General features: G+C 46.0%; 2 protein-coding genes across 2 annotated transcripts; both read right to left on the bottom strand.

The window, feature by feature from the left end:
* Positions 1-12,563: 12,563 nt before the first annotated feature.
* Positions 12,564-52,361, bottom strand: Best3 (bestrophin 3). The gene is made up of 9 exons (XM_032890801.1): positions 52,210-52,361; positions 48,550-48,644; positions 47,860-48,093; positions 34,275-34,429; positions 32,877-32,954; positions 32,304-32,456; positions 28,780-28,860; positions 27,423-27,574; positions 12,564-13,711 (listed from the first exon to the last, which is right to left on the bottom strand). Exons 1-9 carry the CDS (start codon positions 52,359-52,361, stop codon positions 12,793-12,795), a joined length of 2,019 nt encoding a protein of 672 aa, XP_032746692.1. The 3' UTR covers positions 12,564-12,792.
* Positions 52,362-69,434: 17,073 nt separating this feature from the next.
* Positions 69,435-70,694, bottom strand: LOC116915045 (extensin-like). Its single transcript, XM_032919491.1, has one exon. The coding sequence runs from the start codon at positions 70,692-70,694 to the stop codon at positions 69,435-69,437; it is 1,260 nt and encodes a 419-aa protein (XP_032775382.1).
* Between the last annotated feature and the right edge of the window lie 1,042 nt (positions 70,695-71,736).

Genomic DNA, 71,736 nt, shown 5'->3' with positions numbered 1-71,736 from the left:
CAACATCTGAGCAAACAACAGACAGACAGATGGACGGAAGGAACCGTGCTTGCTTCTGGGTACAGGTTGTTTGGGGAACCAGCACCCTGAGGGACCTCATGAAGAGATGTGAAGAATAATTTGGTTCTCGGCTTGGCAAGATTTGGTCTCTGTGAAAGATTCTCTCTCTCTCTCTCTCTCTCTCTCTCTCTCTCTCTCTTTCTGCATATATGGTACACATAAAAAGATCTGACTCTCTGTCTTTGTCTCTCAGTCTCTATCTGTGCCTCTGTCTCTCTGACTCTGTGTCTCTGTGTCTCCCTGTTCCTTTGTCTCTGTCTCTTTGTCTGTCTCTGTACTGGCTGCTTTTCATGTCAATTTGACACAAGCTAGACTCATCACAGAGAAAGGAGGAAATGCCTCCATGAGATCCAGCTGTAGGACATTTTCTCAATCAGTGGGGGAGGGCCCAGCCCACGGTGCGTGGGGCCATCCCTGGGCTGGTGGTCCTGAGTTCTATAAGAAGGCAGGCTGAGCAAACCACTAAACAGCGTCCCTCCGTGGCCTCTGCATCAGCTCCTGCCTGCAGGATCTTGGTGTTTGAGTTCTAGTCCTGTCTTTCTTCCATGAACAGTGCTATGGAAGTGTAAGTCAAATAAACCCTTTCCTCTCCGACTAGCTTTTTGGTCATGGTGTTTTGTTGCAGCTCTAACTACGAGTCTGTCTGTCTGTCTGTCTGTCTGTCTGTCTCTGATGCATGTATGGAAACCAGTGACAGTGGAGAAGGAGGCACCAGATGAAGGGAGAAAGAGTGTGATTTGGTTGCTAGAGGGGTCTTTGGCTGATTTTGGCCCATGATGGAGAAGGCCATCTGATATCCCAGCATGCAGTGGGTTTCCTGGGGGAAGGATGAGTTGCCTTGCAGTGGATGAATTTCACAAGGACACCATCGAGGGAATCATGTCATGCATGAAGTTCTTTTTTTTTTTTTTTTTTGGTTTTTTTTTTCAGAGCTGGGGACCGAACCCAGGGCCTTGCACTTCCTAGGCAAGCGCTCTACCACTGAGCTAAATCCCCAACCCCTATGAAGTTCTTAACTTGGTACCAACACTGCCTGCTTACCTCAATGCTCTGAGGACAGTTCCAGTCAGTGGCTCACCCAGGTCAGTGGTGTCAGCAGCTCAGTGATGTCCTGCAGGTGGGGAACTCGTAATTTGCCATGGATTTAAAAGAGAGGGCCAGGTGAGGCTGAGGGCCTGCAATGGGCCCAGACGGAGCCTCACCCCTGATCTTTGGTTAGGCTCCAGTTGACACCATTCCCTCCTATGTTGCTTATCCATTTACTTCAGTGTCAAGACAGTCAACAAAGAGAAAGAAAAACCCAGCTCCACGTTCCTTTTCCATGCAGATGATCCATGCAGGCTGCATCATGTTGTGCTTCTAGAACCAAACAAAAAAGTATCGAGGCTGTCTCTTCAAGGGCTTCTTGTGGTCCTTGAGCCAGGGTGGGTTTGGTGTATATGACTGCCGCTTCTTATCCCACAGGTGTTATTATAGTGGCTGGAGAAAAGGTTCAGATATTGAGAGTACATGTTGGAAGCACGTGTGGGAGATCGCCTTTCACAAGTCGTGAGATCAGATCCCAGCACCCAGACTTAGAGTCACCGGTTACTCAAGCTCCAGGGGATCTAGCGCCCTCTTCTGGCCTGAGTGGGCACTGCACTCATATGCACATACCCACATACACATAATTTAAAAAAGAAAACAATAAATCTAAAAAGAAAACCACTTTATAGTAAAGCACCTGAGCCCACATATCCAGTGGACATTTCCCCACCTGCTCTCTCTGAGAGGAATGTTACTCCTTTCCTAGCATCTGTAACAGCTGAGTAACCGACCATTTACTTAAGAGATCTCCATTTAGCACCCTACCTGACCCATGCCTTTAGGACAGTCATGCTGATCCTTGACCACATTCCTATCTTCGCCTCATACTCCCTCCAGACTAGGCCCTCAGTGGTCCATTTGTGTCATGTTGCCTATGTAAAACCCTTGCAGCTCTTTTAGGTGGGGGATGGGCTTGTGTGCATGCAGTGTGTGTGTGTGTGTGTGTGTGTGTGTGTGTGTGTGTGTGTGTTCACGGTGTCTCTGGCAACACTGGAGAGCCCTGGATCTGATCCTTAGGATTCGTCTGTATGCTAATGCACGTTTTGAATGCATGCTTCATTGGGATGCTGTCTTAGTCAGGGTTTTACTTCTGTGAACAGACACCATGATCAAGGCAACTCTTATAAGGGCCACATTTAATTGGGGTTGTCTTTCAGGTTCAGAGGTTCAGTCCATTATCATCATGACAGGAGCATGGCAGCATCCAGACAGGCATGATGCAGGAGGAGCGTCATCTGAAGGCTGCTGCAGAGGACTGGCTTTCAGGCAGCTAAGCCCATGTCCACAGTGACGCACCTACTCCAACAAGGCCACGCCCACTCCAACAAGGCCACACCCACTCCAACAAGGCCACGCCCACTCAAACAAGGCCACACCGTCTAATAGTGCCACTCCCTGGGCCAAGCATATACAAGCCATCACAGATGCATAGCCGAGTATGACATTCAAGCATTGCATGAACTAAAAAAAAGTATTGATCACTTTCACCTTAGGTAATGGAAGCTGGGATGCTAGAGAGAATTGCAAGGAGGCCAAATCTCAGGACCCCATGAGACAGCTGAGGAGAAGATTACCAAGCACATGTGGGGATTTCTGTGTTCGTTTAGGGCTCTTACCACTGGTCTTCTGAGTATCCCTTGGGTCGTATTCTGAGGACAGGGATTGGCCTTCCTGATGGCTCTACACTAAGCCAGTGTCCCTCGAGAAAGAGCCCTGCCTCTTCTGCTTGGTACTTGGTGACCTGCAGCCTCTCACCAGCCTCCGGCTCCCTGCTGCCTCTTTCAGAAACTGTCTCCTGAGAAGTGAATGAGTCAGAGCTTTTCCCTACCTTCTCTTTATCATCCCAACATTTTACCAGCCTTGGCTCAGCTGTTTGTTTTTCCTTTGCGAACTGAGCTGTGTGTTTTCTTAGAAGTAGGGCTGGCTTCAAAAGTCCCAGAGCATTTCATGTCCCCCCTCTCTCTCTTTGGCGTTGTCTCCATTTTCAGTGCCAGGTGCTCTAGAGCTGACCTCAGAGCCTTGGGTGTCAATAGTACAATGGCTGCCCTGGTCCAAGGCAAGAGTCAGCCAGCCTGTCGGGTACCACGAGCAGCAGCGTGGCCCAGCTAGCTTAAGTGAGAAGGTTCAAGTTTCTCTAACCACAGTGACACAGCCGTGACACCCCGTTCCTGGGTTGTCTTTGATCTGGTGTCCCTGCAAGGCCTGCTGCCAATAGGCCTGGTCAGGAGTGATACGCACTGCCCTCGAGCCAGTGCTAAGACTGTAGATGTCACAGGGTCATAAAGCACCCTGGGAAAGGCAGGTCAGAGAGGGGAAAACGTCTAAGTGGTGTCATGGGCTGCGAGGGACTCACAGTCACGAACAGAGATGATGATCTAAGACTGTTGGGCTTCGACATGTCTGTGTGTGTGTGTGTGTACTTGTTAGCATGTGCACATGTGTCTGGAGGAAAGAGGTTTTCTGCATTGGGTGTCTTTTCTCAATCGCCCTCCATCTTTATTTACTTATTATTTTATTTGCCTGCCTGTGTGTCTGCGTGCACACAGTGCCTACGGAGGCCAAGGGAAGGTGACAGATCTCTTGGGACTGGTATTACAGACCAAATCCCCGTGTGGTTGCTGGGAATTGAACCTGGATCCTCCGGAAGAGCGACCAGTGTTCGTATCCCATAAGCCATCTCTCCAGGTTCCACCCCTGCTTCCAACTTTCGTTTTCTCTCACTGAACCTGAAGCTCGTTGACTTGGCTAGGCTGGCCGGCCAGGGAACTCAGGCATTGCCGGGCTCTGTGTACGGGTTTGTGACCAAGGAGGCCAGAGGTACTGCATGCCCAAGGAGCTGAGTAAAAAGCAGCTGTGAACCTCCTGATATGGGTGCTGGGAACCAAGTGGGTCCTCTGTAAGAGCAGCACACGCTCTTAACCACTGAACCATACTCTGTAGCCTCACTCTTTTTTATGTGGGCACTGTACAAGCTTCTGCATTTTCTTCTTCCCTCTTCCTATGTATGCATGACTCCCAGCAGCTGACGTCTGTATGAAGCTACTGGTATTTCAAATAATGGGATTGCAAACTCAAAATAACAACTAGGGCCATGCCGGCAATAAAGAAGTACTCTCCTGTGTTGGGAGAGCGATGGGGAGCGGCGGAGGCTGTGGTAAACTGGGGGATGCTGGCAGCACGGACTCCTCTGAACTCAGACGCATGCTGGGAGCCAGCAGTTAACTCACTGCAGAACAGGGCTGTGTGTCTGTGGTTCAGATTCCTAGCAAACACTGTTTTGCTTGGGGGGGGCGGGGAGACAAAAGACAAAATCCAATCAAGAAACCACAACACAACAAGACAAATTCAGGGTGAGTAAGATTGCCTTCGATTCTTCTGTTACACTTTCCTTCGTAGGAACTTACACTTCTGGGGTCCCCCCGTAGAAAGCTGTGGTGGTTTGAATTGGTTTGGCCCCCATAGACTCATGTGTTTGAATGCTTGGCCCATGGGGAGTGGCACTATTAGGAGGTGTGGCCTCTTGGAGTAGGTGTGGCTTCGTTGGAGGAAGTGCGTCACTATGTAGGCGGGCTTTAAAGTCTCCTAGTGCTTAAGCTCTGCCTAGTGTGGAACCAGAGCCTCCTCCTGGCTGCCTGTGGATCAAGATGTAGAATAGAAAGGCCCTGGGTTGGTCCCCAGCTCCAAAAAAAAGAACCAAAAAAAAAAAAAAAAAAAAGATGTAGAATAGAACTCCCAGCTCCTTCTCCAGCACCATGTCTGCCTAGACTCTGCCACATCTTCTGCCACGATGATAATGGACGAGAGCTTTGAAACTGCAAGCCAGCCCCAACGAAATGTTTTTCTTGGTCATGGTGTCGCTTCACAGCAATGAAACCCTAACTAAGACAAAGGTCTTTTGCAATGGCTGGTCCCTAAAATCACCATGCAGGAGAAAACGGGTAGAGTGAAAACCACCAGTGTGACCCTCTAGGAGAGGCACCGTGTTGAGCACTGACAAAGTGTCTCCTTTCAGGGTTCCCCGTTTTGGATGCTGCTCAGCTATGAACTTTTCCACTGAGCAGCGGATGAAATGGATGACTTCTGCTCAGACGCCATATTATTTGAAAAGTTCTAGTCTATGTTAGATGTCAAAATCGCTCAGCATTTCGCATTTAAGGCTGATTGAATGGGGATTATACCTTCCATCCATTCACTCAGAAGCAGGGCAGAACTGAGAACTCCTTCTTCCCTTCCTTCCTCCCTCCCTCTTCCTTTCTTCCTTCCTTCCTTCCTTCCTTCCTTCCTTCCTTCCTCCCCTCTTCCTTCCTCCTTCTTCTTTCCTTTTCCTCCTCTTTTTTCCTTTTTTGGAGCTCCTTCCTCCCTCCCAGGGCCTTCCTTCCTCCTTCCTTCTTTCCTTTCATCCTCCCTCCCTCTTCCTTCCTCCTTCCTTCTTTCCTCCGTCCTTCCTTCCTCCTTCCTTCTTTCCTTCCTCTCTTCCTTTCTTTTTTAGAAATAGGTACAATGCTTACACATTTTCCCTTCCTTTGCCAGGATGCCCTACTGAAGTTCACATGACTCACCACATGTTTAATACAGTTTCTATTATTTCAAAGGATGGCACTTAATCCTAAAACTTCATATCTGTGCAAGGAAGAGAGGATGGGAGATCACAGGCAGGGCCCAAAGGATTGCTTCGGCATCCAAACCAGCTTTGCCTAATGACAGAGTCCTACACGGTAATCAAAAGCCAAGGCTGTCGCTGATGGAGGCTCCTGGGGAGGAGGGCTCCTGAGGACGGAACTGCAAAGAGCACTTGGTCACATGTGTATTTATGGAGAAATGGGCTGTCCATTTGGAGCATCCAATGTGGAGACAGGATCTCTGCCAAGGGCTTGGCGTGAGACTCAGCTGCTGTGATTCCTGACTGATGGTGATTCCTGATGTGGCTGCCCATTCGCTCTGTGACTTAGACCTCTGTGCCTCTTCACCTCTGGACCTGAGCTTGCTCATGTGTAAAGCAAGCACAGACAGGGGCATGCGCACTTGAGAGCTGAATGGGATAACGAACGGCTAGCATGTACCATAGCATTGGGTGCACAGTCAGCAGACATCCAGTGAATGCCTCTTTCCCCAGCTCCTAGAGCAGATTTGAAGGTAAGTCAGTGGAGGAGGTCGAGTGGTTCCGGCGTGCTGCGCTGGTAGGCACTCGCCCATTGCATTCTCAATCCTAGTTGTCCTTTTGGATGGACCCAAGAGTCATGCTTTTCAATCCCAGTTTAGACTTTAATTGCTATGCTAATTTTTAGAGAGCCTGTGTGAACTGATGAGCTTCTCCAGTCCTCCTCCGAGATGGACACATGGAAGACCAATGGAAACGAAGCATTTAGCATGCCCGACATATGCCGAGTACGGTATAGCCTTGTTATTCAGGTGGCCTCTCTACTTGAACCTGCTTCTTCGGTGCTCATTGGATATCCCCTCCCTCGTGCGCAGGATCTCCAGAGACGTTGCCGAGACTCATTCCATTCAAGCATCCATGCCGTGTTATTTATGATTTTGTGTGTGCCCCCTCTGCACACACACTACTCTTCTGTGCATCACTGCAAGTGCATCGCTTGCTTCTGAGGGCAGTGCTGACCATTCTCTGTGGGACGGAGCACACCGGCGTCCCGAGTGCTCAGGTAGCTTGACTGAAACCACACAGCTAGGCTTGTGGCCACATTAGATTGAGACTTGAAGGCTCTGTGCTTTGAGTGTAGATCTAACTTGCTTTTATTTATCTTTCTTTTATTTTCATTCTCTCTCTCTCTCTCTCTCTCTCTCTCTCTGTCTTAATGGGTCAAGTGCTCTTTTGAGCATTCGACACACAACTTGAAAATGACAGGGAATGCAACTTATGCCCCAATAGAAGGGGGCTGGCTGCCCCCAAAACAGGGAAGCAGAGGTCCGAATCCCACCACACTCACGGGGAGGGCATTATCCCCCTTCTCTTCTTTCAGGGTGCAGTGGACACAGACCTCTGAACTGAGGCCAGCTGGACAACATCAGACTGAAGGTGGATAAATGAATGTGCCATTCAGAAATTTGCCACGTTCTTTATACGAAAATAATCACAACTCCTTTCTAATTTGGGGAACAGAAGAGCTGAATCTTTGTTGAAAGTGTTTTCTCATCCTGAAAAGTTATTTCCCTTTGGGACTTGTAAGGTCCAAGGACCATGTGGATGGACATCAACTTTAGCACTAGTATCAAGGAAGAGACTGACAGAACAGTTAAGTCAGAGGCTTAATGCTGTGAATGACAGAAGGAACTCCTTCTAAACAACAGGGATGAGAATCCCAAGGGGAAGGAGGGACCCGAAGAACAGATCGCCATAGTGAGAAGAGAGCTTTGTGCTAAGTCCCTGGAACACAGTCACAGTCATGCTTGCTGGTCACACAGGACAATCTGAGGCTCCTAGCCTTTTCCTTGGATGCTCACAATGGCTAAGAGGGGCTGTGGAGCCTAGTGAGCAGTCCATTTTCTAGATGAGAATCTATGTTTGCAAGGACATGTGTTTGTTCAATTTCCTGCCTGCCCTTTTCTTTCTCAACGTCTTGCCGTTGTTTGCTTGTTTTGGTTTAGATTTTAGAGGTAAGTAAGATCTTGCTATATAGCCCAGGCTAGACTTGAACACATCACATAGACCTAGTTGACTTTGAACTTTCGATGCTCCTGCCTCAGCCTCTTGGGTGCTGGCATGTGCCGCCATGCATGGCTTCACTCAAGTTTTTGAAGTTGTCCTGAGGTGATTCACTGATTCTTCTTCGTACAGATGGTAGCTTTTGTATCTCCCCATTGCAGTCATCCATGTTCTCTATCCTTTGGCTGAAGAAGGCTGAAAGTGAATGCCCAAGAAATGGAAGCAACAGACTGGGTGGATGGGACAATGAAGGGGAGAGAGACCAGGGACCAGGCAGCTCTTAAAGGCTTCGACAGGAGAGGAAAAGTCAGTGGGCGTTTAACATACGGAGATTGAACCTAGAGTCAGGGCAGTGCTGTCTCTCTGATCTGGGAGGAAAACAAAGGCTTGGCCTCACTGCCGCCCTGACATGCAGATTATGTCACAACATAACTAGGCTAAGCCTGTTCTTGATTGGTCACAGCACGGGGACATTGGACTATTTGTCTATGAGGTAGAACTTGGGAGAAAACAATCTAGACAAATGAAAATCAGGCAGAGAGGATAAATCCTTTATTTTTGGAGCCCTGGCCATGCGGGATAAAGACTCATTTTAGGAGGGAGACTTTCCTCGTTTGGGTTCATCGAGCACTTCATGATTCGGTTTTAAGTGTGAGGACCAAATGGGAGGCTGTATCGCCTGGCTTTGTGTGTCAGTTGGACACAAGCTAGAGTGATCAGGGAGGAAGGAGCTACAGTTGAGGAAATGCCTCCATGAGATCCAGCTGTAAGGCATTTTCACAATTATTGATCAATGTGGGAGGGTCCAGCCCACTGTGGGTGGTGCCATCCCTGAGCTGATGGTCCTGGGTTCTATAAGAAAGCTGAGCAAACCATAGGGAGCAAGCCAGTGAGCAGCACCCCTCCATGGCCTCTGCATTTGCTCCTGCCTCTGGGTTCCTGCCCTGTGTGAGTTCCTGTCCTAATTTCCCCCCATTGATGGACTATGATCTGGAATTGTAAGCCAAATAACCCTTTCCTCCCCAGCTTGCTTTTTGATAGTGGTCTTTTGTCACAGCAATAGGAACCCTGACTAAGACAAGTTGGTACCAGTGTAGCGGGGTATCACTGTGACAGACCCCACTATCCTTTAGGGAAGCATGCGGAAGGACTTTGGAACTTTGTGGTGGAAAACCCATTGAGAGTTGAGAACTCAGTGGGATGCTCTGTGGGAGCTTGAAGATTAGAGCGTTGAGAGCAGTGCAGATGATGGAGGCCTGGCTTGTGACATTTCAGAGGGAAGATTAAAGACTTGATCCAGAATGTTTGCGATTTTGATTTAAGATTCTGTGGTTTTGGTCAGCTGGGGCTGAAGAATCAGCTGTGATTAACAGGACAAGAACTACTGAAGGGAAACCTTTGCATAACTGGGACTATTGATGCTGGGTCAGCGGGAGCTAAGAAATTAGCAGGGTTTAAGAAGAGACCAGCATCACTGAGGTGAAATCTTCCGGGAAGTGTTTCCTGAGAGCACAGAGAAGCTGTGTTTCAGAGGCAGCCAAGACAGCAACTCATACTGGCAACCACACTTGGTATGGGTAAGAGTCACCCGGGTGGCACTGGTTTTGCAGGGATGAAGGGGTCATGGGGAGCCACTGAGGGTTGGCACAGGGGGTGGTCAGGAGAGCCCATTGGTGAAGATGCAGCCTCAGTGGCAGTTGAAAGCCTGGGACTGAAAAGGTTATGCTGAGAAGCTGAGGCTTGGGACCAGGAAGAAAGCCTATGACAAGCTATTGGTGAATGTGTAGCCTGTGATCTCGGTGGTTTTGGAGATGCCGGTACCATGGGACAACCACCAAGAATGGCGGCAGCAGCAGTGGAGTGGAGTCAGTCGGAGCCTAGAAGACAAGCTCTGTGCCACAAAGGGCAGAGCTGGAGAAGTGACCAAGGCCTTGGAAGGAGCCCGGGAGAGCATGAGTGGATCCTGGATATTGGTTGGTTGGAGTTTGATTTTGCTTTGCTCTGATTGTGACTGTGCCCTGACTGTACCCTGTCCCCCTCTTGAAGCAAAGTATTTTACTGGAGCTTACAGTTAAGAGACTTTGGATTTAAGAGATTAGATATTTTAAAGGGACTGAAAATTTAATGTGTTTGAATTCGTAGAGACTGTGAGACTTTTAAAGTTATAGATCTTGGGGATGAATAAGAAAGGAAGAGTTGTGGCTTAAGAGTGAGTGTTTGTGTGTCAAGTTGACATGGGGTCAGTTGTCCTGGCTGGTTTTGTGTGTCAACACCAAGAGAGCCATCAGAGAGGAAGGAGCTACAGTTGAGGAAACGCCTCCATGAGACCCAGCTGGAAGGCATTAGTGATCAATGGGAGAGGGCCCAGCCCGTGGTGGGTGGGGCCATCCTTGAACGAGTGGTCCTGGGTTCTACAAGAAAACAGGCTGAGCAAGCCCTGTGGAGCAAGCCAGTAAGCAGCACCCTCCGTGGCCTCTGCATCAGCGCCTGCCTCCAGGTTCCAGCCCTGCTTGAGTTCTGGCCCTGACTTCCTCCACTGATGGACTATTGATTTGGAAGTGTGAGCTGAAGGAACCCTTTCCTCCCCAGCTTACTCTTTGGTCACGGTGTTTCATCACAGCAATAGGAACTTCGACTAAAGCAGAGACAGTCTCACAATTTGAGGAAATATTGAGGAACTTAACGAATTCTCAGTGATAAACCTGTATAAGAGAGGCACAGGAATAGAGATAAATGAACACCTCCCATCTCTTCATAAAGCTACTCTTCTGCATGCAGCTGATAGCTTTGGATTTAAGAATGAAAACTGATTACCCTTCAAAGGCAGCTAAGTAGAAAGTTATTTGTATCCGAGCAATAGATGGAACTAAAGAGAAGAAGATGAGGGGACTTATCATCCCCCTCCAGATGTGTACTCAAGGAAAGTGTCTGAGGGCGGTGGTGACTGGGAAAGGTTGGGGCTCTGGCCTTTTAGCAAAGTAATGGGGTTTGAGCCCCAAAGCCTGTCTGTAATGCTTTGGGGATTACAGTCCTTTCCTGGGAGCTAACGGTGAGGAGCAACGTAGAGAACCATCTGTGCACAGCGTTTCTTCTAACAGCCTATCCTCTCAGTCCTTTAAGAAAAGCTGGTTAAGGGGTTGGGGACTTAGCTCAGTGGTAGAGCGCTTGCCTAGCAAGCGCAAGGCCCTGGGTTCGGTCCCCAGCTCCGAAAAAAAAAAAAAAAAAGAAAAGCCGGTTAAGGGAGGGGTTGTTGCTTTTTGCCCCTTTCGAGGCCTGTTGCGATTTGGGGTCTTCTGGGAATGCGCCCCTTATAACACAGCACATCGGACTGTGTGATGGCGGAAGGAATAGGGGTTCTTATCAGCTTTCTTCTATAATGACACATGAAAAAGACAGTGGCTAAGGCTCAAAGGCAGAAACTCTGCTCTTCTCTGTGGCTGAAGATTGTCCTGAGCAGGGAAGATCCAGAGAGGTCTCCCGGGCTGGAGAGGGTTGGCACAAACCTGTGACTAGCTGCCTTGGGGCATCCTCTAGAAGATGGGGCAAAGTGCTAGCCGATTCAGGTCTTCACAGACAGCATGGTATAGTAAGGAAGTGTGGGCTCATGAGCCAGATATGACTGGCTGTGTGAGTTCAGGAAAATGAGTTCTCTGATGCGTCTGTTGTCATCTTTAAAGTGGAGCTAATGGTACGTCGGTCTCCTCGGCCTCCTTCAAGGATTCTGAGCTCATCTGTGGACTTTAGACGTGACTGCAAGGAGCACGGAGACACCCGATCAGTGTCACTGCTATTAGAGTTTCTTGTTTCTGAAGCCACCCTCTCAAGCTCTGTGACCTGTCAGGTAGAAAGGCTAAGCGCTCAGGAAGCAAAGCCGTGAGCTTGCAAAATATAACCTGCGGGCTTCTGAAAAGGTGGCTGGCAACTCTGTTTTCATTGTGCGGTTCTGGACCCTGTAATCTACGCAGCTCTGATGTCTTCTTATAAAACAACCCCATAGAAACAGTAAGTGGTTCCAGGCTGTGATACAATTGGGATGGTTTTGCTTAGGACTGCGTTCAGCAGATCTAAACCATGTCGTCCTTCGGCGGCGTAGCACCCGGCTACGCTGTACTCCTACCCTCTTAGCTTTGTTCTTCTCCGGTTTCTAAGGTGAAGGAGCAGGAGTGGAGTGTTTGAGATAGTGGTGGACATACACACCATCAACCCACATACACCTCTTACAGCAGGGCTGGAAGCATGAAAGGCTGGGTGTGTCAGATTCCCCTCCCAGTATCCCGGAGTTTGCACATGTGACAAGCAGTGAGCGACCGAGTTGGAAAGAGGAAATGTTGTAACCTGGAAAGGGGGACAGATTAGAGTCATGGGAGGAGCTAGACGAGGGAGGAGGGATGAGGGAAAATGGAGGAAGAAAGTAAAGAGGGAGAGAGAAAAATGAAGATCAGTGAGATAGTTCTTGAAGAGAAAAGGAACTTTCTGGTGCTGAGGGAATTTAAGAGTTACAGAAACACTAGTTATAGAAGGTGGGCGTGAGATGGTCAGGAAGTCAGTGGAACAACTATAAGAAAAAGGCCTCTGGGCATGGCATGGTCTATCTCTCGTCTCTGTAGCTAAAGGAAAAAAAAAAAAAAAGAGCAGTACAGGAAGGAGCCGGAAAAGGAACAGGGCCCTTTGTGTCTGGGCTTTTGTTTCTACGGGATTGGACTATGATCTGTAATGGCTCTCTCCAAAGCTAATCAGATGTAGGTGTATACATTTGTATGCTGTCCCTCATTTGGTTACAGTAATCCACTTTGGGCTGTATAATTTTCACGAAAGCCCCTTTGTGCTAGACGCTGTGGATGCGTTTGAGCTTTGCAGGAGCATAATGCCCTAAGGAGTTCGAAGTAGCTTGTATAGTAGGATCATTTCTCTAAATGCCGGCCAGTTCCTGGGGGCTGTTCCCCCTGGGTCAGTGCGCACAGCTTTATATAAAGTAGGAAGCTAGGCTAGAACCAGGTCCTGGGGCGCGGCGGTGTTCCCTTAAGGGGTTCTTCAGTGTGCTCGTTGTTAAACTCCAGGATGTCTGTTTCCTTATCCAAACTTTCCATTAAATACAGGATGTCGGGAGAGACGGCAGAGCCAGCCCCAGGATGGACTCCGTTGGTCTCTGAGGATGTTTCTGTGTCAAGTAAAAGAGCATTCTCTGGACTCACAGGATCCGGACCTAAGTTTCCTAGGGAGGTGTGCCTGGACTCCCGAAACGCTGGTAGGCTCCACCTTTTGGGGAATCTGTCATCATCTAGATCTTCCTCAAACTTGAACAAGTCTTTTTCAGTACCGGCTGAAATAGTCTGGGGTTTGGGGTCTCCAGGAGGTGTTACCTTCCCCGAGGGGTCTTCCTGCTGCTCAGTCCCACTCGCCTGCACCCCAGTGAACTCGAGGCTCAAGATGGAGGTAGCGGAGTCACGCTGATGGTTGTCTGATGAGAACGCCGCCTCCGGGGCTTCAGCTGCAGTGATTAGGACCTCGGGGACCTGGGGCATTTTGGTAGGGGAGGCCCTCACACTGGACTGCTGGCTCAGGCTCTGCAGAGTGCTGGTGCGGCTGGTCTCCCTGATGGTGGACAATTCTCCCATGCTGGAGTGAAGCTTAGGGCTGCCCTCCTGGGAGTGGGATTGCTTCCGGGTAGGTGAGCCTCGGTGGGGGTTCCTTGAGGGCACATTCAGCAGATCCCGAGCTGGGCTTGGGGGGAAGAACATGGAGCTGTCACTGGCCTGCCTGCCGAAACTCCTCCTTCTCTTGGGGCTGCCGGGGTGCTCATGGGTACTCAGGAAGCGCTTGACCCTCCTCATCACCGAGTGCCGGTGGCCTTGCTTCTCATAGTTCCACAGCCAATCCTCCGCGGGAAAGTCGGACCCGGACAGCCTGAAGGAAGCACAGGACAGAAGACAGAGTAGCTGCAGGACTAAGGTGGGGCGGTCACAGAGTTAAGAGGTGAGTCATAGCAACTGCTACTTACACATCCAAAACGATAACTGAGGAAATGTAGAAGGCAAGAATATATGAGCGCATGGTCCATTAAGAACCAAGGGATGACATCATTTTATATCTAGTCACCTCTGGGAAATTCCACTGAATAGACGTCTCGCCTTCTCTGGGAGCTACATTCCAAGGTCCCCGGTGGATTTCCAGATAGTGGTACCAGAGTGTGGATGGGAGCGCCTTTCCTATATTATCTAAACACGTACCACTCATGGCTATAACTTACTTATTAGAGTCTCACTTATCCCAGGCTTGCCTCAAGCTTGCTATACTGCCTAGGAGGGTTTGAACGTCTAATCCTGCTACCTCCACTTCCCAAGTTTTGGGATTACAGACATGTGCTGCCATACGTGGCTATGTGGCTAAATAACTTACATTAAAAAGATATTAGAACTATGCGTCTCTGTATGGTGCATGTGTATGAGTATGGGCACATGCAGGTCATGGAGCGACAGCGGAGTGGCCTCCAATGAGGACAGCTTTTGGGAGTCAATTCTTTCCTTCCAGTGTGGGTTCCAGGGATCCAGCTCAGGACATCAGGCTTCTGTGGCAAGTTTATTTTTACCAGCACAGCCATCTGGTCTATCCTTCCATAACTTCTGCAGCATTGAGTGTGGCAGCAAAACTAACATGGGATCTTGGGTTCTCTTTCCATTCCTTTTTTTTCTTTTTAAGATTTATTTATTTATTTATTTATTTATTTTATTTTATTTTATTTTATTTTTTATTTATTTATTTATTTATTTATTTAATTTATTTATTTATTGTACACTGCAGCTGTCTTCAGACACACCAGAAGAGGGCATCAGATCCCATTACAGATGGTTGTGAGCCACCATGTGGTTGCTGGGAATTGAACTCAGGTCCTCTGGAAGAGCAGTCAGTGCTCTTAACCGCTGAGCCATCTCTCCAGCCCTCTCTTTCCATTCTTAATGATATCATGGGCTGATGCATTCTTGTCCATATTAATAAATGGCATTTTTTCATTAATCAAGAATGTTCACTTTTCACGAGCAAGGGACACATCTCACAACCTCTCTTAGACAGAGCCCAAAACTATCAGCGTTGTTACTCTTGTGGGCTATTGTTAAGCAGAAAAATAAATTAAGGTATCTTTCTGACCACAAGTACTGCCATGCAGGTACCATCGTCAATGTGAGAACTGAGTTGGATCGGAAGTTAGGGGCAGGTAGGGCGTGTACACCAGCCGAGGGGTTCACAGCCAGATGAGGTGCTGTCAGAGCTCCACATATTGTCACATGGTCAGAGTGGCATGCGATTCGCTATCTGTGAGTTGTTTCCATAACCTCCCATTTAATATCTTTGGGCTGTGGTTGACTCTGTGTAACTGAAACCAGTGGAGGCAAAATGGCAGACCAGAAAGGCTTTTCATGTACTTATAAAAGCGTGGGCGGGAAGGAACGGCATCATAGTGTCAGGATGAAAATAGTTTTACCCACATGGACTCCCTTCCGGAGTCTTGGTGACCTCCGGGGGTTTCCAGATCGCACTTTGAAAATTACTGACCTAGCAACTTGAATGTTAGTATATACTGTTCAAAATTTGTCCCCCAGGACCCATCATTCCCCTCGACTTTATAAAAAAATAATGGGTCATGGCTAAACTTAAGAGACTTCAAGGACTGGTGGGATGGCTCAGTGCATAGTGCTTGCCGCCTAAGTCTGACAACCTGAGCTTCATCCCAAGAACCCACAGGAAAGGACCCTACGAGGTTGTCTTCTGGCCTTCATACTGCCTGTGTGCCGCTCGTGTGGCCCCCTCCCCCAGGTAAATTTAAACAAGAGGGCGGGAATGCAAACAGCTAATGCTCATTTAAGTATCACATGAGGGCGTTCCTTCATATTGCTACTGTTACCAATGCTTTCAAGGCCTGAGTGAGGCCCAGGAGGAGAATCATGCCTGAGGACCTGGTGGGGCTCAAATGTAAGTCTTACTCCAGTGCTTTTGCTACTGTTTCCTTTGACAAAAAGCCTGCCACCCAGGTGTCAAAAGGCCCTAGAGCCACACAGTATAGAGTAAAACGCAGTCCTCCTCGAAGGAGCTGAGGAATGTCTGGTAAGTGCTTGACACTTCAGCTACTGGGTTAGGGCTCAGCCAGGAGGAGCCAGAACAACCAGGATAGGATATGTGGAGGTGAGGTGGGCTCTCTCTGTGGTTGGGGTTCCCCAGGTAGGTTTGATGGATTTGCCACAGCCAAGAATTTCTCATGGAAATGCTTTTGGATCCCCTTCAAGGGTTAAATAAGATTTGCAAATGAAGCAAGGAAGCCCAGGGTTGTCCCTCACCTCTGTCGTCTTCAGCGTCTTCAGCCTTAATTGGGTTTGAAGAGCAACTTAAACACTTGCCCTGATGTGCCAGTGGCTTGCACTGGCTCAGGGAGCAGCAGCCACCCAGCCGTCCCAGTCCAGGGCCACTGATCACACAGTGACAACATGCCTTATACCAGGTGTGCTTTCTGTGTGTGAAGGAAAAGGATGCAGGTGAGAGTGTGGAGGGACCTGCCAGAGAAAGTGTGCTCCTGCGTTTATGAATAAAAGATGGAGGAGAGGATCGCCCAGCTAAATGCCCGGGGATGGTGCTTGATTACAGCCTGTGCTGTTATTCTGAAGTCCCAGCAGTGTCCTTGGCTACTGGATAGTCTCCTGGCCCTCTCCCCGGAGCCAGTGTGGATCCTGTTACATCGCCTGGGGAGATGCAGACTCATGCTTTGGTGGCCCCAGTGACCCTGCTCCTTGGGTTTCATTAGGTCAGCTCACAGGACCTAATTAGTCACACTTTACAGCAATCTACTTAACTGGGGAGGACGCAGAGGAGTGGCAAATACAGTCGCTCCCTACAACCGGAGGTGCTCTGAGGACACAGGTCATGCTGGCATACTCTTTACGGGCCAGCATATACTCTCTTCTTGGGACATTGACAATTCATTTGGTTTGTTTCCCTTTAACTACATCCAAGATACCCTAACTCTCAAGAGTTTGTCTTCTAGAACAAAACTCTGTATTAATATTGATCCGGAACTTTGTGACTCAAAAGGAAAAATCAAATAAACAAAACAAGACAAAACAAAATGGACCAGCAAGATAAGGGCGTTTGCCACCTACATTGATGGGTGGAGTTTGATCTCTGGAACCCACATGGTGGAAGGGGAGAACAGGTATTGGTAAGTTATCCTCTGACTCCATGTATACACAAAGGCCTGTTATGCTCAACACACACACACACACACACACACACACACACACACACACACACGTATACACACACATATACACACCCAAATATAAACACAAACACATATACACACACATATATATACACATTCATAAACATATACACTATACACACTAGACATACAAACACACATATACACACTTTATACACATACATTCACACACATGTATAGACACAAATACATATAGAAACACACACATACACCCATATATACACATTCATACACATACAAACACACAAATACACATATATACTATACACACTAGACATACACACATATATACACTTTATACACATACATTCACACACACACACACACACTCCAAGTAAGTGTGAAAAAGGATAAAAACTCCACCTGAACACTAGTGTGGTGGAGAGGTACACTGACCTACAGCAATCACAATAAGCTCCTAAGTCAGACCGGAAAAAACCAGATAAGCAAGCAGACGCACAGTGGGGAGCCCTGCTGAGGAGACCCGCTGGGTGACACTTTCCTGCCTCCCAAGACTGTGATGTTGACACAGGATTTACCTGCTAAGTTTTATGGCTAACTTTATCAAGCCTCAGCCATGAACAATTTGTTACATCATATGCCTTATTACAATTTTCAAGGAGGAAGAAGGCATAGATACAAACATCTACGCTTGAAATTAAGTTTTTGTGCCAGCAACTTTTTTCAACAAAGAATTAGACCTGCGTAGATGAAGAACACATGAGACATTTCCCGAGAAAGCAGTGACTTAGATGAACAAGGGTGCGGGAATTAGCCTGCGTTTGAGGTGGTGTGAAACGGATGGTGTTAGTCCTGGCAGGGAGGGCAGTCTTCAGGTGTGTTGTGAGGGTCCGGGCTTTGTCTCTCAGGCTGAAACTGTCTGGTTTTGCTATTGCCTGCACTGAAAAGGCTACGTGGACAGCGATGTTGATGAGCTCATAGGGTAGGAAACACGCCTTGGAGGGGTCCCACACCATTGGCCTGAAACTGGGCCTTTGGTGGGACACCAGGGGTCTCACGGATCTCATGATAGAGTAATGAGGGGTGTCCTTGAGGTCCGTGTGCCAGGCCTGAGCCACAGCACGTCTCCAGTATTATAGAACGAGTGATCTTTCTTCTAAGTGCGGGCTGCACCAAAGAATTTTGCTGACACTGAACGCCTACCCTCTCCTTTCTCTAAAAGCCATGACCTGTGTATGTGTGTCTGTATGGTGTGTGTGCGTGTGTGTGTGTGTGTGTGTGTGTGTGTGTGTGTTTGTAGGTATGTACAATGTGTTTTGATGTTCTGATCTGCAGAAACTCAGTTTAAGAACAGAATGGGGGCTGGAGAATGGCTCAGCAGTCAAGAGCACTGACTGCTTTTCCAGAGGTCCTGAGTTCAATTCCCAGCAACCACATGGTGGCTACAATCATCTGTAATGGGATCTGATGCCCTCTTCTGGTGTGTCTGAAGACAGCTACAGTGTACTCATATACATAAAATAAGTAAATAAATCTTAAAAAAAAAACAAAACAAAACAGAATGGCCTGAAGACTAGAGGGTAGGTAAAAACATTGAGACAAAGTCCAGTGTACTTAAGTTGTTCTTGATCTCATTATGCAGAGAGACTTCAGATGTATCCACTTGTTCAAATGTATCCATTGTTTCCACTTCCCAAGTACGGAATACTACAGTACATACCTGGTTGGTGAGGTGTTGGGGATTGAGCATACCAGCACCTACATTTAACTTTTAAAGTGTATTTTTAGTACTCGCCAGAGGCCCCGGTATGATAGCATTTAAGCAACCACAGCCAAAGCATTACATGCTAGGGCAGAAACATTCCCACTGTGTGACTCGTATTAGGGAGATCACCTAAAACAGCCAGTTATTTCAGAACTCATCGAGATAGGCAGGCAATTCAAGACAGGAGGACATTTCCAGAAGGTGCCACGAAGCCACCAGTTTAGAGAGGTGGAGAGAAAGAGTCGTTTCATGTAGGACAAACAGCTCTGGGAACTTGAGGGGGAGGATGGACACTAGCCCTGCCATGTTGGGAGACTCGCATGGCTCTCTGTGACTTAACACCACACAGGGCAAACTGGTAGCTGTGACATTTTTACCTGCCTTTTATGTTTCTCAGAGTTGAAAGGGTGGCACACATCAGAGAACTTTGAAGAACAAAGGCTGAGAAAGGGATTGTCAGTCACTGGGAACTCTTAGAAGCGGTCCCCAGGGGCCAGAGCAAGTGGCAAAAGCGCTTGCCAGTAAAGGCCTTTTTCTTCTTTGAAAGAGTTCTTTAAAAACTGTCACTGCAGTTGGGAGCTTCCCCAGATAGTTGAAAACCTTAGATAGGATGACTTAGCAGCTAGTTAACAGACTGGGGCACTGGCTGGGTGCGGAGAGGATGTACAAGGGCTGGCAGAAGCTGGGAAATTCAGGGCAGGAAGCCAGTGCTGACTACATGAGCTAGGAGACCTCTCTGTCCTGCCCTGGCCTTTCAGGATTATTTGTCTCTGCCGGTAGCTATACAATGCTACTTCTGTGAGTCACCCATACACAGGTACAGGACACATGGGAATGAGCAAGGTTGTCCCATATGGACACTTTTGAAAGACGCATAAAAGGAAAGCACAGGGCAAAGCAGGGAGATGTCTCAGTGGGAGCTGATTTCATATTCAATGTTGAAAAAGGATAACAAGACCTGGCATTTAAAAATGTCTGTTGAACACCTACAAAACCGTCAGACACAAGCACTAAGGCCGTGAGCAGTGTCGACTCTGGAGAAGTCTGTTCAGGGTGCAGAATAAGTTCCATCCCATGTTACTTTAACAATGAAGACACAAGAGCCTGGCTTCCAAAGGCCACGGCACAGCACCTGCTTCTTAGTGTGTGTGCAGGGTATAAAGACCAGAGCAGGTCCCTGCAAATGACCTGGAAGACGTAATGTCTTCTGTTCTGTTTTCAAAACAGGTCTGTCCTCACTAGTGTCATGGTGTAATTACAGAGCTTTGGGAAGTTGAGAGACAAACCCCACCTCACTGGCCTTCCTTTTTCCACTTTTGGAGTGGTGTTTTGACGATTAGAATTCAAATAATAAAAAGTCCTCTTAACATAATTGAAACGCGGAGCTTAGGAGAGTGGGACTTAATAGGTGGAGCTCCGTTTCTCCTGTCAGCTTGACTGTTTTGAAACTGCGGTGCTCTCAATGTCGGGAGGCTACACCGGCAAGTTCTGGGGAGGAGCCTGAGATCCTGCCAGGCACATGCAGGGGAGCAGTCAGACCCAGGCGACAGAGCGACCGAACCCATTAGATGGGAACACCCACTCCAGTGGAGTCTATGTGACATGAAGCTCTTGTGCTTTGTTTCTATCCAGAACAGAGGCCTGTGCCTGGAATGGCTTGGCCTCCTGGAGGTCCCTGGCTGTCTCCCTACAAATAGATGATGACTGGGGTCTATGCTTGCGGTGGAGGTGCCTTCTGTGTTCTAGCCTTGGTGATCTTAGCAACTTTAAGCCTGTCAACAACATCTGATTTTAAGAATATAGCAGTGTGGGAAAATGGTCATGTACCTTTAGATGTCTCAGGAACTGAAAGTTCAGAGACAGAAACCTCTCACACCATCCTGATCCTGATGAACTCAACGGCTGCACCCATTAGTTCCCAGCGAATAGAGAAATTGCAGCTATTAAGAACATGACTGTTCCAGAAAAGCCTTTCCCCCCTTTTGGGAAAGTTTTGCTTAGCATGATTCAGAACAGTAGTGACTCTTTTAGAAAGATCATGGATAAGTCCCAACAAGTTGAGCAAACTTATCAAGAGTTAACTAGAAGGAAAAGAGAAACTAACATTGAGCAAGAAATGAAAGAAATTATAGAATGGTTACAAAAGTTTCCATGTTATCTTGAGGGGCCATAAACATAGACTTTAAACTTTATTAAAATAAAGGTAAATGTTGAATGCATATCTGGTGCCCACAAGTCTGGCAGTGTAACTGCAGTTTTCTAAACTATTGTTTGCGGCTGAGAATTGTTTCCTGAACTGTACGTTCAACTTTCCTCTTTGCAAGGGACATTTGGTGGGGTGATGAATAAGAGCTGGATGATTGCCAATTATGATGGACCTGTTCTAACTGCTTAAATCTGTGCCAAGAAGTAAAGACTTTTGCAGCAACACACACCTCGAGTTTGTCTGTCTGTCTGTCGTGCCGAATCCGTTCTCTACCTGAAATCCAAGCCTTGGTCCCTCTGCTGACACACTCCCCTGGGTGGGCTGTGGCACTCATGCATGGTAGAATGACGGTCAAAGCTGTAACTACAGATTTACAAATGGACCAGTAACCCTCATGCTGAACTGGGAGACAAGGGGCTAAAGGTTATGAGGAAAAGTTAATGACCACAATGTTGTGAATACCCAGCCTTCCGGTGGACAGTTCCTGTGTGTGGAGCATCTTGGGAGTCACTCAGGTTGGAAACCGTCCTAGAGCCTCGACCTTCCCACCACCTCTTTGTGATCTATTTAAGAGTTCAGACCAAGAGTTATGTCAAATTTGGTCTTCCAAACCTTTCCTGAGGCATATCTAACTGCATGATATACCACCTCGGCTATGATGTCACAGGCCCCACGGCTTGATGGAGGCACTACAGCCCAGCCCCCTCACCCCCTAACACTATTGTATTCTGCAGATGTCCTCTTGGCAAAGATAATTCAGCCATGCACACCTGATACTATTTAAAGGTGAGAACTGAGCGCCCAAGGTGACCCTGTGTTGGCAGGCGGAAGAGTCCCCATGGCAATGGTGAACAGTGCACATTCATACTCTTTGGAAGGCCATTCCATCCTCTCTGGTCCATTAGGGGGAAGGAAATCAATGAGCCAAAAGCACATTTTTGAGGAAGTTAGTGATTTAGAACTTGAGCTATTTTTAGTGGTTTATAACATAAGCATGCAATTGTATCTACCAGACTATGTATTTTCTTATAAAGCTAAAAGAAACCATTTGAACATATTGGCTAAGAAATGATTACTGAAAATACCAGTCTAGAAATACAATTATTGAAAAGAAAAAAAATTAAAAGAAATGCATTTAAGGAACTTTAGCAAGACCTTTGCCTGCTACAATATGCATTTTCCCGTGTGAGAATTAGTATCTGTTGTACCAGCCTGAATACTTTGTATACATTGAGTGTAAGTTTGTATAACTATAAGGTGGGGATTATGGCATGGGAAACATGCTTAGAAGTTCTGCCAGAAAGACAGATAAATGAGTCATCATTTTCAACACAAATGATGAGGTTTTTCAAAATAAGTTCCTAACTAGAAGGAATTCTTAGCAGACTGGGCTATTTTTCCCCTCTACTAAGTAGGTCCTTTTACACATGGATCCTTCTAGAAAATTACTACAAATGTTTGGAGGAGTGGCATATTATTTAAATGAAAGCTGTGAGCAGTCTGCATGCATATGCATGAGCATACTTTAGGTCAGTTGCATGGAAAACAACCACTGCTGATATGCTGTGGGCTCCACTCCACCAGGCTGGAGCCATCTGTCTCAGTGAACAGCTCGTTGGTGTTCTTCTAAAACTCTTGAGGGATTACTGATTCTTTTTTTCTGTTGTTTTGATTTTCATGAAAGGATTAAAGGGAGTTATGAGACTTCAGGTTTCATATTTCAATTTCTGTACACTATATTCTTCATCATCTCCAATATTTGTGTAATGGGTAATGTCAAGTAAATAAAAAATGGAAATCTAGAGTGACCCATGATGCTGTCACATGAAGATAAAAGCATTCTTCTTCTATTTATATATACATAAAAAAACAGTGTTTATATTTAAGCATTACACTAGGGACAGATCTTGTTTTATTTTCTCATTAACTAATTGGTTAGTTTTGAAACTGGGTCTCCTCACTCTATAGCCCTAGGCTGGCCTTAACTCCTCATGTGCTGGGATTACAGACATGGCTTGTCAGTCTTTATTACTGCCCTGCCAAGACCACTGTTCACTTAGGGTTTGGGTGTGTGTTCTTGTGCATTTTGTGGACAGTTCTTCTTTTGGCTGGTTTCAGAAGTTTTCTTCATCTTGGTTGATAGTGTCTTTGTGGTTAAACTAACAAAGATGCCTTCATTAAAATAGAAACTTCTCCTATCAGGACAAAAGAACAAACTAAGAACTTAACTAAACTGACCTCAGGTGAGATAATGGAGAGATTTCAAACATGGAAAAGGACTGTGTCATTGTTCAGTTAGTTCACGGGGTGGCTCGCCAAATGGAGATTGGTGGTTATACGACAATTATGAAGAGTTATTAAATATAACAATCATTTCTCATTTGGGTATTTCATTCAGATTCTGGGTGTGTGTGTGTGTTCATGTGTATAAGTGCCGCTGTGTGTGTGTGTGTGTGTGTGTGTGTGTGTGTGTGTGTGTGTAGGTCAGAGGACAACCTAGTGTTGGTCCTTCCAGTCCGTGAGACTGTCCCTCACGGCCGTGTCCACCAGTCCAGCTGGCTCTGGAGCTGCCGGAGATCTCTTTGTGTATTTCCTGTTTTGCTGTGGGAACACTGGGATCATAGTTGTGTGTACTGCGTGTGTCTTTACGTGTCTTTGGGTGCTGGGGACTCTACATTGGGTCTTTCTGCTTGCACGGTAAGAGCTTCAGCTACTTCTGATCCGTCTCCCCAGTCCTCCTTTCTGAGTTTTAAGCAGATATTTTCCTTACAAGTTTTGATTTTGAAGGTTTTTAAGAAACACAATTTATACAGAGTTGGAAGATAGAACATCAGGACTGATTTGATATTAGAATTTTCAAAACAGGGTTTTTAAAGAGTACTTTTTAGATCTGGTTGAACAGAGGCAGATGGGCATTGCCGAGGCTACCTCTGGATTAAAACAGCATGGTGCTGGACGATGTGAGCCTTTCAGGCACCACCCGGTCCTCCTTCATGGCACCCAACCTCGGCCCTCCTAGGCCAGCCCGACCCTTTCCACTCCCCCAGGACTTCGTGCCTTTGGATGACATTTAACCCACCCCTCCCGATTTCTTCCCTACTCTTTCTTACGCCTGTGACTAGCGTCTGGCACACAATTTACTACCTCGTAGGAATCTGGAAAAAAAACTTACTTGGGTAAATGAGTGAATGCATTCTATATGGGATGGTACAAGCAAATGCATAGTGTGAGTTTGTACTGCGGATTTAAGGGGGTGGCATTTCATTACGCATAGCTAGCACGGAGGAAGAAAACCTGTGGTCTGAATGTGTTTAACACCGACAACAAAGGGAACTCTTTTTCATGTGGAGGTGCGTACTGTGTGAATGCGGAAGTCATTCTGACTGTGTTGAAGAGGAGCAGAACAGTCCCCCAGCCTGCCCTTGCGTGGTACTTTGGCTCCGTGTTCAAGGACGTTTTCTTGATTTTAGAATTTCTGGCTCACGGGAATTGTGACTACATGTCTGAAAAGGTGATATAAAGAGGTAAGCCAAATTTGAATTCTGAATTAAATGTATCTGGACTGTACTCCTCAACCTGTGGGTCTCAGTCCCTTTGGATCAGTTCATAACAATGAAAATACATCCTGTACAGCACATATTTATACTACAATTCACAGTAGCAAAATTACAGTTATGAAGTAGTAACAAAATAATCTGATGGTTGGGGGTCAGCACAGCGTGAGTATTAAAGGATCAAAGTGTTAGGAAGGTCAAGAACCGCTGCTTTTAACAGAATCTGATTAAAATTTTCCTCATCGAAGAATGGATTTCATATACTCATCTGCAGGGACACACAAGCCATCCTGGGCTACCTAAATCACTGTGCCTTCCCTCTGTCTATTGTTAGTTTGAGAATGGATATGCTAGTCAAGCCCAGCCAACCATGGTGAACCAGCACTTGAGTTTGGAAAGTTGGAAAGAATCGTGTACCCTTTCCGTGGGATTAGGGGGGGTTACAGGCTTGGAGCAGCTAGCTGTTGAGGAGAGGCTGCCTGAAAACTGAGCCTTGGTAGAGAGGCCCTGAACAGGAAGAGAAAAATTAGACAACCTTAAACCCCTCACATTCCCCAAATCTCTGGAGTAAGCCATTCCCCAAAACCGGCTAGTTTCTAGGTGGGACCTGAGAGTGTCCCCTTTTATGTCCATTGATTTGCACTTTTCTCTGTCTCAGGTGACTAGAAACATTAAGTACCACAACCACAGGAAGCATCGGCAATCATGGCGCACAAATGTGGTTCTGTGAAGGCCTGACCTCCTGTAGCCTGTGTTCCCACAGGGAAATTCTCTGGAGTGTGAAGTTTTCCTTCCATGGCCCTCACTCTTGCAGAAAGCCAGAGCAGGTGAGCCATTGTCTAATGGTTTCTTTGATTAGTTGGTTTTAGCAGAGTTCAGCTGGATCTCTCACAGTCCTGTTTCTACTGTCCCCCTCCCACTCTACTGTGCTCACTTCCGCTGGCTTTCCCTTGTGCCCCTCTCCACAAGGCAGATAAGTCAGTCATTTTGATGAGAGGCCTTCTCTTTGACAACTGATATTTTTCTACAGTTTTAAATATTACATCTTTTGCTTTTCTCCCATTTGTTTTATTTTCTGTCCCTACAGTTGATTTAATAGGAAAAAGAACTTAGAGTTATTTAGTCTTTCTGTGACTTAGTCTGGAATCCACAAATCAGAGGCCTGACTGATAATAATAATAGTATTCTGTAACCACGTCTACAGTATTTTATAGTTGTAATCTCATTTACTATTCCCCATCATCTGCTGGAGCAGACATCGTCTCAAAGATCTTGTCAACTGTCTATGTTTCCAAATTTAGGAATAGGAAAAACAATTAAATTCCTTTTGAGGAGTTGGCAAAATTATGATCAGAGCAAATATGTAGATCATACAGAATTCTTGCATTCCCTTCAATAACTTTAACCATTGTGTGGAAACAACTGAACAGTCATTAGAAAGGGGCACAGAGTGTGGAGCAGATCCCCAGACTCTGGCTCTAGTGTCTGTCTCCTTTACTCTGTGTGATAGAGCTTCAGATACATTGTGTTCTTCCGTGGAGGGAGCTGGGGAAAGGACAGCGCATATTTAATTAGCTAAAAGCAAGCTCACAGAAAAACGTGTTATTGATTTTGGAAACTGAGAGGCTTGCTAGATGGCGGTGACACTCTGTGACGGAGAAGGAACTGGATTTGCTGAGGAGGACCAGCAACAGGCCGCTGCTCCTCCTCAGGACTGAGCCGTAGTCTGGGGGAAGGAGGAGGAGCATCTGGGGGAAGGAGGAGGAGCATGCTGGCCTGGACAAATGGAAGACTCCAGCCTTGGAAACAAGTCTGTGTTGTTGTGAGCAACCTTCTGTAAGGAGGGCACCTACCTCACTGTCCTGCTGCCTGGATCTCTCTCACTGTTTACCTCAGCTCCTGAAATGCCACTTCCCACGGCCAACCTTTGCTTTGGGTTTCAAAGGGCTTTTGGCTTCAGAGGCCCTTTTGGAACAGGGGCCCATTATGAACTCGGACTTGGAGGTGTCTGAGATGAAGCAAAACTTTACAGGTAGAGGACAGAGACTAGATACCTGAGCATGGGGAGTCGGGGCCAGGACACTGCTGGAGCAGGAGAACGCACACTAGCAACTTGCTTCAAAATCACTAGACCTGCATAGCATAAAGCCGGCCTGAATTGCAGCAGCGATGGTCAGGGTGGGGGTGGGGTGGTAGTTGCTTCTAAGGCCCCACCCCTTACTGTTGAGCTGTGTGTGGGGGGGAGAATCATCCTTTTTTGAGCCCCTGATGTGTTTCCCATATTTAGCACATATATTGACAGCATTAATCAGATTTTGAAGGGAGGAAGAAGAAGAGGAAGAGCAGGAGGACGAGAAGAAAGAAAAAAAGAAACAATGAAGTTAAAAGGCAGATGTTGGGGTGGGGATTTAGCTCAGTGGTAGGGCACTTGCCTAGCAAGCCCAAGGCCCTGGGTTCGGTCCCCAGCTGAAAAAAAAAAAAAGAAAAAAAAAAAAAAAGACCAACTTTCTAAAAGGCAGATGTTTTGGGGAAGATATTGGGGAAGTTGAGGGGAAGTAGTTGGGGGTGGATAAGATCATATTTCACTGCATATATGTATGGAACTCAGCTTAGAGATGGCCTTAGGAACATGTCTGTATCATGTGGGTACGTAAACCTGACGATCCCAGTGTTCCTGGAATCCATATGGACGTGTGTGGAGAGAGCTGACCCTACAGACTTGCCCTCTGACCTCCACACACACAACATGGCACGTGCCTATCACATCACATCATACATACATACATACATACATACATACATACATACATACAGTAAAAAATTTAAATTCTCCAGAATAGCCAAGGTTTTAAAACCATGCTTACCCCATTTGGATTGTTGAGCCCAGGAAGGAAGGTATACAGTAGTCAGCCGCTGCCAGCGTGTACGGTGGCCGAGCAGCAGAGTCGTCCCAGTAAATGTCCTTCTTCATCTTGGGTAAACTCATGTGCATTTCATCCACAGCCAGAAGAGAGACCTGGAATTGTCGGATTGTTAGAGCAGCCTAGGCGGGAGGAGTTTCGAGCTGGAGTTGGAGGACAGGGCAGGGTCTGAGGGAAAATCAGAAAGCCCAAAGACAGACTTGCTGCACGCGGGTCTCTGCGGGAAGGTGTGCATGTTCTTTCCTGTTTAAGAACGACGGGCACCGGTGTGAATGGAGCTGTGGAAGCTCTGCAGCTCCTGTTCACCCTCTGTCCACATGCGTGGCACTTCATGTCACCTGCAAGATTCCTTTCTCATTGTTCTTTCCCCAGATGCAGTACTGTCTCAGTGGCTCCCTGACAGCTACCATTCAACTCCAGGCAGTATAGAGATGAACATTCAATGTCCTTCCCTCTGTGACCCCACAAGCCACCTCTACCTTCTTCCACTTCCTATATGTCCTATCTTCGGCCCTAGCCCCTCTCTCTTTCTTTGAAACAGGGTCTCGGCCTGTGTCCCCGGCTACTTTTGAACTTGCAAATCTCCTTTCTCAGCCTAGCCAGTCCTGAGGTCGCAGGCATATGCCACCGGACCTGGCTCCATTCGTGTACTTGGAAAAGCAGTGTATCAGCAGACCCGTGCTGCAGTAACGGCCTCTCTGCCTTGGCTTAGACAGATAAACTATTAAGCCTCTGGGAATCCGGTTTTGACAGAGAGGGAAACAGTATGCTTCCTCCCTGACAGACTGGCAGGGTGAAGGCTTCAGACAGAGGTTCTAAAGGGAGCCCTCCATAGAAAGAGAATGCCCTCCTGCCTTCGTGAGCAGCAGGGTGGGCTAAGAGCTCCACCATGACCGCACACGTGAGAAAGAGGCCAGTGCAGCTCAGGCTGCACCCTGCACATCTGATGACTGGGGGCTGGTGGGTTACGTTCATAAATTCACACAGATCATGTCTGTATACCAGTCTGTGTCGATGCTAATTTCTCCAGATGACAAGTCAGAGATGGCAAGGAGATGAGTTAAGACTAAGACGTTGCTCTGTACTGGATGGAAGAGGGCAGATTATGCAGACAGTTTCTCACAGGGAAAAGCAACTTAATTGCAATGGAGAGGAGGTCCCGGACTCTCCAGGTTCCCACAGGAACATACAGTGCGTGCAGTGTTTGCCTAGCGCTCTCAAGCCAGGGGACCTGCGTGCGGAGTCTGTTCACGCGTGATTTATGGTTACTGTTCACAGAGGATGGAAGCGTTCCTCTAACCTGCAGGTTTCTGTCAATGCACCAGTTTGTTTCGAAGTCATCGTCGTCTTCCCCAAAAGGGTTGATCAGCTGCTCGGCAACCTGCAGTTGAGAACATGGGGTGATTGGAAGCAGCGAGGAGGAGCTTGTGGTTCACCCACCCCAGGTGATTGCTCACTGTTGGTTTTAAAATATGGAGCCTATGGGTAGTGGGCTATTCTACAGATGTTTACCAGTGGGCGAGCCTCTTCATAGGCCCTTCTCTGCAAATGGACCTGACTGCTTATTTGATGGTGCTGTCCTACCCCAGGGAAGCCAGGAGCTCCCTGGAGCCCCCGTTGAAATGTATGGTCGGACAGCAATGAAAGGCAAATCACATTAAAGCAATAGAAACACAATATCTGTTGTGAGACACAATTGCTACATTTAGGCCGCACCTGAGAGCCAGAGGCAAGCTGGAAACAGGGTGGAGATTTAACTGTGTCTAATACATTCGCTGTCCTTCTGGGAGACATCTAGCCGGTTTCTGGTTAGGTATATCATCTAATATTGGGTCAATATTAACTATTCTTACCATGTTCCTGAATGGAATGGCCTTTTAAACATGAGCCTTACATGTCAAATATAACCTTTTTCAACAGTTTTCTTTTGATTTTTTTTTTGTGTGTGTGTGTGTGTGTGTGTGTGAGAGAGAGAGAGAGAGAGAGAGAGAGAGAGAGAGAGAGAGAGAGGGAGGGAGTGTTTCATTAATTTCTAGATTCTGAGACCATTTGGTAGAAACTCTACCCACTTGGGGTCAGGGAGTTGACTCACTGGATAAGAGTGCTTAAGCTGCAAACCCAGGATCCTGAGTTCAACCTCCCAGCACCCATGTAAAAAGCCAGATTTGACTGAGCAAACTTGTAACACCAGCAACGGAGGGATGAAGACGGTTCTATTCTGAGAGTTCTCTGGCCAGCCAGCCTAGTAGAATGCTAAGCTGGCCATGGAGTGAGAAATCCTTTCAAGGCAATAGGGTAGAGAGAGACAGAGGAACAGGCAGACACTCAACCTGTGCTCTGGCCTCCACATGCATTAAGAAGGGTGCACACTCCTGCACACTCACATGCATGTACCACACTACACACACACACACACACACTCTCACACACATACACACTCACACACACATACACACACTCATACACACATATACACACATACACACACGCACACCACACACACACACACACACACACACACACACACACACACACACACACACACACACACACACACACACACACACACACACACACACACACACACACACACACACACACACACACACACACACACACACACACACACACACACATACACACACACATGAAAAAATAAGAAACTGTATCTTCTTGGCTTTCAGCATTTAAGCTAAAACACCTAGTTGCTATCCCTAATCTCCATTGTGCATGGGAATTACCCTCCCTGAAGTTCAACAAAAATCAGCAAAACAAAACACACTCCAGCAAACAGATGCCTGGGTCCCTCCCCCAAATACTCTAATTTACTCTCAGTGAGGGCGGACCCAGGCAACAGCCCTGAATAAAGCTCTCAGACGTTCTCAGAGCATGGCCAGGGTGGGGAAGCAGAGAGCTAGAGCAGAGACCACTTGGGCAGAGGATGTCTCCTCATAGGGACTGTGAGAGTCCTTCACTGTGTTGTGAGGGCTATCTTCCTCTGCTTGCTCAAGGTTTTGCTTAAATTAAATGGGCCATTATTTCAGCCCTATGAATATTTTTGTTCTATTCCTATTTCTCAGTTTCATACATCAGTCTTGTATATGTTATTGCAGACTATATTTCAGAGTCAAAATGACCCATCTGTGCATTGAGTAGGTCATGAGGGTTACTTTCCTAGAGAGCACCATTTGCACTAAGAAAGATCGAGGTGTGCTTCCTACACTTTGGATAGAGCGGTTCTTTGGAAACAGAGACACAGTCTACCGGTGTGGGAACTACACTTTTATTTCACTGGCTTATCTTGAATAGAGCCACACTTGTGTGTTTCTAAAAATGGTTTGTAGAAGAAAGGGACTTAGACATCTCACCAGAAAAAGGAGCCACTAACCTCTCTGTGGTTCTGCTGAACACTTACTACCAACATACACACACACACACAGACAATTAAGCTTGGCACAATGACAAAGGACAAACCAAACAATGGAACAGGGTGATGATGGTGTGGTTGAGCACTGGGCTCAGCTGTGGTGTCTACTCTGAAAAGGGTAAAGCCCACTTTTCCATCTAACAGAACCGTTCCTCTCTCTCTTGCTCTCTCTCACTCCAAGAAAGTGAGTAAATGTTATTAGTAATCATGACCATCTGGTTAAAAACATTGTTGCCATTTGAAGGACATGCTACTTGTCATTGGAGTCCGATTTGAAATGCCAGCCTGGGCTAGAGAGATGGCTCAGTGGTTAAAAGCACCGGCTGCTCTTCCAGAGGTCTTGAGTTCAAATCCCAGCAACCACATGGTGGCTCACAACCATCTGTAATGAGATCTGATGCCCTCTTCTGGTGTGTCTGAAGACAGCTACAGTGTACTTATATATAATAAATGAATAAATCTTTAAAAAAAAAAAAAATGCCAACATACTTATGAAGATCCAAGCCAATGAAAGAAGCACTACTTGAGAGGAGTCTGTCCCAACCCAAAGGCCTGACCACACCTGTGTGACCTTTGAAAGGCCAAGTTTTGGGAACTTTGTTTCTTTAATCTCCCTGAAAGTATTACTGGGTGTCAATGTACTGAGGGAACTGTTGCTTTTGGCTTTTTTTTTTTTTCTTCTGTCACATCCTGAGAGTGATGGCACATCAGGCCCCTGATGTTTACAGACTTACATCTGGGGAGGGGCGGAGGTGGTGGTGGTGGTGGTGGGGACAGACACAATTCCACACTCATGACTGGGCAAACTCCTCTCACTGCTCTGACATGCTTTTAGCTTTTAGGCAAAAGGAAATGTCATCGCTAATCCTGATGTTTCTGCTTTTAATCCAGATGAGTTGTTTTGAAAATGGAATGTGTCCCCACCCTCCGCCCGTGTGACAGCGAGTGGAACTTAGGGGGCTACAGATAATAATTTACGGAGTGGAGCAGAACCCAGCATCCGTCACAGCATTTAAGCTCAGGTCCGCTCTCAAAGGCTTGGTGCTCTCACAGTCATTTCCTCTGCCCAGTTGTGCCTGGAGACCAACACAGGTGCAGTTCCCACTTTAATTACCGCAGTCCTGGTGGGAGCGCACAGAGGCTTGGAGAAAAATCCACAGCGGTAAGAGGAGTGTTCTCATCTCTCTGCACAATGAACTGCCTCGGACCGCTGCAGTCCAGCCTCTGAACTCGCCATTTCTATCTTGATGGAAAAGCACTCACGTCTTTGAGCTAGTGTGCATTAAGTCTACCCCTGGGTTATTGATTATTTGCCAAACACTCAGAGGAGGGTCTGTGTGGACAGTCTGGAAGGCAGGGGGTTGCTGCAGTGTCTGGGCACTGAGGTTGTGGACTACCTTGAGCCATCCTGCGTAGAAGAAGAACTGGAGGAGGGTGAAGATGGGAATGTACAGGTCCAAGTCGTGTCCCGCGTAGCCTTTGGTGGGATCCAGGAACTGCCGTCCGATCAGGCATGCAAAGAAGAACGTGTAGACGGCGAGAGTGACGACCTGGGATGGAGAAGACAGGGTGAGAGCACAGTGCTGGTATCCACGGGTGCAAAGTGTGTGGGTGGGAAAACAAAAACAAAACAAACAACCCCCACCCCATGCATGGGCCTGGGGCTATGGCTCAGTCAATAAAGTGCTTGCAGCACGAGCGTGAGGATCTGAGTTCGAGTCCAAGCACCCTGGTAAAATGACAGAACAGCAAGTCCAGTGCTGGGCAAGGGGTGGACATAGGTAGATCGCTGTCCTCACTGGCCAGCAAGTTTAAATGAAAGATGGAAAGTTCTAGGTCTCAGAGATCTTATCTGAAAGCATAAAGTGGATGGCTCCCAGGGCTCCTGGGGAGTGACACCCAAGGTTGACCTTGGGGTCCTAATCTCCTGTCCCCATCCCCACTGCAGTCCCATGCACAGTATTTGGTACCTGTGTGTAAACCAGTGGAATGCCAACCCAGTCATAACCAAATAAGAGGCTGCACCAAGAGCGGTACCGATTCATTTCCTAAGCCGAAAACAGATAAAAAAAATGAAACAAAAAACCAAAAAAACATACTTTATCTAAAATGACAACCACTGTAATGAACATTAGCCGGGATTCAGAACAACCCCCTCTACACACACACACGCACACACACACACGCACACACACACACACACGCACACACACGCACACACACGCACACACGCACGCGCACACACGCCGCTGATGAGTGTGTTGGTAAATTCTGAGGCCACCTTTGTGAGACTGGTAAGCTGGCCCCAGAGGTTCCTGAGAATAGAAAGTTCTGAGAAACTTAAGGTTCCATGGAGCAGTTTGTAAAAAGAAAAAATAAACGACGAGGATGTCTAGACATCATTTTATAAATATTAAGAGAAGATGGAATGTTTTAGGGAAGGATAAAACCCATTTTCCTAACGCAGAATCTTCAATGTATAGACTGGCCCCAGGTGCTTATGAGAAGCCAAGAACCTTAACATTTTAAATAAGTGAATACTGGTTATTTTGGTAGGAAAAAAATTGGCAAGCACTTTTTTCTCTCCTTAAAAACATTCTTGCTATAGATATTAGAAAAGACATAGAAATGCTTAACTTTCTGCCCAACAACCTGGAACTTTAAAGTGTCCGTATTGACAGAAAATCTATCTGTAACAGGAAGGCTGGAGGGCCATCGATTCCTATCCTTATCCGTGTGAGACTGGAGTCTAATATTACCTCGGTGTGAAAACCGTCAGTCACTTTAGCCTCGTCCACACAGGAGACCATCGGAGCTGTCGCAGGAGATTATCCAGTCCCTGCATAAGTCTCTCCGGTGAATCCTGATCTCCTCTGTTTACCCAGACACTGCTTTGTTCCCCGGAGTAACTAAAGGCTGATTTAAGCTTAGACTATTCAAATTTGGGCGGGGGGTGGGGTGGGGTGGAGTTGGAGCTCAGAGGAAGACTGCTTGCCTAGTGTGCAAAAGGCCCTCTGGGTTTCATCCCATCACTAAAAAGAAAAAAAGAAAGAAAAGGAGGATTTTATTCTAGAATTCATAAGCAAGGGCTAGCAAATGCCTGAGGGCAATGTGTCTCTTCAGTCTTTGCAAAGCTGACTTAACACTTTCCCCTAAGCCTCTCACAGAGTGTGCTGTGCAGGCAGCAAACGCTTCCAAGGGGCCTGAAGGAGTCCTGCTCTTTGTCCTGCACACATTGGTTTTGGTGATGGCTTTCTGGCTCCTTGGAGTCTGAAGAGAACAGAGCAGACTTTTTGGTCTGACCCCTTACATCAGGGCCCTCTTGATCTCTGATTAGCGCCCTTTTCTCATGGTTCACGCACACTTACGGTCATCAGTGATTGTAGATCGACGCTGTCTCTGATTCTGCCTTCATTCCGGGCTTTGGTTGCAAGATTTCCAAACCAAATGAACGGAACCCAGTATTTCAGATGAGGCGACTTGAGGTGGTCGAATAACTTCCTCTCATCTGGCGTCATAAAACCTTCATGCAAAAGAGCAATGGGGATCTCATACACACATAGTTGAACACTGATGTGTCACCATATTTTTACATAGTCTATGCAAGAATACTCAGCTAGGGGAGGATGCTAAAGAAGCAAAAATTCTTGTCTCCGGTGGTTTATATTTGTGTTAGCAATGAGGAGTTTTGCACACAAGTATATGTGTGTGCATGTACACACACAAGGTGCACACACATACACTGATATGTGAAGCAGTGCACCATCTTGGCGATCTGATAGTGAAGATAAGAGAGACACATGAGCCTGGGACACAGGGTCTTAAAACGTGAGGCACAGCCCCGTATGGGGTAGCATAGCTGAATGTGGATCGCAATTATTGGTAATGTACAATGGTAACATACAATTTCTGAACGTACAATGGCAAAGATCAATTCGAAATCAAGCACACCGTGAATCCGAGGTGTTGTGTGGCGACAAGCTATGCTCAGTGCAGCGTGCACGTGTCGTGTGTTCAGAACCAAGGCTGGAGTGAGTCCGTAAACGACACAGGTGTGGCTCCTTGATTTTCTACATACTTCATATTGCCTAAGTTTTCATAAACATTTCTCCCATAAAAGAGGGTTGGTGAGTGGAAAGAGTTTAAGAGCCCTGATCGAGACTGTCTAGAGAAGTTTTCCTTTATAGATTTAGCACAATAATACTTAGATTGTTAGGGTTAAGAGTTAAACACAATTCAACTCCTCCGTGCCTCACACCTTCTCCTGTCAACCTCCTGCTTGCTCACGACTGCTTCTGTGGTGCAGCCTTTTATTTCTTACTTCTCCCTCCCAGGGACTGCTATAATTTAGAGCTACCATCTGGTGCTGTCTTGACTTGTACTAGAGTGTTATTATACATAATGAAATGCAAAGACTACCTTACTCTTTTTAGTCCCCACACTATTTTGCACAAATTTCTGAAATGCGTGTGTATAAAATGCAGTTAGCTTGAGTTTGCAGTGACCTCCCCCTGAGCCTTGGGGGTTTCCTCTGGAATTAATATCTGCTCTACAAGGATGGTCCTGGGGATACAGCTCGGTGGGAAGCGCTTGCCTATTGTGTTGGAAGCCAGCACTGCCCATCAGAGAGGCACACAAGGGAGGGAGTGTGTTACCTGAGATGCTAAATGTACGGAAGAGTTCACTGCTAAGGAATAAAGCATGGTGGACACTTCCTCTGGCTTCTTCTTTCACTTCACCTCTCCCCACACAAGGGATGAAGGGGAACAGGGTGGCAGGTTTATTTAATAAACATCGAAAGAGGTTTTATTATTATTATTATTATTATTATTATTATTATTATTTGCTTTTATAAGACAGAGCCTATGTAGACATGGCTGTCCCGGAACTCACTATGTAGACCATGTTGGCCTTGAACTCACAAAGATCCATCTGCCTCTACTTGCTGAGTGCTGGGATTAAAGAGATTAGCCACCGCCGCTGGGCTATTTGAGTTACGTGTGTGTGCACATGTGTGTGGGTGTCCTTGGAAGCCAGAGGCGTTTGGTTGAGAACTGAGAACTGAACACAGGACCTCTGCAAGAGCAGTGCTTGCCGGTAACTGCTGACCATCTCTTCAGCGCCATTTTCTTTTTTTTTTTTTTTTTTTGGTTTTTTTTTTGGGGGATCGAATCCAGGGCCTTTGTGCTTCCCTAGGCAAGCGCTCTACCTCTGAGCTAAATCCCCAACCCATTCTTAATGTCTACCTGTAAAAGAAGTATATTTTAAGAGCTTAGGTTTTACCTTTTTTTTAAAAAAAGATGGCTAATGGGGTTGGGGATTTGGCTCAGTGGTAGAGCGCTTGCCACCCTAGCAAGTGCAAGGCCCTGGGTTCGGGTCCCCAGCTCCAAAAAAAAAAAAAAAAAAAAAAAAAAAAAAGATGGCTAACTAACTCAAACAGAACAAATATTCAAAAAAGTCCAAATGGATTTTAATGGAGAAAATAGCCCTTGTTTCTTCCCTAACCACATTGCTCCAATCAAACTGTGATCATGTAACTGTACACTTACATGATGTATGGAATTTGTACATACATGGAATTTTGTGCGCATTTTGCTTGTTAAAACACATTATTTTTATTTGTATATATATTTATAATTGACTTCTATTTTATATTTGTATATTACAGATTTAAAAATTAATATTCAGAGGACAGCAGGCTGCTTTAAATGACTGCTCTCTACTAACATTAATTGGTAGTTGTTTACAATGTTAATTAGTTCCACTTTGAATAGATATTGAAGGCTGTGTCTCACCTTTAACCATGGTGGCCTTCTTTACTGTGGTTCTAGGGATCGAACCTGGGGCCTTGTGCATGCTGGGTGAGTTCTCTCCCTCTTCAGCTAAATGCTCAGCCCTGGTTCTAATGTTCTGTTACTGAAGACAATACCACCATGACTCTGTGTTCCTAGCCCTTTAACTCTCTGAGTGGCTTCTAAATGTTTTGATTTAGTGTAAATTATATTTTCTGAATGAAATATTATCCATGCAACTAATTTTGTTAGATATTAATTGTGGTTTATTTCTAAAAATATTTTTTAAGCTCTCTAGTCTAAGAATTATTTATTTTTTATGTATATGAGTAGTCCACTGTTGCTGTTTTCAGACACACCAGAAGAGGGCATTGGGTCCCATTACAGACGGTTGTGAGCCACCATGTGGTTGCTGGGAATTGAACTCAGGACCTCTGGAAGAGCACTCAGTGCTCTTAACCTCTGAGCCATCTCTCCAGTCCCGTGGTTTATTTTTTTGTCTCTGAATTATAATCATTTGCTAGTGAAGTGCTGATGACATTCCAGTAAAAACCAACTTGGCCTTAATGTAACACATTTACATCTTGGTCTGTAGCCTGCTTACAAACTTGGTTTTTCTACTTCAAGTTATTATCCCTCCTTATCATGTAAGATTTAAGAGGTGAAATTATAATAGAAAAATATGCCAAAGAGGAAGTAAGACACACGACTTGCTAGTCATTGATTCCTCAGAGAGTGGAGCTCTCCCAGGTCTCCTAGGTCTGGTAAGGACGTAGGCCAGTGTTCTCAAGAGTGAGGTCCCAGACAGAAGCCCTTGATCTCAGAATCTGTTCCTGGGCCTAGAAAAGTTGGGTAGGTCTGGCCCCACCTGCAGGCAGGAGTTCCCAAGTCGGGTCTGCTGCTAGTGTCCCTTGATACTTTTAGAAATGCCACCACCCGTCCCCAGATATTCTGCTTCAGCTGGTCTGAGTGGGGACGGTTAGGGGCCCTCGGATCTTCCTGGGTGGCCTACTGAAACAGGGACCAGGCAGCTGCATGATTACAAAGACCTGCAGGAAATTCTAACATAAAACAAGGCTTGAAGAGCACCGCCCTGTGGAAGGAGGTTCTGTCCATCCAGTGTGTGAAAAACTCATAGTGATGGCTACAGAACCAACACTTTCCTTCCAGACACCGGGTTAGAATTACATCACGTTGTTCATACAGCTTAGAAGGTTCTGCTCAGGCCTGGGGAATGGGACTTCTGGAAGTTAAAGAAGGCTGATGATTATGTTCTTGTCTCTCAATAAAACTCAAAGTTGTTGCACGAGATGGCTATTCTTGGTTGCCAGCCTGACTATATCAGGAATGAACTAAAATTCAGAAATGGAGGGCATGCCTGTGAGAGATTTTTCTGCTTGGTGGGCAGAGTCCACTTTGAGGTCAAACCTTTAAGGTGGGAGGATGCACCTGTGACCCAGAGCTTGAGGTGGGAAGACACAGACTTTTGACCTAGATCTTCAGGTGGGGTGACACACCTGTGTCCCTCCATTAGCTGGAAGCCTAGCTCAGCTAATAGATTGTTTAACACTTAGAATCTTGGGGTTTAGAGTGCAAGTCTTTAAAAAAAAAGACCCCACTGGGTCCCTCCTGGCTGCAATTTCTGTGATTGGACCACAGAAATTGTTGTGATTATTTACTCAGGAGTGCAGATCAAGTTGTGTTAGCAAGTCCTTCCTTGGCATCTGAGCAGAGAGCAAATGCACAGTTCAAGGGTTTGTTTAGTGCTAATGCTAACACCAGAGCTGGGTCCTGTTCTCTGGGAAGGATAGTTATTGATTAGAGGGGTCACATGGAGTGAAGAAAGCTAGTGATTTTCAAGTTTTCAGCCCAAAACTGTTGATAATTTAATAGGTGCTGAGAGAGAGGGGAGACACGGCAGAACTTAATGTATCATTCAGGAGGATACGGTCAGAATGATGGCAGCATCCCTGCCGGCCTAAACATTTCAAGTAACCCTACTTTGGAAATCAAGCTGATGATCAATTGAAAGAAAATATCTAGAGTGGGGGGTCAAACCCATGGAGGGGGTACTAGTTATGGAGAGAAATTATCTCCATTAGCATCTCACGTCACTATACCCAGACACCAACGCTTTAAAATTTAAAAATGTTTCCTTATCCTCATCTCTAAGACAAATTAATTACAGTTACAGATGGGCTGCAGTTTGGCTGGTCTGCCTCCACCCCGTGGCCACATCCCTCTTCTGTCGGGCCCCACCTGTGGTTTGGCAGGCTACTGCGTATCTGCTTATGCCTCGAATGACTCTCAACGTCTCCTTTTCTTCTGATTGGCTCAGCTCTGCCAGTGATGCCTATGTCGGTTGTCAGGAAAACAGCATTCTTTACGATGTCTAATCAGGGTAAGATATCCACATTCCTATCCTTAGAGATGGATGCTAGCACTGACTTAAACTTGATTGTAGTTCTGTGGACTGGAAGTTGCTACTGGAAGGCAAATGTGTCATGCCCTTAAGCCAAAGGATTAATTAAATCCATTGCCAGGCAAGATCTCTGCCGTCACAGATCTGTCTGCTGTGTAGTTGGCCTGGTTTCTCTTGGCTTCAAGCAGAGGCAGGTGTCTTTGGCCTTTCAGAGAGACTGTTAGCAGGACGACCACTACTGTGCAGCTCCAAGCTCAAAGGCAGAGTGGGTTTGACACCATTTCTTCCTCTAAGAGAAAGCTGTGCCGTCAGTGCCTGAGCCTTCTCGTCAGTGCCTGAGCCTTCTCGGGACAGTGTTTTCAAGAGGAGTTTGATGTCCCTGGCTCATTTCCAAATGCATACAAACAACAGAGTCACCACTTCAACTGGGGATGTTCTTTAAATATAACGGGAGGGGCTTAGGACCCCTGTCAACAGTGGGAGGGGCTTAGGACCCCCTGTCAACAGTGGGAGGGGCTTAGGATCCCTGTCAACAGTGGGAGGGGCTTAGGACCTTTGACAACAGTGGGAGGGGCTTAGAATCTCTGTCAACAGTGGAAGGGGCTTAGGATCCCTGTCAACAGTGGGAGGGGCTTAGGACCCCTGTCAACAGTGGGTATTCAGAAGCTGAAAAGTGAGACAGAGAAGGGACATACGGAGGCAGTGTTGCAGGGCAGCACAGCAGGAGACATACATGGTTTAAGAAGTAATTGCCATTTCTTCTACATTGTGTGTCTCTGACTGCCATGCAGGATAGCATTGTTTCTAGTTTATCCTGCGTTTCCACTTAATCCCACTAACAATGGCGCTTGGTAGCTTTTAAAATGATTTAAGAATCCAACCATGAGTTACATTGCATAGAAAGCCTTGAATAGGATACAGAGAGTAAAAGTCAGCATCAGAGGTGGTAATGTTGAAGAGAGTTATCCTTTTGTATCCTTACATAACCAAAAGTATCTGTGGTCATCCATATCTCCATCCCATTTGGCAAGTCACTGCACTCTATGCATGCATGCAAGAAATGACATACACACAATGGTGCTTTTAGCTCCTTGTCTAAGTGGACACTCTGGATTTCATTTACCTTCACTGAACAGATCTGAGCCAATTTGCAACGGGAAGAACTAATGTATAGCATTCCCTAAGGTTCGCTGCATGTTAAACTGGCACTGAATTGTGTCTGAGAGTGGGAACTGGCCATCAGTAATGCTTTTAGTTTTAGTTTTAAGCTTGCACATGCCACAGCATACATGACCTACATGACGAGGTCAGAGAATAATTGTGGGAACTATTTCCCTTCTGACCGTGTGAGAACAAGGGATCAAATCCGGGCCGTCGGCTTCGGCATCAAGCATCTTTCTGATGTCAGAACTCAGTAGTTCTTCATTGATCAAAACATGCAGCAGAGTTAGGGGGAAATGGTCTGGAGGCCGGGGGCTCAGTGTTTTGGAAGCCAGACATCCTGCAGTGTTCTGGCTAACTTCCTTGAGCAGAATCTCTGGAATACTGTGCCTAAGCCCCAGAGCGTCATATTCCCTAGGCTGCCTGTGATCCTGCAAAGTGATCCTGCTAGATTCAGAGGCTGAAGCAGGAGGATGGCCTTGAGTTTCAGGTCAGCTTAGGCTACACAGTGAGTTCCAAGCTAACCCTGACCACACTGTAGGATTCTGTTTCCAAACGAACAAAGAAAACAGACAGACAGACAACGAATACAAAAGGAACCTGGCTTGGCAGGGTGGCATACAGCTGGGACACACAGCAAAAAAACCTGTCTGAACAAAAAAACAAAAAGAAAAGAAAAGAAAGTCCCTCTACAATTCAATGACTGCGAATAGTCGTACTTCCAGAAATATTGAGTGAACAGACGTCCCCTCTAGTCATTGACCAGGGGGGCTGCCTACTGGCCTACAGTGGTCTGAGTTCAAGGAGGGCCAGTTCTGCCTTGCGCTTTGCCTCCCGTGTGGAGTGCACACAGTGAGCCAGGTTTCCCTCACAGGATGACATTCTGTCTGTCCGGGCTCGTCATGTGAGAATATAGGAATAACTGACTCAGCCTCTAAAAGTTCAGCCAGCAGAGGAAGCTGGCAAGGTGTGAATACCACGCTCCCTTTCGCCATCTCTCCTCCAAGGGCACTTAGGCACTTAAAGAAGCCCAAGGTGCCTGAGAACCAGGAACACACCCAAGCAAATGACAGCCATCTGAGGGGCAGGAATAAATATACAAAATCCAAGTGCTTTTCTCAGGGAGAGATCCTGGATTACATGATCTGGCTAAGCCAGAAACACAAATAGGGCTGGTCTTGCAGCCGGTGCATCTTACCTTAGGTTTCTACCAAGCAGCTACCAGGAGGCCCAGTGCTCACTGGCATTTATATCATGTGAGTCAGAGGCTGAAAACTCTGGAGGAGACTCACCAGCCCTCCACTAGTCCCAGGAGAAGCTCTGAGAACTTTATTTAAGGTCCCAGGGCTTCAAGAAAAGTAATGGGGAACTTTTCTTTAAAGGTGATCATGTTTAAATGTTCTTATTAGCTGAGCACAAGAGGAAAACACTCGCTTTAGGGGAAGAGAGAGAGAAACGCAAGGTAGAGACATGAAATTCAGCTGTAAATGTGTCTCGCCCTGGACGATGATTAGTGTAGAACAGAAGCTGTAATAATTGCTACTGATCCACAGGGATGGTATTGGATCTCCTAGAACTGGGGTTCTGGCCGTTGTGAGCTGCCATGTGGTGCCAAGAATCAAACCCAGGCCAAATCAAATTCAAAAGATTAGCAAGCACTTTGAATCACCGAGCATCTTTCCTTCCTCTTATTTGTAAATTAATTAATTAATCAACTCTAAAACAGACTCTCAATATGCCCAAAGTGGGCCTCAAACTCACTATGTAGTTAAAGATAACCTTGAACTCCTGCTCCAATAGTCTCTACTTGCCCAGTGTTGAGATTAGAGGCACGAGCCTCCACGTCTGGCTTTCCTAAGTGCAGGGGGGCGGGGCGGGGAGGGCAGGGGTTAGATCCAGAGCTTTGTGCATGCCGGGCAGGCTCTCTACCAACCAACTCCATTCCCACCCCGATGAAGTTATATCAAATGAGCAAGTGCCTGGTGGCTGTTGCCAGCTTTATAGTTTATTCTTTCAAGAGTATGTTGGTAATTTTCTATTTCCATCTTTCCGATTCTGATGCGTTATTTTGCAGAGAACTATTTTGTCCTCTGAGACTTGTGAAGTATTAGGTAAAGATTTGAATTCAGCTTGGTTCTAAAATATGAACACTTAGTTAAGGTCATGACCGGAGTTAGCAAAGAACCAGGATTATGCACTTGGCTTAGGACGAGTGACATTTTCCAGGGCAGGTGATTGGAATGACTAGAATTTTCCAGAACAAGTTCAGAGTCAACAGGCAAAGTAGCAGAGTCTATTGTAGTCTCTGATAAATAACTGCCTCCCCACACTTCAGGGACTTCGTAGCATAATTGAGTGCGGTTTTAGTTCGATTTTAGCATAAGCAGAAATAGAAGCTTTTTATTTTTAGTTTGAGAAATTTAACCTGTGATAACAAATCAGATATAACTTTCTGGCAGAATGCAGTGTGGTCTGACTACTCCTCAGAATAATAAAAACTTGACTGGTTCATTTAAAAAAAAAAAAGAAAGAAAGAAATTCCTGAGAGTGGCAGGAAGGCCTGGCTTGTCTGGCTTAGCTGAACATTCAGAGGAGGTCGCTGGTCTCCATTCTCCCACCCTCTCCTCTTGCCCCTCAGGGAGGCCTGCAAGCCAGAGCCCTCCACGAAGCAGTGGGGAGAAGAGCTTCTGAGGAAGCAAGCTTAGCTCTCAGTATCTCTCGGCCTGTGATTCAGGGACCACTTACCACTACCCCTAGGATCTTGTTAGATACAGACATCTTTCAACATTGGATTTTAAATTAGCTGTGGTGCACTCAAATTTGAATACTTTTTTCTTACAGGTGATTGTAAGTAGGGTAGTCGATAGATAAAGTGTCTGTGTATGTTTCTGTGTGTATATGTGACTATGTATATGTGTGTTTGTATATGCGTGTGTAGGTGTATGTATACATGTGTATATGTATGTGTATGTTATGTATATGGGTATGCATGTTTGTGTGTGTATGTATAGGAATGTGTGTATGTGTGTTTATTTATTTATTTTTTTGGTTCTTTTTTTCGGAGCTGGGGGCCGAACCCAGGGCCTTGCGCTTCCTAGGTAAGCGCTCTACCGCTGAGCTAAATCCCCAGCCCCGTGTATGTGTGTTTATATGTGTGTATTTATGCATGCATGTGTGTGTGGGTATATGTGTATTTATATGTGTGTATGTATATGTATGAATGTATGTGTGTTTATATGTGTGTATTTATGCATGTATGTGTGTGTGGGTGTATGTGTATTTATATGTGTATATGTATATGTATATGTATGAATGTATGTGTGTTTACATGTGTGTATTTATGTATGTGTGTGGATGGGTGTATGTATGTATGTGTGTTTATATGTATGTATGTATATGTGTTTACATGTGTGTATTTATGTATGTGTGTGGATGGGTGTATGTATGTATGTGTGTTTATATGTGTGTATGTATATGTATGTGTGTATATATGTTTATATGTGTGTATTTACATATGTATGTGTGTGTGTGGCTGTGCTTCTGTCATTGTTATTACACACTTATTTTGCCCCCACAGTACAGCGTAGTGGCATAGTTACCAGTGTTCTATCCCCTCAGGCAGGAGTAGGTGCCCTGGCTCTGGACTCAGGACATCTGCCAAATATTTTCCACTATCTCCAACTTCCTATTCTTCCCAGAATCCTTGGCGCAAGGACAGTCAGGGAGTGGCAGAGGCACGTGTCCAGTTGGGACACCTTGGGAACAAAGCCTGAGTGAGACTCTGAGTCAGCCCTCTCTATGGGGGAAGGAGCCAGAGGCTGCATGAGTCAGCGCTGCCATGGACAGAGGGTGCTGGCTGGGCTAGCAGGAAGTGCTAGCCTGAGGCTGGTCCTGCAGCTCAGGAGCTTGGAGCCTTTGCTCTGCCAACCAGCACAGGGACTCTACACTGCACACAAGCTGTGCACACACTTTACACTCCTCAGAGGCGAGCTGTGTCCTCTGCCCCTTTTATAAAACACACCCTGCCCTTTATTTCTGTTTTTCCCTTTGAGGCCTGGTCTTGCTATGTGGTCCTATCTGGCCAGGTATTTACTCTGTAGCTCAGGTTGGCCTTGGACTTGGGACAACCATTTTGCTGCAACCTCCAGTATTCCCTGCTCTCCCAGGATCAATGGGACCTTTTTATGGTTGTTATGAATCATGGGTTCTTGAGCTCTAAGAAAGATTTGGCTCCATCTAATCTCTCAGTTTTTGTTGCTCAGCCAGTCCTAAGAAACTAACCATTTAAAACCGAGAACTATGCTAGCTATGCACAAACAAGTCACTCAGACTCACTGCCTGAGGGCACACCCTGGAACTCTGCAGTCCCCAGGAAGGCTATGGTCTGAATCTACTGTCTTCTTTGTTGGTGCTTTGTTAGTGGTAATAACTCCTATGCCCTCGCCTTTCTTGGTTTTTGCCCAGGAATCAGAAAAAGAGTTCTGTTGTTGTTGTTTGCTTTGACAGTGTCCCTTTAAAGATTAAGTACTCTCAACTCCCATGGGTGAAAAAATGACCTAGAAATGTAGCAGAATTTTCCCCTAATTGACTAGATAATAGGACTACTGAAAAGAAGCCAATCACTGGGCTAGGAGGAGGTGGGACTTCCTGGCCCAAGGAGGAAGAGGGAACACAGGGAGAGGAACTTGTGTATTGGACTGCAGGAGCAAGGCAGACATGAGGTAGGCTGGAGGCTGTTAGTCCAGGTGGCAGATCCAGGACCGATAGGGACAGAGAGAGGAAAAAGAGAAGATGGGGGAAGAAGGGGACGAACCTGATCCACAGGTAACTATGACTATCTTAGAAGGGATAGAATAATATAGGACAATTTGTCCAGTCTAGGTGGGCAGCTTGTGTCGGTATCAGTTGGCTCTGAGTTCATTGTGTGGGCGTTTTGCGGGTTGAGAATTTACTGATATATAAATCTGACTGATAAGTTACAAGCCTCTAGAGTTTTGATTTCGCTGGGTTTTGGGGATTTGTGACAGCTAACCACGGGGCGGATGGCTGGGAGTGTGAGCAGGTTCTGCAGCAAGTCCTCTAGGTGGGCAGCCACTGCATGGGGTTAGCCAGGGATGCAATGGGATCGCTGGTGCCAGAGCGTAGCCAGAGCCAGAGTGTAGCCGGAGTTACCGTGGACTGGTTTTTAATATTACACACAACAGAGCAGGGAATGGGGATATATGTTTTTGATCTCATGTGAGTCAAGTCTGGGGTAGGTGACAAGCCTGTCTTAAAATACAAAGACAGAGGGAGAGACATGGAAGCATGTCTAACTGAGGGATCTAAGCATTACACCTGAAGGTTCAGGTTTGTTACGGTCAGTAGATCCAAAGTGGGGTCCAGGCCGGTGTACTTTAGATGAACAACTGAGGTAGTAGGGTAAGAAACTGACGTTGCCCGGGAGCAGTTCAGGTTAGTCATTCTGAAGCTGTCCTACTTATATGCTGGAGGACAGCGACAGTTAATTCGGTTTTGGGTCCGAGCATCACACACCTGCGTTTGTCAGGTGACAACCTTCGGCATGGATCCCTCACTAATTCTTTGTACCCCACAACTTTCTTACAGTTTGATTTCGGACCCTGGGACAAGGGACTGAGGTGCATATTTTACATACCAAGGTAGATCTGGCCCCCAGATTCTCCCAGCATCCCTTAGTCCCTACCTCACATACCTTGCCCTCAATCCTGAACTTTCTAGCCTAGGGGCTGAGCTGCCCTTCCTCTAAAGGCTTTTCTCTATATAATCCAGACATTTCCTTCTTTCTTTCTTTCTTTCTTTCTTTCTTTCTTTCTTTCTTTCTTTCTATCTATCTATCTATCTATCTATCTATCTATCTATCTCTCCCTTTTCTCTCTTCCTCTGTCCCTCTCCTCCTCCTCCTCCCTCTCTTTGTCTTCTCTCTGTACATACACCCTTTCTCCCTTTCTCTCTTTTTCTCCCCTGCCCCCTCCCCATGGTGACTTCATTGATCTTAATCCTTGGGCCCAGTGAACTCCCCCTACAGCAGCTTCCCAATAAATCTGCCTTTAAGCTCTAGTGTGGCCTGAGTTGTCTCCTTTCACAGGCAGAGAAATGGCCTATCACATACATACACCCTTGCTTCCTTTCCCCACCCGACTTTCTCAATCACATGAGGAAAATAGATCTGGAAGACGTGGGATGTCGTGGACATAAGGAGTCTTCATACTGAACCTACAAGGTGTACAACCTATACGTGCTAGCATAAGCCCATTTTATAGCTGTGGAGACAGAGGCACAGAAAGGCTAAGTACCTAAACATTGTCATGTGACTTGTGAGTAGTGGAGTCAGAATTCCAAACCTGGTGCTGTGTACTCTTTGATATTATCTGTATCATTCATCCAAAAAAACAAAACAAAGCAAAAAAACCCAAAAAAATCCCAAAACAGCAGCAACAACAACAACACCCACCTCAAAACAAGAAGAAAGACAACAAATTAAAAACCAAACCAAACAAAACCCTCCAGTATTCTTGGGGGAAAAAGGAAAATGGACATTACAATTTGACTTGCTTACTTTGCAGCCTAAATGAGGCAGAATTGAGCTCCCGGATCATCATCAGTGTGGGCCAGGGAATGACCTCACTCAACCCTCGCTCCACTGAAGGCTGGTTTAACAGCTTCTTCAATAAATGTTTGCATACCAGAGAGCACCATACCTCACGAGTGACTCATTTTCAGCATTCTAGACCCCCAAACGACCCGGGAACCTACATAGAATAGTTACGTCTACAGTCTCATGAAACACAGGAGAGACAACAGGTCCACCCTGAAAGAACCTTTCACTACCACATCCGGGGAGGAGGGTTTCAGCCAATTCTCCTGGATGAAAACTGACAGCAAGCTGCCTCCTTCCAGAACTGACTTGGCTTCAAGACATATTTTATTATAGTGTTTCTGAGCCTGAATTTTAATTCCATTCCTTCCATACTGCAGCTAGAGATTCAGGATAGCTTGCAATCTCTTAAAATTAATCCTCTACTGTTTTCAGGACGTCTTGAGACCTAACGGAAATAGCTATAAAGTAGACTCAGTAGCTCACATCTGTGATCCCACCTCCAGGGAGGCTAAGGCAGGAGGATAGCAGTGAGTTCAGGGCTAGCCTGGGCTACACAGTGATAACCTGTCTCAAAAATCAAAGCCAAAGCAAAGCAAAACAAACAAACACCAATAGCAAAGCAAAAAACAAAACAAAACAAGAGAAAATAACAAAATAAACAAAAGCAATTTGTTTAATGACTGATCATCATCAGTGTATTTGTCTCAAGGCACCTTGACTTTCAGCTACTTCTGTCCTCTACCTCCTAAGTAAACTTCTTGAGGGTAGGAATCCTATCTAACGTTCCTATCTTTGCCCTTTAAGAACGCTTCCGCCACGTTTCTTGAATAAATATGCTCAGGTACTTTCAAACGCATTTTGGTGGCTCCTACATCAACCCTATCTTGACAAGAGTCCATGAGAAAAAGCATGTGTGCGCGCACACACATACACACGCACGCACGCACTCACGCACGTACCTGCTTCGACCACGTGGTCCATGGTGGGGAATCTTTTGTACACCGCTGTGCTCACCGAGCGGAAGATGAGCAAGGACGTGAGATTGACGTAGCGCATCAGCGTCCTTCTGAGCAGGCGCCCATGCTGGTCGCTCCCGTGGACACTGCTGGAGATGAGGAACATCAGCCTGTCTGGCCAAGGCAGATTCACAAACTGGTTCCACCATCGGTTCACTACCAGAGTAACGTAAAACCCTGTTGGGATAACCAGACGTCATCATGCAGTTTCTTACAGCAGACATCTCAACGGACACACTTTTAGCAGGATTTTAGCTTTCTTAGGGGTTCAAGATATGAAAGTATGTTATCCTCCATACCTTACGATCTTGCCCTCCAGGAGGGGAGGAAATATATGCCTTGGCAAGGGCAGGGCACCCAGTAAGTGGGTATTAGAACTCAAATACTGACTGCAAATATGGAGGGTTAGTGAAGAGAAAGCTTAATTGTCCAACAGCGGATTATGACCTCAAACTATTCCGTGTTAACTTAGCAGAAGCATCCCTGAAGGCGAACTTTAGGGTCCGCTGTGTGCTATTGCAAGCAGTGGCTTTCCCGGCATGCCTCACAGCCCGGAAGCACTCTCATGCAGTCATCTGTGTCATCTAACGGAGACAGCTGTGTGGCTGCATTTTGCGTGTGACCTATACTTACCAAGCACAAAGGTTACTGGAATTTGTTCAGCATATCTGTCACAGTAAATTGATAATTTTTCAAAGTAACGTTTTTGGGCTCCTGTAAGTAACAATCTGGAGCAAAAATAAAACGCATAGCCCTTTATGATACGGTACTTCTGCCCCTGCTCAGCAGAAGATATCAAGTGCAAACAAGTAAGCACAAATCTTAACCTCAGTTGGGTTTGGTTTTGTTTTGTTTTAAGGAGCTCTAATTTTTTTTTTTTTTACTTTCTTTTTCCTTAAACTAATGTGCCTCTAAAGTTTTAAAAAAATTGCTTTGTGCTTCAAGTATTAAAGCTTTTAGCCCATAAATCTGGTGGTCACCACTTTGTTTCTTAAAGCTTTATAGTTCTAAAGTTTTATAGAACTGGCTCATTGGATTTTAGAGAAAGATGTGTTACACAAGACTCTTTTGTTTTTCTTTCTGAGAATTAAAGCCAGGGCCATACGTGTGCCAGTCACTGAATTCCACCAGCAGTTCACTCTTTTCTTTTTTGAGACAGGGTCTCACTCATTTGAGTTGCCCAGATTGGCTTGAGCTCACTCTATAGACCGGTGGTTCTCAACCTGTGGGCTGTGATCCCATTGGAAAATCTCTAGCTCCAAAAATATTTACATTACAATTCACAATAGTAGCAAGTTATGACGTAGTAACCAGAATAATGTTATGGTTGGGGATCACCATAACACGAGGAACTGTATTAAAGGATTGCAGCATTAGGAAGGTTGAGAACCACTGCTGTTGACCAAGCAGGCCTTGAACTTGTAATTCTCCTGCCTCAACCACTCGATTAGCTGAGGTTATAGGCCTTCACCACTAGGCTTAGTTTCCATTTTTAAAATATTCATTAGGAATACTTAAAAGAATGAGAGCATTGATTTTGTGGGTAAGCATTATTAAGTCATTATTGAATAACATTAAACGTCTTGACCTTAATCCAGGACATACTAATTTAACCAGGCCAATTAATGCATTCTAGATCATGCGTATATTACATGTCAGGCAATATTGTAATTGTTTACTTTAATACTTGGAAATTACTTGGAACATAAATAAAGCTGATTTAATCCAAAAGGCAGAAACTTTCATTGTTACATTTGGCCACGGGCTCAAAACTTTTCTTGTAGGTCCGACTTTACCTCCCCAAACTTATTTTCTGAGATTGCTAAACACACCTGCCCATAATGAGATCATTATTCTGTTTCAGGGAGGGAATTCAAAGCCAGGAGAAATCTAGAGACACGTTAGTGATAATTACTAAAATGTGGGAAGAGGAGCCACATACGAATTTGCATCGATCAATAGTGCAGTTCATTTAAAGAGTAATAAGCCCGAGGAAAGATCCCTCAGAGCAGGTGTCAGGAGTTCCCTTGGGTGAGTGGAGCTTTGATGGAGAAGCAGGGGAGCAGTGTCCAGCCGCTGGGGCTGCAGATAGAGTACTGTCGGGAGCTGGTATTGGTGAATACAGAACTTGGGGTAGGGATGTGGGAGTTCGTGTGTCAGCTTTGGACGAGGCAGCCAAGTTCATGGAATCAGGGAGGGCCCTGTTGATGACAAGTCACAGAGCGGCTTTCTGATATGCAAAGTATTTAATTATACACAAAGTATTTAACGTAGAAAGCACAGCTCTTAGGATCAGTTAGGCCAGATCCACCCTAGATTTAGACTGAGTATATTGTCAAATCTCTAGGAGTTTCAGGTTTATTTTTAGTTTATGGTGGTGTAAAAACCAAAAAATCAATTACATAGATAACCGTAAAGCAACTGTATATCTTCAGACATAGCACCCAGATGGGTGGCATTAATGTTAATTGGCCAAATAAATATGAATCTTCTTAGCTAGAAAATACCACAGGGAGTATTTTGTCAAATTCCTCCAAATTGGAAGAGATGAACTTGAAAACGATACCAGGCAAAGCTCGAACTCCGGTTATATTTCCAGGTCTGCTTGATTTTTGTGACCTATTAATCCAACAGCTCTTGGTAAATATTTAAGATAAAAAGGATCTACTTTTATAAGAATTTACAATGAGACTTAAAAAGAAGGAGAAAGCAAGTTAAAGTGATGGCCATGAATGTATACGCACTTTGATCTTTGGAAAGACAAAAGGCTGTGTAGAGTTTTGGGGTATAAGTTTGATATTGGACCATTTCCCGGAATAACAGCAGCTGCTCTAGGGACTTTAATATTCTAAGTGGCAGTAGCAGCAGTAAACCCACATTAGTAGAAAAAAACAAACTAATGAGACAGCTGTCCTGGAACACCACTAATCTGCCACCATTTCATACTCTGAAGGTTCAAGGGACGCATAAGTCAACTGTTAAGGTACTATAGAAGATATCTGATAATAGAAGTCTCTAAGAATATTTGACAAAAACCTATTCTTGTGATTTTTACCTTGATGTTTTTCGTTCTGATTATTTTGAGCTGGGGACTAAACCCAGGGCCCACCACTTGCTAGGAAACATTCTACAACTGAGCTAATTCCTTAGTCCCACAAAATCTATTCTAACATGTACTCTGGTAAGGAATGGTAGTGTCTCCTGTCTCCATTGCCCCCTTACTGGGATTACAGGTGTATGCCATCCGTGTCCATTTTTGGTGGTGCTGGGGACTGAGTTCAGGTTTTGTGCTTGCTAGGCAGGAACTCTACCAACTGAGCTACACCCTCAGCCTTAGTCTGGAAGTTCTGATGGATAGTTGTTCACAGTTTGCTTTTGATAATGATCAGCCAACTAAATGAATATCCCTCTCTACCAAGTGGAAGGATGTAGGTGAGATGGTGACTCACAGTTAGTTCATCTCCAGTGGAAGAAAAAATTTTATACCTAGCTAAGGTGGAAACACAGCCTCAAAAACCTGAGGCTTTCTTTTTAGCTTCTTTCAGTGTGATTCAGTTTTAGTTTATTGATTCATAAAGTTTCTTTTTTTTCTTTAGTCACACTGGTGAAATGTTGCTAAGACTGTAATTTTCAATTGTGAGAGGTGTATATGCCAGCCTTCAAAGTATGAACCTGATAGGTCCCCATGTTACAAAGGGTTCCCTCCTTTTGCAAACATGACATCCTGAAATCAGAAGACATAAAGAGAACGAATCATTCTTCTGGCCATAATTCTTTGGTGGAGGCACTGGTAAGGTTGGAGGACACCATCCCTGGTCAGAGCTTACCATCCAGACTAAAGGAAGGAAAGCTGTCTGGTAAATTCTATTCACCCATATGTTAACTCCATATGGAGTTGCAGCAAGCTGTGAGATCACAAGTTCAAACTCCAAATGACACCACTGAGAGAAGCACAAAAGCATTTGTCTGTGGGCTCTGCCATTCGCTGGCACACAGATCAGGATGTAAGTATAATATGCCTAAAGCAACGAGGCCGACACCGCATCTGGATCAGTCTCTGTGGGGCTGGAATTGGAGCCCGTTGTCTGAACAGTGGCTGTTGATTGCTCCAAATTTGTGGCTAGGTGTGGATTAAAATACCCTATCCTGAAGAGAGGACGCCGGAGAGGTTCATGCAGAGGGAGAGGTTACGTAATGCGGAGGCTAGCAGCAACCAAGGGGATCCAGTTTTTGAGACTGTATTCTTACGTAACGCCTGAGGGCCATTTGAGGAGACATGCAAAACAGAAGTACCTGTACACCAGACTGATTGCTGTGTAAAGAACAGCAAAAACAATAAATTCCCTGTACAGCAGTTTGTAGATGCTGCCTCTCCACTTGAGGAGCAACCTATGAAATCCAAAAAAAGTCGCATTTGCTACTTTACTGGAGTAAGTGACAGTCATCTTGGATAGTTTTGTTCTAGAAGAGCAAGAAGACAAAACCTGGGTGAAAAATAAAGTTGGATGTCAACATAGGCATACACTTTTCTTTTCTCTTAACCGAAAGAAACTAAAGCCAAAACCTAATCAGCTGATCCACCCCCCATTCGTTACCCACCTCCCTTTACAGCTTAGACCTTGTCGATAACACTGTATCACTATTTAGAATCTCAGCACTAAACCTAATAGCACAGAAGGGGAAGAAGATGGTCTCCCCGAAGACTGTTTTTAGAAGCCCCGAAATGTCTGTATTTCATAAGCATTGCTTCAGCGTCTGTAGCTCTCTCTTTTTTTTTTGGTTCTTTTTTCCGGAGCTGGGGACCGAACCCAGGGCCTTGGGTTCCTAGGCAAGCGCTCTAACCACTGAGCTAAATCCCCAACCCCGTCTGTAGCTCTCTTGCTCATTAAATGATCAACATTAACACACGAGACATACTAGACACTTTGTCGTGCCACTTCTTAGTCGCAGGAGGGTTTAGGAAGTTGGTTTGCTGAACTGATGATGTTTATAAAAGCAGTGGCCATACTCATCGTTTGGGTCAGTGTCTACTAAAATCCTTAAAGAGGTATCGATTTCACCTTTAAACTTCCTAAGAGGAAAAAGTTATTGATCCCTTCTTAGGAACCAGAGCTATTGTCAGGAAGAAGCCAGTCCCCTCCACCCCCACCCAGAGCTGTTTAACGGATGGGTTATCTGGGGAGTGGGCTCTTACTGGAATGTGAGCCTCTCTCAGTAGCTCTCGGGGGTGCACAGTTGGCGTTCTGTACCTCTCGAAAGGAGCCATAGAAAGCTACACTTCCCCCTTGGAAAGTCTCCGAAATACTCAGAGATGAACAAAATGAGTCTTTTTGTTTGTTTGTTTGTTTGTTTGTTTGTAAGACAAGGTCATCCCATATTGACCTTGAACCTGATCTGACCAAGAATGACCTTGAACTTTTGCTCCATCTCCAGTGAACGCCAAAATTGTAGGACTGTGCCACCGGCCACCGTACCTAGTTTTACTTGGCAGGGAGTCTTGTGTATGCTAGGCAAGCACTCTCCCAAGTGGGCTACATCCCGTGTGTGTTGGTTATTTAGAACTCCTTGTTCCAGATTCGTTCCACGGATGTGCACAGGATGAGAATGGGGCCTAATCTGAATGTTCATTGAGCTCTCTGGAATGCCTCTGCTTCTCCCTGAGGTGTGCCGTTGGACTTCAGATAGATAGCTCAACACTGACCTTTGTTTGGAAATCTTACTCAGTTAATCGGATAGGATAGGTCACACATAAACAAAATGAGATCTCTTTAAAATGCTAACTTTTCTCCAAAGGAACCACAAAGAGCTTCTCACAGAGTGACTTAGAATGAAAACATGTAGTTTTTATGTCAAATTATCATATCCCCCCTCCACACACACACACACACACACACACACACACACACACACACACACACACACACAAACCGTAGAGCATATTTTTTCCCTGTAGAGCAATCTATATCACACATTCTATCGCAAGTAAGAAAATGTTTCATTTAGACGGGCAAACATCTGACTGTCATCTGTCTGTTTTCTCTAAGGAAGCAAGGGTTGGCAGATATTTGCGGCAACAACAACAAATCACTATTTATCCTCCAAGGTTATTGATTTCAATTAAACACACCAGGGCCTTTTGCCTAAGTTAGTGGATGGCACTACAGAAGGGTGGGGTGCCTGCCCTAAAACAGGCTTCACTTTTCCATCCCCACCTTGTCTCTCTGCCTCAGGAGAACTCAGTGGACATGGGAGAGGAGCACAGCAGTGTCATAAGCTGTTCTCGTGCTAAGTGACAGTTTCTAACCAATTCCCCTTTCTTCCCTTTACTCCTTCACCCTCTATTTAGGCTGTCAGAAACCTTACACCCACCGAGCACCGAGGTCATGTTCAAGTGCAGAAGCCGACTTGTGCACTAACCTATTTCTATGAAGTCTCCCAAGGGAAGAAAAATCTTCAATCGTCTGAGTGTTCCCAAAGAGGCACTCCGGCTTCCACCCTTCACCCGTGTCCAGGCGGGTTTCCTCCTGTTCTCCGGCTGCTGTGACGATCCAGCGAGTAGCGAGCGAGCCCAGGGTTAAATGTTTTTCCACTTGCAGAGGCCTGTCTGTGCCAGTTTGCCCACTGATGACAGTTATAGCTGGGGACAAACAGAAGTGACAGCTGCTGATGCTGCTTTTCTCTAATCTATAATTATAACTCCACCTGCCGCCCAAAGTACCCCTTTGAACAAGAAGTCGGTGGTGACGTGAGGATGTTAGGCCATTTAAGTCCAGTTAAGATACATTTCAACTCTGGCCTGGGATCAAGGAAGAAAGGCCCTTTTCTACTGAAAAGGTCTGGACATACTCCAGTAGCCAAAGAGGGGATTAGGGTAGTCTTTTTGTGCATGAAATGAAGAATAAATTCTTATGAAGCCATACACTGGGGCAGACAGGAATAGAAACAAGAATTCTGCTCTTCTGAGAGGAATTGAGAATGCTCTTCCATTAAAAGCAGCAAGTGTATGTGTGTGTGTGTGCTCATGGATATGTGTGTGCATTTGTGTGTGTGTGCATGCATGTGTGTCTAGGATGTGAGTATATTTGTATGCAAATGCATATGTAGTATATATTGTGTGTGTATGTATTTGTAAGTAGCGTATAGGTATAAGTGTGTGCATGTGTGTGGTATATAGGTGTGTGTGTGTATATAGTATATATGTGTGTGTGCACACACATCCATGTGTGTATGTGTGTGTGAGTCTAGGATATGAGTATATTTATGTACATGTGTAGTATGTATGTAGTATATGTGGTGTATATGTGTGAAGTATATAGTTATGTGTACATGTGTGTAGTGTATATGTGTGTGTACGTACACACGTGTGTGCATGCATGTGTGTCTAGGATGTGCATATATTTGTGTGCATGTATGGTAAGTATGGAGTGAACGTGTGCATGTGGTATATGTGTGTGTGTGGTGTATGTGTGTGTGGTGTATATGTGTGTGGTGTGTGTTTTAGAAGTGCACAGAGAATTCTGGCATGTGATAATGTGATGTAGTAAAAAGCCATAACACCCCGACTTATTGTGTTTCTGGCATGGTTGACTAGGGAAACTTAAGTTATTCAAGATGGTTTCTTCCAGGTTTATAATAGTAGATATTTTCTTTCTTAAAGGAGACTGCTTATCTGAGTTCTGTAGGAGATAGAGTAATTAATCTGAGGATCATTTCCTCAGACACTTCTAACTTTCTGAAGTAGTTTCTACACCAGCCATTGCACCACAGACTTAAAGAGAAGAACAACAACAAAAAGAGGTTTTTGTAGAGAAACGTGTAGAATAAAACATAAAAATCAAGGCTATGCCTGGTGGGTCATGACTATATTCCTATCTCTTGGAAAGTTGAAGCAGGAGACTTGCCATGAATTCAAGGGTAGCCTGGGAAATTCAGTAAGTTCTAGGATAGCCTCAAAACAAATAAGCAAATGGATACTTCCCCCCAAAAGCCCTTAAGAATACATAAAATAAAAAGGAATACATGAAATTAAAATTTCTAGAGAATTATTAAATTTTATGTGCGTGCTGCTGACTTGGGCAAACTGCAAGTGCTTTAGAGTCCTGACAGAGTTTAAGGTGTTGCTGACTCTTCTGCCCGGTTCTTGTTCTTAACTTCAGGTCGGAGCCCTGTAAATAATGAATATTCATTTAGTAATTGTGTGTTAACTGATCTCACCCCTGGGGCCCATTAACAGATACTGGCTTTTGTTTCTGTTTGGTTATCAAACGTCTTCCCGGCTTCCACAGCTGTGAGCACCGTGGGGATTTGTGAACATGCCGAATGCAAACACAGGATGCCGCATCTTACATCTGAGCTGCGGTGAGAGTGGCCGGATAGACCAGCAATATTGTAAAAGGTTTTCAGGGCTGGTGAACGCTGTGGAGTTTGAGCTTCTATAAGCCCTTGTGTGTACAAAAGAGAAACAGTGCAGGCTCTATACCTCCCTTCTCTGACTGGATGTGTGGCAGCCCCCAAACAGTGTATTTTGCAGCGGTCTTAATAGAGAACCAGGAGACCAGCATGCTTTGCGGGCACGTTATAAGCATTGCGGATCCGTCTCACTTTTAAGCCTAGGCGAGCGCCATCAGGTATCCCGTAGTGTTCTTTTTCTGCTACGAAACATGAAGAAAAGATGTGGTAGACAATCGCTACATGAACAAGCTGTTAGAGACAGAAGAAGACATGACTAAGGTCAAAGCTTATGTAGCATAAACAAAACTCTAAAGCCTAAAATCTCAAATGCGTTATTGTGCATAGCGTCCGTTGTTTGGTTTTGAGACAGAACTTTTCATTGGGCTAAAACTCTCCTAGTAGGTCAGGCTAGCCCACCAGTGAGCCCCAGGGATCCACCTGTCTCTGCCTCTCTAGCACCACTAGGATCACAAATTCAAGACACCACACTGAGCGCTTTCCATGTGGAGGCTTGGGATTGGACTCAGAGTCTCTGAGGCAAGTGGTCTACTACTGACTGAGTGTCCATTAGCTCATCATTTTCTCAACCTCAGACTATCTCAGTTCTGTCGATTTGTGAACGACACTCACAGTGATTCTTACCCTACGGATAAAGTTTTCCTGACCACCCAGATGGTTAAGTGTCCTGAGAACCCAGACCTTTTTGTCCATCTCTGGTGGAATAAGCCAGCTTAGGGCTTCTGTGATGGCGTCTATGGCTCCAAACCAGGCAGCTGGCTGGGTAAGCCACACAGATTTCAGGAGTGTAAGGTTTGATGCATGGCACTGGATGGAGAACTCTGCCCCGTACCAAGCCAAAGGCTGTGGGAAACCCCCTCAATTAGGCTTTCTTTGATTTCGGGGAGCAGTCGTGAACCCGGAGAACTAGAAACATGGTTTGTTTTACAAAAGGGTCAGCTTTAAACCCAGAGGAGATGGGATATTTGAGGAGTCACCATCCTTTCTGAGCTGAGACAAATCGCCAACTCAACAAAACGGAAGTGCATTAGCTCAGGTTCTGAAGGTGATCTTTTTTGAAATGGACTCCGTGGAAACTTGGTTCTATTTTAGAAATGAAAGCTCTGAGTCTGGAGAATTATGAAGGCAGTGCTGAGAGCGTACTCTGCGCTCAATAATCAATGACGTTTCCTAAGTAGATGACACCAATCTGCTCACAGTCCGGACTGCTAGAGGGAAAAAGAATTGAAATCTGTCCAGTTTCACCAAAATAAAGTAAATTCAAATACATTGCTCATTCCAAACAGCCGTGAAATTCTGTTCCTTGACAGCCCATGGTTGTAAATCATATTATCGTGTGGGTAAAGGGGAAGATTCAGGGAAATTTTACCCTTAAATAGTGGGATAAGCCAGGTGTGGTGGCACACACATAGTTTCAGCATTTAGAAGCCTGAGGATTGAAGGTCCAAGGTCTGTCGCCTGGGTCATGATCACGTAGTGAGTTCAAGACCAGTCTGGGCTACATTTGACCCTGTTTCAAAGGTGGTGGATGGAATTCAGGTGGAAATGAGAGGCACCCATTGCTTCTGGTCCCCCAATTTGGTTGACTGAACAGTTCTCAGACATCCTTTTAAATTTTGTAGCTTATAGTAGCTCTGGAACCTAAGCCTGCCCAGGAGAGTCCTGGATTTGGACTAAGGAAGTAAAAGAGAAAATTTGGGTTTTTGCTTCATATAAACTATTTTTAAGGTAACATTCTTATTTTATCTATATTTTATTTTTGTCTTTTTTTTTTTTTTTTCCGGAGCTGAGGATCGAACCCAGGGCCTTGTGCTTGCTAGGCAAGTGCTCTATCACTGAGCTAAATCCCCAGCCCTTTATCTATATTTTAAAAATATTTTATTGGCTTTTTTCCTCATACAATATGTTTTCATTAAATTCTTTCTCTTCCCCGAAACTTCTCCTAGAGTCTCCCCGAATCTACTTTGTGTTCTTTTTCTATGTCAGGAAAACAAACAAACAAACAAACAACAACAACAAAAACAAAATAACAACAAAGAAAAGAAACCCTTAAAGTCAAAACAAAGCAAAAGCTCACACAAAAATATGGAGTCTGCTTTGTGTTAGCCAACCACGCCCGAGCTTGGGGCCTGACTTGGAGCGTGATTGGTAAACTGTCACTCCCCAAACCGGCAGGTATCCGTGGGAAATGGCTTCTCCACAAGGGGAGGGACTTTGTGTCCACTTCCACTGCTCGGTGCTCTGACCAGACTCCCAAGGAAGGAAGTGTTGATTTTGGTGCACAGTTCCACAGATACAGTCCATGTCGGCAGGGAAGCCACGGCAGCAGGGGCAGGAAGCAGCTGGTCAGTTTCACCCTCCATCAGGAAGTAGTGAACCCTGAATCCCGGAATTCCGTTCGTGTTCTTCTTTTCTGCAGTCTAGGACGCCGGCCCACAGAACTGTACCATTCACTCTGGGAGTAGGTCCTCTGGCCTCAGTAACTTATTTCTAGAAATCATCTCACAAATGGGGCTGGAGGTTTGTCTCTGTTGTGATTTGCCCTGAAGTTACTATATTTTGATGCTAATTCCACTGCCCCAAGGACAGCTGCCTAGTCACGTACTCAGGACTCAGGTGACTTCACCAGAACCACCTCTCCATTGAATTTGTAAAGTACAGGTGAGGGGCAGGTACAGGATAGAAGGAGGCCTGTCATTGGAGGAGAAGGAAAGATGGGCTGGAGAGAAGTTTGAAGGAAGAGGAGGAGAGAGGAAGAGAGAGACGGAGAGAGGGGAGAAGCCATGGCAGGTGATGTTAAGATTCTGCTCTGTGTATTTACAGATTGTTATTAATGTTCTCAAGGGATGGATGGTACTGGGCTTTGTATGTTTAAGTGGGCAATTATATCTTACCAATTGGGTCAAAGATTGTTGTGTTGTGTGTTCTTTTATGTGAGGGTTTGAATGTAAGAAAGTGTGTGGCTAGGATGTGTTTCCGCCAAGATATCTAGCAGATATCTTGGGGTGCCCGCGGCGTGGGCCTAGCGGGGTAAAAGACCAACAATACTTTTTTATTTTTATATTTTTACAACAACATGTCTCTACCCTGATTCTAAATCCCATGAAGCTGAAACAGTTAACTATCACATCTTCCAGGTTGATACTGTCAGCTCAGCCCAACTCTGTGGTGGCTTGAATGAGAACGGCCTCCTTAGGTTCACATGTTTGGATACTTGGTCTCAGTTGGAACTGTTTGGGAAGGGTTAGTGTGGTCTTGCTGAAGGAAATGTATCATTGTGGGGAGGGGGGCTTTAAGTTTTCAAAAGATTCTTGCCATTCACAGACTCTCTCCTCCCCCTCCCTCTTCTTCCCTCCCCTTCCCCCCCCTCCCCTTCCCCCACCTCCTCTCCTTCCCCTTCTCTCTCCCCCTTCTTCTTCCCCTCCTCCTTCCCTTTCCCCCTCTTCTTCCCCTCCTCCTTTCCCTTCCCCTCTTCTTCCTCTCCCCTTCCCCTCCCCCTCCCCTCCCCCACCATCCCCCTCCCCTTCTCCTCTTCTTCTCCAACCTCCCCCCTTTGCTCCCTTCTCTCTGCCTGGTGCTTACAGATCAGGATATAATAAGCTCTTAGCTACTGTCCCAGGGCCATGCTCCCCCACCAGGATAATCATAGGCTCTAACCCTCTAACCCTCTGAAACTATAAGCCTCAATACACGCCTTTTAAAAATAAGTTGCCTAGGTCATAGTGTCTTACCACAGCAATAGAAAAATAATGACAAGTCCAACTCAAGTTGATACTCCTGTAAATGTGCTTCGAGCTGTATGATCTGTCTTTTTCCTGAAGAATGCCCTACCTGCTAGTGTACGTCATAACTGATAAGCATTCCTCCCTTACAAAAGGTCCCAAACATAAAGGGCTTTCTTAGATGTTCCCTTACACCACAGCCCAACCTTTTACCAACTCTTGTTGGTGCCACCTTCAAAATTTACTCTACCTCTCCCCACCCCCCTGCTCTTCCCCACACACCTGCCTCCACCTCCCAAGAGCCGCCATTTCATCCTCCCGGGCTCTGCTCGTGGCTCTCCAATTGGCCTCCTGCTTCATACTTGCTCCATTCAGTTTATTTTGACACACGGCAGAGTGATCTTATTATAAGCTAAGTGGGGATGACCATTAGATGGTTTAGGAGGATCAGGAATGCTCCTTGGTAACTTTATTAATATGTAATGAAATCACCTGTAGATTTACATTTTGCCCTTGGCAATTCCATTTTTTGTAAAGTATGCCCCTGAATGAGATGGGTAAGGACCCCTTCTGGGGCCAAAAGGCAAACCGACTTTGGTCTTTAACCTGTTACTAGTTAATGTGTGGTCTTAGTGGCCTTGTCACAAAACATCTGATGTGGCCACATACATGACACACAGGCTAGGGGAGACTGTCACTAAGGAAAGCCTCAGAAATGCTCTGGATAAGCTCTAAGAATCAACTCAGAGGGCAGACAGTCTGTCAATGGAAAACCTTGACTGTTGCTTGCAGATGTGATTTAAAAATCACTAGGTTTAGGGGGGCACACAGTTGTGTCCTACATTGTTTGCATCCCAGCTCTGCTGCAGCTCATGGGACCTCGTGGGACATCTCTAACAGTTGCCTAGGTTACTTTGCAGAAATTTGAAAGCTGTTTTGTGAGCCTTGCCTTCAACTGGCTGAGCCATCTTTCCAGCCCCAAAACTGTTTTTGCTAAAAACAAACAAACAAACAAACAAACAAACAAACAAACATGAAAACCAAATCACCACCACCACCACCAACAACAACAAAAACTCCTTACTTTGGGGTCTAGAGAGAGAAGGCACTTAGTGCTCTTGCAGAGGACCTGAAGTTGGTTCCCAGCACTGAATCTGATGCCCTTTTCTGGCCTCTCTGGGTACTGCATGCACATGCAGGCAAAATCCTCACGCACATAAAGCAAAAGTCAATGAATCTTACATACACTCATGCACACACACTCCCACACACAAGCACAAACACACACACACAACACACACACACACACACACACTTCTCACTGACACCTACTTATATCTCATAGGCACTGAAATGAAATAAAAGGTGTGGCATTTCTGTCCCCAAATTGTATCTGTCCCCTTAAATTTTGGGCCACATTGGACTCTTCTCTTCATGTTGATCATTGAAAAATGTTCAATACATTGAAAAATATAAAACACAGGGTAAGCTGGGCTTGTCACCTATTGGAGCTGATATCACTTCTTTTACCTTTGCCCTAGTGCGTTCTTAGCAGCTCAGGCACCTGGAGAGTCCTTCAGCCTTACTGCAAGGTCAGGAGGATTATGCACGTCACCGCCTCCTCGGTGAAGTAGACTACCCACTGGCCCACAAATCTCAAGGCTAGAATACTTGTGTACATGAAGGAAAACACCTTTTGCAAATCTTGCCCATGACCAAAGGACAATCACCAACTTTAGTCCACTCCAGGAAAAAAAAATCAATGGAAGCAGAGCCACGGCAGGTCAGGGTCTGTTAGCAGATTTCCTGGCCTGCTGAAGTGTGGAAACATAAGAGGAGCTGGACCTGAGGCTCAAGGCGAGGGGCTGGAGATTCTATTGACCTTGATGGAAGGAACAGGGAGGTTTTTTGGGTGAGAGCAAATATCTTATGTGTATAGAAACTGCTTCTGTCAACTTGTGGCTTCGTTCCCCACAGTATGGTAGTATAAGACAGCCATGAGAGAGAACGCTTGCTGCTGATGTGGTAACGACCTGCCGCCCTCCCATACCTGTCTCTTGTATTTTTTTCTACCTTTCCTATCGTCAGCCTCACTCCCTACCTCAGATGACTGTTTGACTTCATACTGGCCAGACAGGTACAGGTGAGGATAAGTAGAAATTGAAATCCTTATATTTTTGCTAGCAAGAATGGAAATGCTGGTATAATCACTGTAGAGAACGTACTGGTGGTTCCTCAGAAAGTTAAAGATCACCCTATGGCCCCAGGAACAGTGAGGTTCCATAGACCCTAAGGCATTATAGGCTGTTGACCTGGCTTTTGGTTTCAGTCAAGAACTTGAGGGTAAGAAATCGAACTGATACTCACCGGGATGCCTCATCCTATTGGCTTTTTTTTTTTTTTTTTTTTTTTTTCCGGAGCTGGGGACCGAACCCAGGGCCTTGCGCCATAGGCAAGCGCTCTACCACTGAGCTAAATCCCCAACCCCATTGGCTAGCTTTTATAGTGCTAGAAGATACTGTGTCTATACTACCAGACAAGGAAAGTAACCACCAGTTATAACATGCTGTGAACATTGTGGCCTAGGAAAGTTACTGGGCTGGCAAGACAAGCCCACCAGTGCAACCGTGGCCAGAACCGACCACTTTTTGATTGGATTTAAATCTTACTTCAAGACAAAACCCAGGCCCAATGCCATTATCAGGCAAAGAACCCATGGTGAGACAGGTCATAGGTCCTAGAGGAGAACTATTGCTATAATTCTGCTAAAAGGACATAGTATTAGACTGAGTCCTAATAATGCACAGTTAAGTACATAAGCAGATGCTTTTGCTCCCCCCTTCCTTACTCTACAGTTTGTCATGCCTCCCAACATTACAAGCCGCCTACTTAGTCCTCACTGTCAGAGCGTCGGGTGGCAGAGCCCTTCTGAGTGGCTTAGTGTAGCTATGAAAGAGAGTCATTAGAAAACCAAGCCGGACTCCTTAGGGTTTCTCCCTTGCATGAGTTGGCTTGTCCTGCTGCCACGGAGTGTGCCACGGCACAAAGGCCCTTGCCAAGTGCCAGCACCATCCCCTTGAGCTTCACACCCTCCTGATAGACCTTTTTCTTTATCACGCACCCAGTCTGACCTTCAGCTGTGGTGACAGACTCTTAGACACTTTGTTTTCTGGCAACGACAGCAACAAAAAAATATTTGATTTCCTTGGAATCACCACTTCTCCAAAGGATTTATCTGCTCAGTCCTGGGGTATGCGTAAAGTAGTTACAGAACCAATAACCTCTGTGGAGAGCTAGCTGGCTAGAGTATAGTTTTCGTGCACTTCTTTTATATGTTGATTGGGTTATATTATCAAAGTAGCGCGTTCTAGAGTTGGCAGAATGTTAGGCCAGTCGCTTTTGAGAGTCAAGCAAAGAAAGTCTATGGGATGTTGAAGAAAGGAGGACAGGAAATGAAAGAATAAAGATTTTAAACTACCCCCCACTGATCCTGCTGTGAGGACAAGTGCACCTCACAGCAAAGGATAACATAACATATTTTGGGGATGTAGCCTGGCTATCGCCACCACAAACCATCTGGCCTCGATAAGGCCTGACTCAACAGTCCTGAGAAAAATGAGAATTAGGGTCAGCTTGCCCCAGAAGGAGGGTGGCCTAGGGTTGAACTGAGCCCAAGTTACAAACCAATGAAATTGCTTTGTGTGACTGTTGCTAACTGCCTATGTAATTTTCCCTATAAATCCCTTCCCCTAATAGGGCTCAGGGTCGACTCCTCTGTCTCCTGTGTGAGATATATGTCATCCCCAGAGCTCTGGTTCCTCAAATACACCTCTTGTTTATTACATCAAGACTGGTTTCTCATGAGTTCTTGGGGGTTGTGTTGTCTCGAGATTTGAGTGAGGGTCTTCCCCACCCCGGTGGTCTTTCAGAAAGAGTATGACAACTGGATCTTGGTCTAGCTAGGGCACTTATGAGACAAGTGGTAGAATTGATAATGTTTGCAGGTTAATTAACAGAGTCGATCAGGGTCGGGGGTCATCTTAGTCAGGATTTCTTTTGCATTATCTTTGTCAGTTGTGTCAATGTTTTCTATGGTATCTTCTGCCCCTGAGATTCTCTCTTCTATCTCTTATATTCTGTTGGTAACGCTTGCATCTATGACTCCTGATCTATTTCCTAGGTTTTCTATCTCCAGGGTTGTCTCCCTTGGTGATTTCTTTATTGTTTCTATTGCCATTTTTAGCTCGTGGATGGTTTTGTTCAATTCCTTTACCTGTTTGGTTGATTTTTGTGTTTCCTCTTTAAGGGCTTCTACCTGTTCACCTGTGTTGTCCTGTATTTCTTTAAGAGAGTTATTTATGTCCTTCTTAAAGTCCCCTAACATCATCATGAGTTGTGATTTTAAATCAAAGTTTTGCTTTTCCGGTGTGTTCAGATATCCAGGGCTTGCAGTGGTGGGAGAACTGGGTTCTGATGATGCCAAGTGGCCTTGGTTTCTGTTGCTTAGGTTCTTACACTTGCCTCTCGCCATCTGCTTCTCTCTAGTGTTAGCTCTGTCTCTGAGAGTGACTTGATGCTCCTGTTACTTGTGTGTAAGCACTACTGGGAGACCAGCTCTCTCTCAGAGGGATCTGGGCAGAGAGAGTTGTGGCACAGGGTCAGCTCCAGGTGCAGGCTTAGTCAGAATTTCTATTCTTGCACAAAACATCATGATCAAGAAGCAAGTTGGGAGGAAAGGGTTTATTCAGCTTACACTTCCATATTACTTCATCACCAAAGGAAGTCAGGACAGGAACTCAAGCAGGAGCTGATGCAGAGGCCATGGAGGGATATTACTTACTGGCTTGCTTCCCCTGGCTTGCTCAGCTTGCTTTCTTATAGAATCCAAGACCACCAGCCCAGGGATGGCTCCACCCACAATTGCCTGGGTCCTCCACCCTTGGTCACTAATTGAGAAAATGCCTTACAGCTGGGTCTCATGGAGGCATTTCCTTAAGGGAGGCTCCTTTCTCTGTGATAACTCCAGCTTGTGTCAATTGACACATAAAACCCGGCCAGTAGAGGGGTGCAGCTTACTGATAGAGCCTAGCATGTGTGAGAGCCTAGGTTCCATCCCCAGCACTGTCAAACAGAGAGTCAAACACCATACCATCAAAGCTAGCTTCCTGCCTTTGATCATAGCACCAGTTGGTAAGATATCAACAGTATGTGAAAGGTTAAGAATCTTTGTGAACTATGTGCTTTTTTTTTGGTAACATTTCTGCCTTAAAATGCCCTAATACAAAGTTCAAGACATAAGAAGTTTTTTTTCCTCTAACAATGCCTCAACCTTATTTTTCTACAATCTATCGAAACCCCCCAAAACCTCTTGCAAATTTGACCGTTTTCTTAGTCGTGACCAGAAAAGCAAGTTGAGGAGGAAAGGATTTATTTCAGCTTGCAATTTGGTCTACCGTGAAGTGGGGCGAGGTTATCTGGAAATTCCATTCCAGCCGAAGAGGAAATTACCAGAACCTGGGGAAGGCAAATGAATGATAGGCAGGGTCTGAGGCATCAGGGGCAGGATACATCTACCCATAGAAACCAGACCGGGAGCCAGTTGAATAAATTCACCTGCTTTACCACACCTAATGCTCTGACCCTTCAATAAAGTTCAAGTTTCGGTGACCCCCAAACCATACAACTATGATCACTGCTACTCCACAGCTGTAAGTGTGCACCTTACGAATCGTAATGTAAAATCTGTGTTTCCTGGAGGTCTTATGCGGCCTCTGTGAAGGGACTGAAAACCACTGCCTTAGACCTCCCCAGCTCTTACTAGGGCCTTCCATTGACCAACTGGAAGTGAGATGTTGGTTTAAACTTGTCTACCTCAGGGCCTACCATGTGCAGAGCAGGCGGGAGAGTGTATGCGGAGGGACCAAGGAAAGCACCGTCCACCTGACTTTTCTCACTTTATAAATGGAAATGAGCATCTAAGACGTGAAATTCATCCAAGAGCACAAGAAGAGCAGTTTGGTAGAGTTGACACTCACTGGTTTGCTTGTGGGAAGGCCTAGGTTCTTGAGTTGACCAGGCCAATAACAGGGCCTCAAATTCCATACTAGTCAATGGGGTGGCCTAAGACTGGTGCTCCCTTACTTCTGGGTAGATAGGATTACTTTTTTTTAAAGATCTTTATTAGTGTATATTGTAGAAAGCAGAGTTTCATAATGATGCTTTGGGGTAAGCATGCCATGGACTTTGATCATATTCATTCTCCATTGACCCCTTCTGTGCACACATGCACACTACATGCACACACACATGCACACACACACACACACACACACACACACACACACACACAGAGTCGCACACAACACTCAGGTTCCACATTTATCTTTCTTGGTCTGGAACATTTCACTAACACGGCCATCTCCAATTCTATTTGTTGCCCTGTAACCGATGTGCTTTCTTTCCTCCCTGTGGCTGGATTAAACTCCATCGTGTGTGGATATAACACACTCTATCCATTCATCTGATGCTCCCAGGCTGATGCTAGGACCCACGGTGCACACATATTGATGCTGTGTCTAAGGGTATGTGAGGATGGGCTTACTTTAAGTGGGGTTTCAGACAGACCTGTGTTCTCTTTCAGACCCAGTGTGCCTTCTCTCCTTCTCAAATTGCCCTTCTCCCACTTGACAAAAGGAAAACTTGCTTCTCACTCATTTTCTGTAATCTGGGGTATGAAATCTTGGTGGCACCAACCGACTTGGATTTTTGGATTTTTGGCTTTTTGGATTACTGTGACAGGACATGGTGTTGGGGGGGGCGGTACTCTAAGAATTATGGAGAAGAGCCAAGGTCACTCCTGGCGGATGTGCACGGTACACAGTTGTCCTGAGAAGGGTGTGAGTTTCATAATGAATCAAATTCCCATTTGTACTGGAGAGTGGGTCTCTGTCCACCCAGGAGGAAAGATGGTTCTAGTCTGCTTCAGATGAGCAGAATTGAGTGCTTCCTGGAACTGGTTATAGGACATACTGGGCTGACAGGCACTGCTGACAATATACAATTATCTCAAGGTCTTATATGTGTGACTTCATTCTTGTTCACGGTCTGTGTCCTCACACATGAGCCAGTTCACAAAAGCTAGGTGGAGTTAGGAGCTTCCAAGGCCAGACACGACTTCCCTTTGAACATGTCAAAAGTAGGACCAGAGCACACGCTGCCCTTCAGGGAGCCTTACAATGTCTCCACTCTGCTAAGTACCTAGAGAGCTGAGTCCTCTCCACGGTGCCAACGCTACGGTTCACAGCTTTCAAGTAACATTTGATTCCCGATGGTGGCTTTGCTTTCTTTATGGTTTTCCAAATAACTTCTCCAATTCTTGAAAAATGCTGCCACTGTTTTGATAAAAATGACTGATTTTGTAAAAGTCAACACAGTATAAAAAAGGAAAGAAATCCCATATTTTATCACTCAATAATAATTATTATTATTGGGTCTCTCTCTCTCTCTCTCTCTCTCTCTCTCTCTCTCTCTGTGTGTGTGTGTGTGTGTGTGTGTGTGTGTGTGTGTGTGTGTGTGTATCTGAGGCTGAGCACAGTCCATGCTGCATATACATGCATACATTTTCCAAGATCTCATTACACACCATGGGGACTCCTCCTCTCCTCCTCCTCTCCTCCTCCCTCCTCCTCCCTCCTCCTCCTCCTCTCCTCTCCTCCTCCTCCTCCCTCCTCCTCCTCCTCCTCTTCCCTCCTCTCTTCCTCCTCCTCCTCTCTTCCTCCTCCCTCCTCCTCTTTCTTCCTCTCTTCCCTCCTCCTCCTCCTCCTCCTCCTCTCCTCCTCTCCTTCCTCCTCTTTCTTCACACAAATACTTATTTCTGTTTTCCAGTTTTTGAAAGGTAACAAGAGCAAACCTTACCTCTTATCACAATTAGCTTACATGAATTCTATAATTATAGATTTTTATTTAGTCTAGACAGAGAGATTAGATCTGGCTGCCTAAGAGTCTAAAAGGTTTCTTGCTTACTTCTCAAAGATGCTATCTGAGTGTAGTGTGTATTCAGTTGCAATTATCTCCCCCCTTTTGCTATCACCAGCTCTCGTAGCATTAAGAGATGGCAAGAAAATACATTTCAGAATCTAAACGTTAATATAATCAGGTCATTAGGTTTTAAGTACAAAATACCACTAGGTTAACAAAGAGCCTGGCCGGAAGCTCTCAAGCATCCGTCGTTCAGGTGTGATGATGATGCCATCAAGGCCCAAGACTTGGTAGATACAGGATCTCACGTTTACTGGGGAGGGGAAATGATCAGTCGGGTTTTTATCTTAACATAAATACGAAGATGACCTAAACACCAGGGAGGAATGCAGGGACCAATGGGAAGAAAGAACAGGACCTTTTGGGATTTTAGAAGCAATTTCGATGAATTGTCTAATAAATGAAAATGACCTTTTTATGTAGAAAAAAGGGAGAAGGTGGCGGCAACCTGCAGTATCATTCATCAGGACACTGTGATCTGTGTGCTGCACATCTATGTGTCTTCTGCAGGTCCCTAACTGCCCCATTACAGTCTACTCAGATTGTCTCCCATTTTCCTCTCTCTTGAGCATTGCTTTGGTAAGCGTCTTGTGCATATTTCTTTTAAGGTTTTGAAGTCATTTTGCTATTTTGAGTCATTCTGGAACTCCTTGAGGATCTAACAACAGTTATAGTCACTTCTCTTTCATGTACGTAGTCACAAACCTCGCTGTGGTTCATTGACGTGCCCCACCTCCACCCCAGAGTTCATCCTCGGACCTACTAAGGATCCATGAACCCTAAGAACCTCTTCTTTAGGGTGACTTCCAAGACGTGTGAAATTCTAACCCCCATTAAGCTAACCGGTATTAGTTTTTGCTCATCTTGTGCAAAGTACCTTATGATCTTCTGATCATTCAATTACTGTGCCATCCTCCAGTTTATGGCCAATTCTAAGGGTTTAATGATAAATATTAAATAATCAGATTATATAAACTTTCATTATCACTACCCAGAGGCTGAAAAGACGTGGGGGCACAAAGCAATGCATTCTTCATTGTCTTATAGCTTTTAAGAAAGTTTTATAAGCCGATAAGGCTTATTAGATAAGATATTTAATAAGGTTAAATAAAGGGGTGGGTCAGGTTAGGTATCTGACTCCATTAATTCAACAAAAGATTCGGAGTAACAGGGAGTCAGGCATTAGGAGCTCGAGATCTACAGAAGTCTCAGAGTCTACACCCGATTGCGAGGAATTTGCTCTCTAGAGGAGATAGGTACACAAAGAAATCATTGTTGGCCAGGGAGAGATCACAGGCTGCTGGAATGAGTGTTAGTAACAGGGAAACAGGAAACAGAAAGGGATTCAGGGGGCACTGAGGGTGATGGGTGCCTGAGGTGAGATGGGCGCCATGGTGAGGTGGGCGCTGAGGTGGGTGAGGTGGGCGCTGCAGGATGGTGAGGTGGGCGCTGCAGGTGAGTGGGTGCCGCCATGGTGAGATGGGCGCTGGGGTGAGGTGGGCGCTGGGCAGGTGAGTGGGTGAGGTGGGGTGAGATGGGCGCCATGGTGAGGTGGGCGCCATGGGTGAGTGGGCGTGAAGAGATGAGGTGGGGCCAGGTGGAGGGTGCCTGGTGATGGGTGAGGGGGGAGGTGGTGAGGTGGGCCATGGTGAGGTGGGGGCTGTGGGCGCGGTGGTGAGGTGGGTGCAGAGTGGGTGCCGTGGGTGAGATGGGGCTCATGGTGAGGTGGGCCACGGGTGAAGAGGTGGGGAGATGGAAGCCATGGGTGGAGGTGGTGGGGTGAGGTGGGGCTGTGGGTGGAGGTGGGCGCATGGTGGGGTGGATGCTGGTGAGGTGGGCGCTGAGGTGCAGGTGAGGTGGGCGCCAGGAGGTGTGGTGAGGTGGAGGGGCGGGCAGGTGAGTGGGTGCCGTGGGTGAGATGGGGCTGGGGTGAGGTGGGCTGCAGGTGTGGGTGCCGTGGGGAGTGGGTGAGGTGGGCGCCATGGTGAGATGGGCGCCATGGTGGGGTGGGAGTGGGTGCGTGGGTGAGAGATGGGCGCCTGTGGGTGAGGTGGGGCTGCAGGTGAGTGGGTGAGGTGGGCGCTGGTGAGGTGGATGCATGGTGAGGTGGGCGCCATGGTGAGGTGGGCGGGTGAGGTGGGCGCCATGGTGAGGTGGGCGCAGGTGAGGTGGGTGCCGTGGGTGAGATGGGCGCTTGGTGAGATGGGCGCATGGGTGGTGGGAGTGGGGGTGAGATGGGCGCTCTTGGGTGGTGGGCGCTGCAGGTGAGTGGGTGCTGTGAGGTGGGTGATGGGTGGGGGGCGCTCTTGGTGAGATGGGCGCTGTGGTGAGGGGGGTGCATGGTGAGGTGGGGGGTGGTGAGTGGGGGTGAGGGTGGATGCGCCGGGTGAGGGGGGCCAAGAGGTGGATGGGGAGGGAGGTGAGGGCGCCTGGTGAGGGGTGAGGTGGGCGCCATGGGTGGGCGCCATGGGAGGTGGGGCTATGGGGTGAGGCAAGGGTGAGGTGGGCGCCTTGGTGAGGTGGGCGCCTGGGCGGGTGAGTGGGTGCCATGGTGAGTGCATGGAGACACTGTCTCTGAGGTGACTTAGTAAATCGGCCCCTCACACAGCCATACATCCCTCACTTACTTCAATCTTCTCTTCCCTCCGCACTGTTCAGTTTCTTGGAAGTCCTAAGACTAACTTGAAAGTCAAGTTTAAAGGAATCCGGGAGGCTAATGTGCACCCAAACCCAACCAACCATCCAAATACACCCCTCTCAAAAGAAAAGGCCCTCAGAATACACGGAGCCACGGTTGCACCGAGCCACGGTTGCACCGAGCCACGTGTTGCACCGAGCCACGGCTGCACCGAGCCACGCGGTTGCACCGAGCCACGCGGCTGCACCGGAGCCACGTGCTGCACCGGAAAGCCACGGCTGCACCGAGCCACGGCTGCACCGAGCCACGCGGCTGCACCGAGCCACGGTTGCACCGAGCCACGGTTGCACCGAGCCACGCGGTTGCACCGAGCCAACACTGCACCGAGCCAAGTGCTGCACTGAGCCACGATTGCACCGAGCCACAGCCTACTAGTACTACATAGGCTGTTGGGTGATCCTCATTCGTGCAGGTTTAGAAATAAAAACACCTCAGCAATGACTCATTCCAGCGACAGGTCACGCTTCCATATGTAAATAAGCAGATTGCCTTCAGAAGTGTGTGAGTGTGTGTGTTTGTGAAGTGTATGTATATATGTGTGCGTGTGAATTGTATGTGTGTGGGTGTGAAGTGTGTATGTGTGTGTGAAGTATGTGTCTGTATATGAAATATATGTGTGTGAAGTGTATGTTTGTGAAGTGTATGTGTGAAGTGTGTGTGTCTGAAGTGTATGTGTGTGTGTGTGAGAAATGTGTTAGAAGTGTATGTATGTCAGAAGTGTGTGTGTGAAGTTTATGTGTAGGTGTATGAAGTGTATGTGTGAAGTGTGTGTGTGAAATGAATGTGTGAGTGTCAGAAATGTGTGTTAGAAGTATATGTATGTCAGAAGTGTGTGTGTGAAGTGTATGTGTGTGTGAAATGTATGTGTGTAAAGTGTATGTGTGTCAGAAATGT

Source organism: Rattus rattus, chromosome 1, assembly GCF_011064425.1.
Source record: "Rattus rattus isolate New Zealand chromosome 1, Rrattus_CSIRO_v1, whole genome shotgun sequence".
NCBI classification, from domain to species: domain Eukaryota; kingdom Metazoa; phylum Chordata; class Mammalia; order Rodentia; family Muridae; genus Rattus; species Rattus rattus.
Note: the sequence above shows the minus strand (reverse complement) of the source record. Positions and strands in the feature narration are given on the sequence as shown.

Coding starts and splice junctions, on each gene's coding strand:
- Best3 (XM_032890801.1), bottom strand. CDS start 52,361: ATGACTGTCACTTACTCCAGTAAAGTAGCAAATGCGACTTTTTTTGGA. Junction 48,645..52,209: donor GCAATCAGTCTGGTGTACAG/GTACTTCTGTTT, acceptor TTTTTGCTCCAG/ATTGTTACTTACAGGAGCCC. Junction 34,430..47,859: donor GGACCACGTGGTCGAAGCAG/GTACGTGCGTGA, acceptor TTTTGCATGAAG/GTTTTATGACGCCAGATGAG.
- LOC116915045 (XM_032919491.1), bottom strand. CDS start 70,694: ATGGCACCCACTCACCCGCCCAGGCGCCCACCTCACCAAGGCGCCCAC.